We start from the raw sequence: 72,089 nt of genomic DNA, 5'->3' as shown, positions 1-72,089 counted from the left end.
GACACCGGTTCGTGCCCCGGTCGGGGAAGATCCCACATGCCGCGGAGCGGCTGGGCCGGTGGGCCATGGCCGCTGAGCCTGCGCATCTGGAGCCTGTGCTCCACAACGGGAGAGACCACAACAGTGAGAGGCCCGCGTACCACAAAAGAAAAATAAATAACTAAATAATAAAAAGAGAGAAAACCTTATAAGTCTCACTGAGAAATGCATTTTCCATAAAATCTTATTCTGTTTAATAGTTATTCACCAGAATATATCATTTATTTTTGTCTTTCTAATCTATTATGAATTCATAATCCTTGTAATGTATAACTCTGTATTTTAAAAGTTAACACTTAAAGTCTATGGTCAGAGGAAATAAAAACGAAATTTAAAAATGTTTAATTTTAGTATGCACATGTTTCTATTGTAAAGAAATATGACTTTTTTTTTTTTTTTTTGGCTGCTTGGCTTGCAGGATCTTAGTTCCCCCACCCAGGCCCTCAGCAGTGAAAGTGCGGAGTCCTAACCACTGGACCGCCAGGGAATTCCCAAGAAATATGATTAAAATAACTTTCAAGCATATAAACTACTAATATTAGGAGAAAATTCTATGGAGAAAGTGGAAAGGAAATAAAAGTTAAAGGAGATGAATCATATAAACTTTCCAGTTGTTAAACTTGTACATGTACAAGAACTTGTACCTGTGTTTTTAAATGGATGATGGGGTCAGCAAATTACTAGCATATATAATTTCCATTGGGTACATCTAAAAGAGTTATTAAACATCTGACTTAGATCCTTTGCAACTATTTAAAGTGATGATAAAAGATGGATATCAACTTAAAAATGTGTGAGAGGGTTGTTTTTGTAAAATTCTGTTTGAGAGTAAATAAGCAAAAATGTTAGAAATTCAGTATTCTAGAGCCTAAAAGAGGGCATTGGATACTTGGGAATGGAAAGAGAGAAAAGGGTACTGATACTTTTATCATCCTTATTTGAGGGATGCAATGAGGCATTTATCTTGCCTACTATCTGGACAACAGTTGAATCTGTCTCCAATAGCGATTTCTGGTAGAATTCCCAGAGCCATGGAAACACAAAGGTAGAATGTCTCATTTATGATCACAATGTTGAGCTTTAGAAAGATTTCAAAGATAAAAATTCTTTGAGATGGAAAACTAATAATGCAAGCCTCAATTATTGTGAGACGTACACTCATAAAAGAAGTATATTATGAATCACTTAGAAAAACTGGTTGCACCATCATATTCATTTTTATTTTCTAGGTTTGACTATTTTCTAATCTTGACTATAAATCGCTAAAACAAGCTGATATCATTCGTTTGTTCAAATAACACGTTTAGAGCATTTATATTGTGCCTAGTGTTACATTGGTGCCATGGATTCAGACTGACCATGTAAGAAATACCCTTAATGCAATCACAGCGACAGATAGATTGGTGGATATATGGCTAGAAATTACCTGGAAAGATAGGAGTTAGCTCATAATATGAGAGCTTTGTGTTTAATTCTAAGGAGTTTGAACTTTTATCTTGAAAGCACTGGGGAATCATAGAAAATTTTAAGGAATATGGTAAAATCATATAACTATTTTAGAAAGAATGCTCATTGTAGTAGGAAGGTTGGATTATGGGACAAGGTTTATTCCAGGAGAAAATCATGGTAGTGGATGGATTAGAAGGCAAGACTGGAGTTAGGAAATTGAGTTAGAAGACTACTGCACTGGTCTATACCGCAGTGATGACTGGGCTTAATTAATAAGAATGACAGTAGAAATAAAAAGCAGAAAGAAACACCGGCTTCCCTGGTGGTGCAATGGTTAAGAATCTGCCTCTCAATACAGGGGACACAGGTTTGAGCCCTGGTCCAGGAAGATCCCACATGCCGCGGAGCAACTAAGCCCGTGCGCCACAACTACTGAGCCTGTGCTCTAGAGCCTGTGAGACACAACTACTGAAACCTGCGTGCCACAACTACTGAAGCCCACGTGCCTAGAGCCTGTGCTCTGCAACAAGAGAAGCCACCACAAAGAGAAGCCTGTGCACTGCAATGAAGAGTAGCCCCCGCTTGCCACAACTAGAGAAAGCCCGTGCATAGTAATGAAGACCCAACACTGCCAAAAATAAACAAATTAAATAAATAAATTTTTTTAAAAAGTAGAAAGAAATATTTAGGAGTTAGGTTCACAGGCCTGTGTGAGAGACATAGAAGTATGGGTAAACGACTTAGAGGCTGTCCAAAAACAATAACTGTAGTTAGAGATTACCGAGGGAGGATGTGAAAAGTCACAAAGAACAAGTGTGGTAATATCAGTATTCATGCCAGAAGAGAGGGGCCACAAACGAGATGGGGAAAGAATGTGTAGATCACAGCAGAGAAAGCAAAACAAAATTATGCTCTAAAAACAGGATTGGCTGTATAATCTGTGGGACCTCTTGTCCAAAAATTATTAAGAATTTCAAGATGACGACAGCAGAGCCAAGCATGAGGCCCTGAGTATGGGGCCCTGTGCCACCGTTCAGGTCACACCCTCATGAAGCCAGCCCTTCCTAAAAGCCAGGTAGGTGAGAGTGGTTGGGTCATATCTCAATAAAGTGGGAGTGGTCAACAGTACCAAATGATGTAGAGAAGTGAGAAGGATGAGGATAGAAAAGTGTCCATTGGCTTGGCAAGTAGGTCAAGGATAGTTTTAATAAGAACAAATTCAGTGGAGTAGTGGTAGAAAGGAGATGAAATATTTTAAAAATCGTTGTAAGATAAATAGAGTAGAAAGAGAATCTTTTAATCTAAGCCTACATTAAATAAAATATCCAGGTGGAGCCTATTTTTGGAGGTGGTTACATTTTTTCAAAGGTCTTCAGTGATGGAGCAATATGATCTCAAGACCAACTTAACCCTTTTATTATATAACTAACTACATAATAAACACGAAGGCCACAAACAGCAGGGAATAGTGAGACTTCTATGGGCATAATGGCCAGAATGTCATTCTGGAACTTTCTTCAATTAGTTGTCAGCACAATGATGATAAGCACAAAGAAAGAACCAGAGATGGAGGATAAAAAGAGAACTTATTCCAGGTATGGCATTTTTCTGGGGAAAGACTTTGTTTTATTTTATGAGAAAATGAAATTATTGTATTATAAATTAAATAATGTATATTGTCTAATCCCTCATTAGTAGTATAAAGTTGTTATTTGTTAGGATGCTAGTAATTCATTAGATTTTAAAAATTAATGGAAAAGCACTGGGACTTCCCTGGTGGCGCAGTGGATAAGACTCTGTGCTCTCAATGCAGGGGGCGTGGGTTCGATCCCTGGTCAGGGAACTAGGTCCCACATGCATCCCATAACTAAGAGTTTGCATGCTGCAACTAAGGAGCCCGCCTGCCACAACTAACACCCAGTGCAACCCCCCCCCAAAAATTAATGGAAAAGCACTAGCAAATGATATGTAAATATTTAAATATAATATTAAAGAGGAGGAGGTTTTGGGTTTTTATTTTTTTTCTTACTAAAAATTACACTAATAAGGAGTACTATATGACAAAGTTTAGATTTAACAAGGCAAAATTAAGTTACTTGGTTTGGAGGATATGTGACAGGTAGAAATAATGCATCCCTCCCCCCAAAACTGGCCCTTCTTTTCCTGCTTACATAGCTCTCATAATAAGTGACTGGGGATTCCAGGATCAGGATCCACTGGAGACTCTCATTATCCACTGGGCTCCTCTAATCAAAAAACCTTATTAGTGTTTTATTGTTGTCTAAAAATTACCACAAATTTAGCAGCTTAAAACAGCACCCATTAACTGATCTGTTCTATGAATAAATGGAAAATATCTATAAATGAAGATGCATTTTAAATGTCTATAAAATGATATAACTAGAGCATGGACATTTTATAAGTATTTAAGAATTTAGAGGAAAAGTAATAAAGGTCCTTTGGTATACGAAAACAAAAAAAAAAACAGCACCCATTTATTATTTCAAGGTCTCATCAGTCAGAAATCTGGGCACATTACAGCTGAGAACATTGCAGTTCTCGTGTGAGGCCTGGGGGGACTCTTTCAAGGCCCATTCAGGTTGTTGGCAGAATTCCATATATAGGACCAAGGTTGCCAATTTTCTTGGTAGCTGTTGGCTGGGGAACACTCTCAGCTCCTAGATGTCAACCACAGTTTCTTGCCGTGTGGTCTCCATAGACAGTTCCTGACATGGATGTTTGCGTCCAGGCCAGCAGGGGCATGTGTCTCTGACTTCCTGAAGGGCTGAGCCCTTTTAAGGATTCACATGTTTAGGTCCGGCCCAACCGGATAATCTCCCTTTGGATTCAAAGACAACTGATTAGAAACCTGGTCACAGGAAGATATCCTAACATATTCATGGATTCTGCCCACACTCAAGGCGAGGAGATTTTACAAACTGTGTATACCACGGGGTGGGAATCTTGGGGGCTGTCTTAGAATTCTGCCTACCACATAACTTCCCCATAACTGCCCAAGGAGGGGCCAGACAAATGGCCCGAGACAGAATGACTCCTTCTCTCCCTCCACCCTCCAGGTGTCCTGCCTCTGGGGGCTCCAATTTTCTCCTCACCTTCTGCTCACTCTCTTGAGAGACTGAATTTTATTGCAGTTCTCCTCATGTGAAAAATATTGAGGCATCAAAGCATTGAGACCTTTCTCTCAGGAGATTTCTTTCATTTGGTTCTTCTTAAAAAAGCTTTTTTTGTGTGTGCATGGAACCATATTGCTTGCAAATGAGACCAAAATCCAAACAGTTTGAAAAAGTACACAATGAAAAATCTCTCCCACCTCCACATTCTGCCCTCTGTCTCCCAAATTCTTTTTCTCAGACGAACCGGTATACAGTTCCATTTCTTGGATCTCTTTGTAGATAGTTCATGCATTAACAGACATTTCCCCCCCACCATAAATATAGCATTTTTGTTCTGCACTTTGGTTTTTTGCTTTAGTGATGCATCCATCAGATCTTTCCACATAGATCTAAGTTGTTTTAACTGCAGATGCTTGACCCCCAAATAGGGAGAAAGTGAAGTCTAGGCTAGTTTTTCTTCATTCTCAATACTTTGGGCCTACTCCTGTCTCCCATTTAGCAGATAATGGGAAAAGAGCTAAGTGAGTTATCTCAGTTGATTCTGAATGTTTTCACAGGTTTGCAGAGAGCAGCAGCCCTGAGATGGGACACTCCCGAACTGAGTCACTCTGAATCTGAACATTTTAGCTGGGCCTGGGAGAGTTAGATGAGTCTGTATCCAAGGTGCTTAGAGTGCACTGAGCACAAGGCGAGTATCATATAACCCAGTTGCCACCAGGCAACGCAAAAAAGCAACGCTTTCTAATTTTTTTCTATAGTGCGCAATTGTATTACCACAAATTAGCTTCTTCTATTTTTGATTTTTAAGTGAAATACAGTAGGCTTTCAGGTATATCAGCTTAGTTATGGGCTAGTGAAAGTATCTAAAAGCAGTTTTTTAGATTGTTTCCATGGACAAATATTTTTGTAATTCCAAACATGGAAGTAACTGAATTAGAAATTATGTTGCAACCCGTATCATGGAGGTGAGTGGTAGTGATAGAAGGGGAAACAGTTACTGAAGGGGACATCATCAATTGAATATGAGAGCTGAGACAAAATTTTACTTTATTGTTTAACATTAATACAATTTGGAAATTTCAAATTGTTCAAAGCTAGATAGAAATTTATTGGATTGTAGGCATTTTATGTTATTTCCAGATTAAATGATTCATCACTAATTCAGATAGTAAATCCCTCTTTTTTTTTGGTATCAACAATATAGATGCCTAGTGTTTCTTCTGTTTTGCTTTGATAAACAATTCTGGTCTGACCTTTGAGGTACCATTTCTCTGAAGGGTTCCTTTTAATCTCTCTAATTAGCAGCCTAGGAATACTTAAACCTTCCAGAAAGCATTTAGCTTACTCCATATATACCCAGCAACACTCACAGCATTTGGCTGTGTCAAGTGAAGTTAACCAAGCTTTAAAGCCATCCAAAGCCTTCCTTCATTAAACTCACAGGATAGGAGTCTATCCACATTCTGTGTAATTTAAAAGATGTTGAAAACTCATGAGCAGTTCTGAGTGCAAGAGAAAGTTCATGAAACTTCAAAATCAAAGAATGGGTTTGTCAAAATGACACAACCGAATCGAAACCAAAACAAAAATTGTTTTGCTCCTCTCCGAAATGGAAATCTGCAAATAAGAGCCCTAAAAAGTGCTTTTCAGTAGGTATGTTCTCATCAGCACATGCGTGATGGTAGCACATGCTGGAATCCTTACATTTCTTCAGACTGATGTTACTTTGGCTGAAGTATTTTCACATGGGCTTTTAGTAATTCTCTTGCTTTCAGAGAAATCACAGGCTGAGATGAGGATATTTTATAAACCTCTTCCTGTAATATCTAGTAAACTTTCATCACATAAAGTCCTATTGTGTTCCTTTAACAGCAAAGACATTTTCATCATCAAAGAATGATGTTCATGCTTCTCTGTAAATGCTATTGTTACTGTATTTAAACTTTGATCTTGAATAATAGTAAAAAAAGTAAAATCTGTAGTAGAACTGTAAAATAATCTCTTCTATTAAAAATGTTTCTAGTGGTTTTACACAAACAGTAACAAAATGAAGCAATTAGAGTACTTTGCCTAATTTACATATTAGTGATTTAAAATCTTTTAAAATTGAAGTACAGTTGACTTAGTATGAGTTTCAGGTGTACAACATAGTGATTCGATATTGTTATATTTTATGAAATGATCACCATGATAAGTCCAGTTACCATTTCTCACCAAAGTTATTACAATATTGTTGACGGTATTCCCTATCTTGTATGTTACATCTCTGTGACTTCTTTATTTTATAACTGCAAGTTTGTACCTCTTTATCCCCTTTCCCTATTTTGTCCACCTTCCCATACCCCTCCCCCCTGACAACTACCTGTATGGTTTCTGTATCTATGAGTCTGTTTCTGTTTTATTTGTTCACTTTCTTTTAGATTCCACATATAAATGAAATCATACAGTATAGATCTTTCTCTGTCTGACTTATTCCACGTAGCATAATGCCCTCTAAGTCTATTCATGTTGTCATAAATGGCAAGATTTCATTCTTTTTATGGCTAATATAACATTGTATATATTTACCATATCTTCTTTATCCATTCATCTATCGGTGGACACTTAGGTTGTTTCTATATCTTGGTTATTGTAATAATGCTGCAGTGAACATTGGGGTGCATATACAATTTCAAATTCGTGTTTTCGTTTCCTTTGGATCAATACCCCAGAATAATGGAATTGTTGAATCATATGGTAGTTTTATTTTTAATTTTTTGTGGACTCTCCATACTGTTTTCCATAGTGGCTGCACCAATTTACATTCCTACCAACAGTGCAGGAGGGTTTCCTTTTCTCCAAATTCTTGCCAATATTTATGTGTTGTCTTTTTGATAATAGCCATCCTGACAGATGTGAGGTGATATCTCATTGTAGTTTTGATTTGCATTTCCCTGATGATTAGTGATGCTGAGCATCTTTTCATGTGCCTGTTGGCCATCTGTATTGTCTTCTTTGGAAGAATGTCTACTCAGGTCTTCTACCCTTTCTTTAATGTTAGTTTTTTTCATGTTAGTTGTATGAGTTCTTTGTATATTTTGAATACAAACTCCTTATCAGATATATCATTTGCAAATAGTTTCTCCCATTGAGTATGTTGCCTTTTTGTTTTGTGATGGTTTCCTTCACTGAGTGAAAGCTTTTTAGCTTGATATACCTTCATTTGTTTATTTTTGCTATTGTTGCCCTTGCCTGAGGAGACAGACACCCCCAAAATATTGCTAAGACCAATGTCAAAGAGTACACTGCCTACGTTTTCTTTTAGGTTTCAGGTCTTACATTTAAGTCTTTAATCCATCCTGAGTTTATTTTTGTCTATGGTGTAAGAAAGTGGTCTAGTTCTATTCTTTTGCATGTAGCTATCCAGTTTTCCCAACACAATTTATTGAAGAAACTGTCTTTCCCCCATTGCATATTCTTGCCTCCTTTGTCTAGATTAATTGACCATAGGTGCATGGGTTTATTTCTGGACTCTATTCTGTTCCATTGATCTGTGTCTGTTTTTGTGCCAGTACTATACTGTTTTGATTATAAAGCTTTGTAGCATAGTTTGAAACCAGGAACAGGTAGCCACCACCAACTGTCCCTTCAAACCTTTAAGGAACAGAAACTTTTCATATGTGCACTCTTGGTTGTTTTTCAACTTGCACAAGCCATTTTCGGTTCAAGGCCCATTGTTTTTAACCAGTTGTCAGAGGGTGAAAACCATTACTGAGATTAGATACTGATCTGGAATTGAAGGCTTATTCAAATTTCATTTTGGGTCATTTAGTAAATCAAATAAGTCATCTTAAAGGAAAGAGAAAAATGGAATAATGTTCAGCATCATGAATTTTAACAGTTGTTGCGTCTTCTCGATTAGTGTTATTGATAACACCTACTTAAATAGTCCTTTGCAGTTTATAAAGCATTTTCACATCTCATTTAATTTTAAAGCTTAGAGATCAGAAACTCCAATTCCGGTAATACTATTTCATTGTGTGAGCTTATTGGTGTAGTCAAATTGCATGTCTTATCTTCCACCTGCTCTAATGTTCTTTGACTGGAAGAAGATAACTGTGACTGTCTTTCAGGGGAGAAATAGTAAGTGTTGATGATTAACGAACAAAATTGCAGCCTTACAGGAATCTGCCTCACTTATAGATGCACCGGTCCTTCCTCATGCTTATGGTTCTTGATTACATGTAACTTTGAGAATTCAATACTTAACCCCTCCTCAGAACCTCTTTATCAAGTGGTGACGCAGCAAGAATCACTGTTATTTTATTACCAGTGAAACGGACCCATAAACAAGCCCTCTCTTGAGGTCAAGGATGGAACCCAGACAAATGAGCGGCTTCCATCACACATTTACCAGAGTTGGTGGGCGGTTTCCCAAGCCTTGAAGTAAGTAAGCCAGTATGACCTCGGTCACCAGAAGCTTTGTCCCCCCACTGTTGTTCTCAGCCCTTTTTCTCTTCATACAGTCTCCTGTCTCCCTCTAGACACCTATTGTCTTTATGTTCATCCCAGATCTTCTCCCTGAGGCAGGAAAATAGTATCATCTTATTTACTCTAAGCTATAAAGGACTCCTGGGAGGTTGTTTCCTGTTGCATCAGGTACTAGCCCTTACTTTTGGAACCCGAGACCCTGGGTGTTGAGTGAGGACTGCCTTCAGGTAGATGGGGAGACAAGGAGCGCCTGGATGCTCGGGTGTAAGGTGAGGGCACCATGGGTACCAGGAGGCTGCTCAGGAGTTCTGGAGCAAGTTCTGCCTCTTCCTCGCTCAGAAACTTAATCACTCTCTGGGCCTCAGTTGACTCATCTGTAAAGTGGACCTACTCTCCCGACTGTGAGGATTGCATAAGAATAACGTGCGCCCCGCACCTGTCTTGCTTTATGGTTAATTCAACTCCTCGCCTCTTCCCACGCTGGTCCCAGGCCAACACTCGCAGTGTGTGGGGGGAAGTCGCCCTTAATGTTGAAGTGATTCAGTCCCCTTTTCAAAATCCGGCTCGAGAGCCACACCCTCTTCGGAAGGGCCCTCGTTTGGGAGGTGGGGTCCTCGCCGGCTTACCTCGCATCCCACCCGACGTGGAGGCTGGGCTTCCTGGTCTGACAGGGCAGCGTCGGACACGGAGAAGGCAGGGGGCGGGGTGGGGCTGGTAAGGCCGGGGTGGAGTCTGGGAATCTCCGCGCTTCCGGTGTTAAGGGCTCAGCGGAGGGGGCGCACTCGGCCGGCCGATGGAAGAAGTCGCCGTGCGCGTCGCCGCGTCTGAAAGCTGCAGTCCCCCGCGGCCCCAGCTGGGTTGCGTCTGCGTCCCTCTCTCCCCGCTCGGCCCTGTCCCTCCGCTTCGGCTCACACCTGCTCCCCCTCCTCGCACCCCAGACCGCAGTGGCTGCGGCGCGGCCGGCGGGCGGAGACCACCCCTCGATCCAGGGCCTCCTCCAGGTCGCGTCCTTTAACCTCGTGCCTAGCCCGGAAAGCAAAGGGAAGTTCACGGACTCTGGGACCCCAAGGTACCTGTCTAGGGGAGGTCTGGGGTGTAAAGTGGGGACTGAGTCTTTTCTGTTTATCGCCCGGAGAGGGAAGCTTTGTCGAGGGGTCTTCCGGGGCGTTGCGTAGAGTCATCTGCTCCTCCTGCGGACTCGGCTGCGGGCAGACGCTCGAGCGATTATTTACGGCGTGATCCCAAACTATAGGAATATTTATAAATGAAGCGAGGGAGCACTGAAAGGAAATATTGGAGATGGGTTTTCCTTGTACTTTCCTGTGCTTTGCAAAGTTTTTTTCCCCCTCTAGTCAGTAAACAAAAAGGAATTCCAGTTATGAAGTGTAGCTCACCGAGCGGTTGCATGTAGACCTGCCTTGCTTCAGCCTATTTGGTTAGGAAAATAACGTAATCCGTTGTTTCCTGGGACTTTCTCCAGCTTTCAGATTGAAAGGAGGAATTTCCCAAATTTTCTAGAGCTTGAATACACCCTGAGCCTCGAAGCGGAAGTCCGCAGCCACGGAGAACCGGACTCTGCAATGTTGGCTGGGTACAGGCCAATCAGGCACAGTGGGAGAAAGAAGACATCGTCTCTGGAAAAAACTGAGCTTTACTAAGGTTTTCGTCCTGTTGATTTTGGTTTTCACGACTCCTTTAGCAAGACCTGTTGCTTAAGTATTGATTCTGCTGAACAATAGCGTTCACGGATGTCTTCAGAGCCACACTACAGGGTGATGACCTGGTGGGGGGGGTCAGGATAGTTGTCTTTTGCTGTGCTTCCAAGTTTCTCTACCCTTCCTATTAGCTCAGTGCCAGTAAAGTTATTGTAGTTCATTTGTTAACACAAATATTACTTTATGTCAGACATCATTACAGAGTTTTACAGCTTTTTGATGTCAGAGATCATGGTTTAAACCCACTTTGATGACAATCTCCAACTCCATTTAGTTCCATAAAAATCAGATGGTTTGTGACTTTGTAAAGAAAATATTTGTTATATGTTTGAATAGATATTAGATGCACATGGTATAATATTCAGAAAGTACAGAGTGTGCAGTGACAAGTCTCCTTTCCACCGTCAATCCCAGTTTCCCTCTCCAGAGGTAACCACTGATACCACTATATAAGCTCATTGTTACTATGTTTCTTTGATAACTTAGGCCAAACAGATTTGAAAAAGCTGCTTTTGAGCACCTGCACGCTAGTGACTTTTTAAATAAAAAATCCAACGATTTTATTATTTTAGGGTTTTTTTGTTAGTTTCTGTCTTTTCTGTTTTTCTACTGACCACTCTGAAATGTCAGAGATTCAGGTCACTTTGTAGAGGGAACTTGCAGCTCTGCAAACTAATGAATGTTAGTTTCTGAGTTCCTTGAGGTCAGATACCATGGTTTCCTAAATTTTGGAGCTCCCTAACAACCCGCCATAATTATTAGCGACCTGCCAACGTCCATACACGCAGGCTTAAGGTTAACTGATAATTGAAGTAACCTGGTGCTTCACAGCCTCTTCCTCTTATGAGGAGCCAGTAACTGTGTTTGCCTCCCCAACACTAGATTCTAGGTTGGTGTCCTGCTAGTTCTGACAGACACCTCCGTGGCCCTCTTCTCTACTGGTTAGCTGCTATAGTTTGTGAAGTAACTGGTATTTGGGAGTAATGTTTGTAGTGGGCAAGAGAGAGGGTGCATTTCTGTTGCGTGAATCCTGCCTTTGACACTGTCTTTGTGGCCTGGGTTACTTAGATAAACCCTCTGAGACTTAGCTCCCTCATCTGTGAAGCGGTGATTCATAGCGTTATTTTGAAAATTAAGTAAGACAGTACGTATAAAGGGCTACCCCTGTGCCTGGCGCATGAAAGGCATACAGTAAGTAGCAGCCTTTGTTACTGTCAGCCTTTGTTATCATTTCATACATTCATAAGATAGGTGAGTGCATGTGTCAGGGTACCTTATGGCTCAGTAACACCTTACAAGAAGGGTTAATTTTTGCTTATATTATGAGTCTCTATGGCTCTGTCTTTGGCCCTTCCCTCTGGGAGCCCACGCTGAGCTGCTACTTTTGTGGAGCACCGAGGTGGCACACGGAAAGAGAAGAGGCAGGTCTATCTACACAGTGGTTTTTAAAACCTGCGCTTGGAAATAAGCTTCATGTTACTTCCTTTCACATTTCATTGATATGGTTGTCACTGGAGTGGGAAGTATCATCTTTCTAAAGGGGCAGAACCAGTAGAGATAGGCCTGGTAGTGAGGGGCAGCAAATACTTGATAGTAACACAGGTTACAATTGTGAACCCAGAAGTTCATCAAAAGCTTAGAATTGAGTCACTCCAAGACACTTATAGCCACTGATTTATAAGCCAGAATGCCAAATTTTTCCTTTAATGTATCTCCCTTGGGTACTAGGCATAAGAGCCTGTACGGGGCAAAATTTTCTTGATGGTGGATTTTCTCAAAAGACTGAATTAATTCTAAGCTACTAGGTTACATAAAAAACACAAAAACACAAATTTGGGTGTTACCAAAAGACTGTATCCAGAATATACCATGTTTTAAAATCCAGGTCTCCTTTTGGAACTGTTACTGTCCAAAGTCCAAGAATGAATTAGAGTGATGGCAGTGTATCCTAGACAAGGTGGAAATCATGACAGATTCTTGCTCTTTCTTTTTTTTTTTTTTTTTTTTTTGCTGTACGCGGGCCTCTCACTGCTGTGGCCTCTCCCGTTGCGGGGCACAGGCTCCGGATGCGCAGGCTCAGCGGCCATGGCTCACGGGACCAGCCGCTCCGCGGCATGTGGGATCCTCCCGGACCGGGGCACAAACCCGTGTCCCCTGCATCGGCAGGCGGACTCTCAACCACTGCGCCACCAGGGAAGCCCTTGCTCTTTCTTTTTAGGCTCTTTACTTGTTATCAGCTAATTGTTTTCCTGTCAACCATTAATTGCATCATCTCATGATTTATTATATTTATTCTAAGCTGTTTCTTGAATAACGACTTTATCATTGTAATTAAAGTATTTTCAAATCATGGTGATTAACCAGTTCTACCCACTGTGTGTTAATTCTTGCTGCCTTTGGTTTCATAGTAATTTTTAACACCCTCGCTCCAAGATTCTTAGCATTCCTTTCTCTTTTTCTGCTTATAGCTGGACATTTGTTGCTTGGGTAAGGCAATATGGTAATGTCCAAAAAGAACCTATTATGAAAGTAAATTTAAAACTAAAAATACGTTTCTAAATCAATAAAAAAGAAATTTTGCTTAGTTATTTGTTAAGTAATTGAATAAACTGAGTTTGATTTTTTGCAACACAACTTTGAAAAACAGAAGATTGTATTTTAAAAGTAAACAGCAGCAAGCATGGAAAGAAAAGGAAAACATTGTTTTTTTCTTTTTAACCAGCATAATTTTGATACCAGTATCTAATATAGATGGCAAACAAAAACCAATAAAACTACAAATCAACTTCGCTTAAGGCTATTGCTCCCCAAACCCCACTGTAAATACTGTATAGTATTTAAGGAATGCAGGGAGCACTCAGCATCACTCTGCCTACTGGTATAATTTACTACCACACTAGATTAAAGGAATTCTATACAGCTGTTTAAGATTGAGGTATATTTATATGTATAGATATGGAAAAAATCACCCATTTGTGTTACTAATTGAAAAATACAAGGTCTAGAACTAAATACAATATGTTCCTATTAGTGTAAGAAATTTTTTTCTCTCTGTGTAGAAATGTGTTATGTGTCTTTGCACACAGTTTTGCTTGAGGTGTAAAGAAGACTTCTGTAAGGATAAAAGCAACATTTATAGTGGTTGACTCCAGAAGAATAAAAAACAGATTAGGGTGGAGGGAAGATACTTAAAAAAAATCCTTTTTAAGTGTTTGAATTTTTAAATCATGTGCGTGTAATTCTTTTAAAATAAATTGGCTTTAAAATGGCAGTTTTGGGTCAAAATAATCTCATAGATTTTAATAATTAATTCTTCTGTCTGTTTTACTGCTTAAACTACTCCACTGATTATTAAAGGTACATATAGTGAGTTGGAGGTGGAGGGCACCACGGGGCCGTGCACTCTAGAGGGATGGGTTAACAGCAGTTAGATTGAGCTGCTTGTGGCTAATGACAGTTTTCCCAGTCATTAGGAACCACTGACAAAAATGAATAATTCCAGTACAAGTACAGACTGTGATATTTAGAACTACCTCATGGAGATTTTTTTTTAAATAAAAAGTGTGTAATGTCTAAATTAAAAAATTATAGGATAAAGTAAACTTTTAAAGCATTTACTATTTTTAACCCTTTACCTCCTAGAAATCTAAGTCAGGATATAAAGGACAAATGTTGCAGTTATTTGTGTATAACTTTTACATGTCTTTAATCAGGATAATACATAATACCTCAAAAGTCACAGAAGCCCATACCTGAGTGTGGTAGTTACTCATCTTGTTCCACCCAAAACAATACAAAATTCATAATACGTTAAGTTTTAATTCAGTTAATAAACTGTAGGTTTTCTTCATGTGTATATCTTCATTTCTTTATTCCTGATTTTCTGTTTAAAGTACAGCTGTCATGTTTGGTCTGGGACCAAGTCACTCTATTTAAATGAAAAAGGAACAGAAGTTTCTTTATGCTCCCCCCAAATTACTTTATCAATAGTCATTCCTTGTTATCGTCCAGATTATATGTATGGTCTTACTGTCAAACTAGAAATGAAAAATAGAGAGGAAAAAGTAATGCACCAGTTTGTATGGGGTTTGGTATAAGATTTCACATATCTACTCATTAACTGAAAGTATCCTGCCTATGTATTGTTTTCTTAAAGTCTAAATAAATCAGAAGATTTTCATCAAAATATTAGAATCAAAGATCTCAATGCCTGATGTATGGGAGTGAACTAACGTGCTGACTTGATTGTTGCAGGCGGGTCAGATTCTGGTGTACATCATGTCCAATTTCGAAGATGCCGACACAGAAGAGACAGTAACTTGTCTCCAGATGACTGTTTACCATCCTGGCCACCAGCAAAATGGAATATTCCAATCAATAAGGTTTTTTAACCGAGAAAAACTCCTCTCCAGCGAAGTGGTGAAATTTGGCCGAAATTCCAACACCTGTCATTATATGTTTCGGGACAAACAGGTTTCCCGAGTTCAGTTTTCTTTGCAGCTATTTAAAAAGTTTGATAGCTCAGTTCTCTCTTTTGAAATTAAAAATATGAGTAAGAAGACCAATCTGATTGTGGACAACAAGGAGCTGGGCTACCTAAATAAAATGGACCTGCCACACAAATGCCTGGTTAGGTTTGGGGACTATCAGTTCCTGATGGAGAAGAAAGATGGAGAGTCATTAGAATTTTTTGAGATTGAATTTTCTTTGTCGACAAGACCACTCTTGCAAGAAAACAACTGGCTGCCACAGAAGCACATACCTGAGTGTGGCAGTTATTCATCCTGTTCCACCCAAAACAATTCTCCTATAGAAATGGGTGAAAATGAATGGTAAACGCACAGGGCTAAAGGAATCATGAAGGATGAAGAACTCTGTAGACACTTTACAGACATTCCACTTATTAAGAGTTTCTTAGTGTAGTATATTACTGTCATCTATTACTTTGTCAAATTTGAGATCTGGTATTATCATTTGAAGTCTGTAACGTGCTAGTCATTGATTTAGTCACCTGTTGCATTGCTGGATGTGTGAAGAATTACTGTACGTGTATATCTGTGAGCATTAATGTACAAATAGTATCCTTTGTGATGAAGGAATAGTGTTCTCAAAATATGGTTATGTTACTTTCTTTTTATGCCTGATTTTGGTCCTGTGTTTTATATTGTTTCATTTTGGTTTGTAAGTTTTGGTTTGGTCATATTATTTCACAGTAGTCATTTGTTTCCAAGGTCAGGGCTACAAACAAGTTATTATGGGTGTTGAAGCCTGTGGGTACTTGTACCAGAGCATTGGAACAGAGCATCATGTTTTTTAGTGTGTCATTGTGGTTTTAATATGGGAAGACTTATTTGAGCAATAATACCTTGATTTTCGGTTTTTTCTCTATAGACTTATACTGTTTATTCCCAAGAATACCGCTTTCCTTATCTGTATTCAGTATCTAAAACCAATATTTTAAACATTTTAACAAACCACTGTGTTAAGTTTAGAATTCTTTTTCTTTTTCCTTTTTTTTGGCTGTACCACATGGCTTGTGGGATCTTAGTTCCCGACCAGGGATTGAACCCCGGCCTCTGGCAGTGGAAGTGCCGACTCCTAACCACTGGACTGCCAGGGATTCCCAATTTTTCATTTTTATTACCAAATTTTAAATAGCTTTTTATGTACTACAGAGTTTTAAATTCCATGAATTCAAAATTTTAACAGCATCCATGTACATAATAAAGTCAAAGTTTAATTCTCTAACCATTTTCTTTGAAACTCTGAAGAAAGGGAGGAACTGTTTTTAGACTGCACTTAAGGGAGGACTGCAGTAGGCCGCAGGCAGAGGCTGTGGCTGGGGATTCAGACACATCGAGCTGTGCCCCTCAATGCATATTGGCTCCATTATTTGTTCCTCACCCCGCATGGAGGCCCATGGCCACCAGTAGCTCCCAAGTTCTATGTTACAAATCACCCACCCAAAGAGAACCTTATCTCCCAATTCCAGTCCAAGAGAAGGGTCAGCTTGGGTCAGGTGCCCACCCATCTACCAACCAACTTGCCACAGGTCACGTTAAATAATGGCTGCTCCAGTCAGTGACCATGTGGATAAGAAAAGAGTTTTCTCAAAAAATGGCCACAGTGGGGTGTGGGTGAGGGCAAACAAAAATGTTGGTGTTTGATACTAGGTACTGCAGCTAAGTTGTGAGACTCGCTTATCACCTCTTAAGGACTCACTTGTCCCAGGAAACTGATTTTTCTTGGGCTCTTTAAGTAAAGGGGTGTATTAATTGGTGCCAGTGTTACAGTCATAGGCAGTCTCTTCTTGAACCTGCAACTTTATGACAAGGGGGTGCTTTCCAATGATGGAATCTCATATGCTATGTGATTATATAACCATATTCTAGAAGATTCTATCTCTACTATCTACTGCATTGACTGACTTGAAGAAGCATTACTTTTAGGCTCTAACATGAGTGTAGTATTAATTTTAATACGCCTTGTGGAAAAATTAGCTATAATCTTTACTACCAGGAGATAACTGTTGTTCACATTTTGTGTGTATATATTTAGTAGCTGATTCCATGTTATCTCATGGCCCTTTTAACATTTCCAGTTCTCTAACGCTTGTTTAATTCCTTACAGTAATTGTTATCATCTGCTAAAATAACAGGTAAGGTTACTATTTTACTTTCTGGAGCCTGATTGAAACAATTAGATCTTCCATTTCAGGTGGTGACGGAGGATGAGCACTTGGAAAATTGTGATTGGAATTTACTGGGCTTCTAGTTGGTATGAGTTGTACCCAAGTCCAATCACTCATCATTCTACTAAACAACCTACATGAAAATATTTATTTGGCCAGGTATCTCTCTAAGCGATGCATTTAGGGCAGGGACACTGGTGAAAAAAATAGGAAAGCAGTGGTTTTAGCACTGATGCTGGTTTCAACATTTTGTTGCTGGTGGAAGGCCACTGAGGGACTAGAGATGAGCCAGTTTGGCATTGCTTACTAGCATCTTCATAGAAGAGATCATCGTGAGATGCAGGGGAACACAACGGCTTCCTTAATACTGTTAGTGGAATCATTTCTCAAAAACCCAAATCAAGGTAGTAATATTTTAAAACAGGAAACTTCTGGGGTTAGACAGTCAAAATAAGGTGTGACATGGGAATTCCCTGGCGGTCCCGTGGTTAGGACTCCGCGCTTCGGCACAGGTTCAATCCCTGGTCTGGGAACTAAGATCCCCACAAGTCGCACAACGCTCCAATTACTGGGAAGAAAAATAAAAGCAGGCATAATTCCTGGTTACACCATTTTAAAAGTTCTAGCATCTTAAAACCCTCACACAACTCCATATATCCTCTAGTTACCCCATTTCTCTGCTCTGACCGCAACTTTTCAAATAATTGTCTACACTGGCCATTCTTTATTCTTCACCCCTTACAAGATACTTCTCAGTTTCCATCCCTTCATTTGAAAAAATGGAACATGCAATATTCATGTTCCCAAGCCCAGCTGATGCACCTGCCCTTTCTCTCAGTGCCCAAGCAGCATTTGATATCATTGACTCCTCTTTCTGGCTATGGTGACACCACATTCTTTGGTTCCTCGAATTCCTCCCCTATCTGCTTATTTTGGCCTGTTCTCTACCCCTGACTTCTGAAGGGCAACACTTAATTGAGCTTCTCTGCCTGTCTGCTTCCTCAGGGGGATCTCAGCTGGAATAATTACTTAAATTACTATTTACCTACTACTGACTCCTAAACTTGTACCTATTCTTCTCTGAGCTGTAGACATATATCCCATCACCTACTTGGCAGACATCTTCATTCCGGTTTTTTTTAAAATAAATACCTCAGATTTAACTTTACAAAACAGAGCTCTTAATTTCCTCCAATTTCCCAAACCTGTTCCTCCCACTACATTTATTAAGTCAGAAACCAATAAGTTATCATCAAGAGTAGCTGTAGCTGCTAGTTTGGCTGTCATACTTCCATAGATTTGGCCAACAGAAAGGCAATGAACTCCAATAGATTTAGACAGTTTATTACTTACACAAACAGAAAAAGCAGGACCAGTGAGGAGTCAGTGTCGCACATCCCTGGTCGCTAGGGATGCCCGGAGCCAACACTGAACCGAGGGGGCCAGATGACAAATGCCTTCAGTGGAGGGTAGCTGTTACTGAGGAGCTAACTCTAAACTCCAACCAAGCAGTCTTGTTAGCCTACATCTGTACCTGAATGCGGGTGAGGCGAACATCCCTTGCCTTGCTGGAACCAGGGAGTGGGATGAGAAACTGCCTCACGGCAGTCTTCTGCAAGCCAGGGAGGCAGATGATAAATGGCCTTGCGGTGGCTCCTCTAAGACTGCCTGTCTTGCCATGTTCCAGGAAGGATCGTAGGGGTTCCTGTCAAGACCTGGGTCAGGCTATGGTTGAGTGTTGGCTATGCAGATATGCAAAGTGAGCAAGGTCGCCAGGGCACCATGCTTCAGAGAATCTGAAGACGTTTTTTCCAAGGAAGACATACAGATGGCTAACAGGCCATAAAAGGATGCTCAACATTAATCATTAGGGAAATGCAAGTCAAAACCACAATGAGGTATCACCTCACATCTGTCAGGATGGCTATTATCGAAAAGACAGCAAATAACAAGTGTTGGCAAAGATGTATAGAAAACGGAACCCTTGTGCACTGTTGGTAGAAATGTAAATTGGTGCAGCCACTATGGAAAACAGTATGGAGATTCCTCAAAAAAATTAGAAATAGGGCTTCCCTGGTGGCGCAGTGGTTGAGAGTCCACCTGCTGATGCAGGGGACACGGGTTCATGCCCCGGTCCGGGAAGATCCCACATGCCGCGGAGCGGCTGGGCCCGTGAGCCATGGCCGCTGAGCCTGCGCGTCCGGAGCCTGTGCTCCGCAATGGGAGAGGCCACAACAGTGAGAGCCCCACGTACCGCAAAAAAAAAAAAAAAAAAATTAGAAATAGAACTACCATATGATTCAGCAGTTCCACTCCTGGATATTTATCTGAAGAAAACAAAAACACTAATTAGAAAAGATATATACACCCCAACGCTCATTGCAGCATTACTTACAATAGCAGAGATAATGAAAGCACCCAAAGTGCCCATCAATAGATAAGTGGATAAAGAAGACGTGTGTGTGTGTGTGTGTGTGTGTGTGTGTGAGACTATTACTCAGCCATAAAAAAAAAATGAAATCTTGCCGTTTGCGACAACACGGGTGGACCTACAGGGTATAATGCTAAATGAAATAAGAGAAAGACAAATACTGTATGATTTCACTTATATGTGGAATCTAAAAAACAAATGATCAAACATAACAAGAAAGTTAAAGACAGAGAACAAGTGGTTCCCAAAGGGGAGGTGGGTAAGGGGAAGAAAGAAATAGGTGAGAGAGATTAAGTGGTAAAAACTTCCAGTTGCAAAATAAATGAGTAATGGGTATGAAATGTACAGTGCGGGGAATATAGTCAATAACTATGTAATAATATCTTTGTATGGTGACAGATGGTAACGAGATTTATCGTGGTGATCATTTTGAAATGTATAGAAATACCAAATCACTATATTGTGTAACATGAACTAACATAGTGTTGTACGTCAATTGTACTTCAAAAACAGACAAACGAACAAATAGAAAAAGAGATCAGATGTGTAGTTACCAGAGGTGGAGGGTAGGGGGAGATGGAATTTGGAGGAAGGCAGTCAAAAGGTACAAACTTTCAGTTATAAGATAAATAAGTACTAGGGATGTAATGTACAACATGATAAATATAATTAATACTGCTGTTATGTTATATATGAAAGTTAAGAGAGTAAACCCCAAGAGTTCTCATCACAAGAAAAACAAATTTTTTCCTGTTTAATTTTGTATCTATGAGATAGATGTTTATTAAATTTATTGTGATAATCATTTCACAATGTATGTAAGTCAAATCATTATGCTGTATACCTTAAATTTATACAGTGCTCTGTGTCAATTATATCTCAATAAAACTGAAAAAAAATCTTGTTGGTCTACCTCTAAAGGTAATCTGTTCTGCATTCCTATAGCAACTATCAATCCAAGCCACACCATGTCCCACTGGGGGTACTATACATATATCCACTTATGCCCTCCTACAGCACATTCTCTACATAGCAGCTAGAGGAATTTTTCAAAAATGCAAATCTGATCACTGTACACTCTGGCTTACAAAAAGTCAGTGGCTTCCTATTCTACATCAAATAAAATTCACTCTCCCTAACACCCTACCAGATACAGTAGATTCTCCAATATTTGCTGAATAAATGTTATTTCTAGTGTTTTTTATAAACATACAAAGCAAGAAAATTGATATCCTTTTCTTAGCAGTTCAAACACATTTTCAAGTTTAGTTCCATCCTGCTTTACCAATTCATTCCTTTTTGTCTTCATAGCAGATTTAATAAAATAATTACAAGCCAGGAGTCAAAACTGTTGCATGTTTATGGAGTAAAACTAGTAATAATCAAATAATTTATTATAATAATCAAATTATTTAAATGTAAAAATGTGTTTATTCACAATCTTTGAGAAGTTACCATTCCTTCAAAAAATTCTTTATGAACAAAATGCCAAGAAAAATTACAATAGTAGCTTATGCCAAACCAAAAATATACATCTGATGTATACAAACTTTAAAAAGCATAACACAGGCAACGTGAATATAGATTATCTTTAAAATATTTCCAATGACATAGCTACAACTTAAATTATGTTGAGACATAACAGCATTACCTAATATATTTACATATTTAAAGTGTCATATTTATTTCTATGAGATAAAAAAAGGTGACAAAACTATAGATGTCATTGCCCAGCAGTTCAAATATTGAAAGGGCCACATGATATTTTTAAAGTATAGCAAGAACTTTATATTACTATTTATATCTGGACCTTCCTATATTTTCGAGAACATGCACTGTCATTGTTGCAAGAAAAAGAAAAAAAAAACACTAAGGAAAAATTGAAAAACAGTTTGCTTACTAAAGTCATATTCAATCCTCAGCAAAATCAAGACAAGCAATCAGGGAGTGTCTTATATTCTTGGCCTTTTAAATTGATACGTAAACTTTAGAGAAAAGAAAAGTTAACTGTATATTGTAAAATTCAGTTATATATATTGATTTACTTAGTTCCATCCCATTAAAGCATGTTGTATTACAAGGCAAAGGAAAGCTTAATAAAATCAATGGATTCTTTCATGCCAGAAAGGATTTTATTTACTTTGAAATACCCGTATTACCTTTTTCAGGTTTTTCCTTCTTAATAAATCATGCACAGAGAATATGTTCTGTGTAAAATCTTTCAAGACCATTCATTAGAAACACAGAATTTTTAAAAATGACAGATAGAAATTTACTATATCAATTAAAGTCAACATTCATTTATAGTGGCACAGAAAAGGAAGTGAAAAACCTAAGTATATGGCTTCCTTGGTGGCGCAGTGGTTGAGAGTCCGCCTGCTGATGCAGGCGACGTGGGTTCGCGTCCCGGTCCGGGAAGACCCCACATGCCGCGGAGCGGCTGGGCCCGTGAGCCATGGCCGCTGAGCCTGCATGACTGGAGCCTGTGCTCCACAACGCGAGAGGCCACAACAGTGAGAGGCCCATGTACCGCAAAAAAAAAAAACCAAAAAAACAAAGCACAAAAAAACCCACCTAAGTATATATATTTTCTTAAATATCTTTTGATTACTCACTTTAAGTGTCCAAACTCTGAAAGATTATCTTAACATATCACATACCTTGTTTAGATTGAGTCAACATTATTATAGTAGGATATGCAACAAGTGTAGAAAGAAACTGATACTTCGGCCTTTCTTTCCGGTCATCTACTCAAATTAATTGTGCTTACTATCACATAATAAAATTTAAGTAAGTCATAGAAATGAATAATGCTGGAAAAGGGAACACTATTCTGAATCTGAATCTGGCAGTCCCTCCTCATGCTCCCTTCACATCTGCTGAGAATTAACACAAAATGCCTTAATACTTTTGCAGTTAGCTACTGAAACAGAGTTAAGAAAGCATTCAAGGTGAAATTAATAAAACTATTTTAAAAGCTGAAAATCTACAAACAGTAAACAGGATTGCTATGAAGAAAAGAGTTAAAGAAATTTAATTAATAACATGACAGAACCATTAAAGTGTTTTTGAAAAGCAGAAGGCAGATGATGAAATTGCACTTAATTCTGAAGCAATTCAGATATAACCTATCATTCCTATTCCTTTCTAATAAGCATTTATAACATGTTTCTTACTTCCCCTCTTACAAAAAGGCTCAGCACAACCATTTATACATTCTAGTTGGTTTTAAACATTTGGTCATAACTGATAAAGAAGATCACACAATTTTTCCCTACTGTTTTTGTTGATCCACATCATATTGCTTTAGGCCAGAATCAGACAGTTCTAATACAGGATTTACAAATCCAGAATACTCAGAATTGCCATTATCATCCATTTCGGCACTAACAAAATCATTCTCCCACTCCAGCCCGTTGGAATCATCCGAGGCAGATGTAGGATTACTTCCAGTCTTCTTGCTGCTATACTTAAGGGCTGCCTGGAAAATGTCTTCCTCTGTTTTGGAACGTTCTCTCATTGGAAGCATTCGATTCATTCCTATTATATGGGCAGGGTTATTAGAAATCTCAGTAAAGATTTAAAGAGCTATATTAAAAGACAAACTATCAGACTTGATTTGTGAATTAACTTAAAAAGCCAGTCATACGGAAGCCTTTCTTAAGGGAAATGTTAGGGTATAATCCTACAGTGAACATTAATACTCAACAAAGGACAGTTTTATGCAACACTGGTAATCTAGTAAGATGAAATTTCTGAAGAGCCGTAAGTAGAGCAGAATGCATGGAGGATTTCAATTGCTATTAGTCTTATACGGCCAAATTAGTGTGTCTGCAAAACTTCTTTCTTACCTAGATGACAATTTCATTTCTCAAAGATAATAGTAACTAATGATAACAATATACACATTTCCAGCACTTACTAGGTTCCAGTTAATGTAGTTTGCACTTGACATATATTAACTGATTTGATCCTCAACAACTCTATGAAGTTACCTACAGTACTATCATTATCCCCCATTCTGCAGTTGAGGAAACTAGGGCAGAAAGAGGAAAGTGATTTGCCCAAGATCACAATAGCAATAGAAGTAGTGGGGCAAGAAACAGATTCCATGCAGTTTGGCTTCAAAGTCTGTGCTCTTTCGCTAGTCTGACTCTAGTATAACAAAGTAGAGACATTTCTAGGGGAAACTGTTCTAGATCTAATTCTGAACAGAAAGAAACTGATCAGTAAAGTGGGCATCAAAAATCTTCGAAAAAAAAACATCATTTTGGCAGAAGGAAGAGAGGGAGGACAGAAAAGAAATTTGAATTTGCAAGTGCAGAATCAACACTGCTAATAGAATTAAAATCTAGGAAAAGAGATTATAAGAGAATATCTCTAGACACACCCAATAATTTTGTTTTCTGAGCTTAAAGAATCAGATCTACAATAATAAAAGAACATTTAAATCTAGGGACTTCCCTGGTGGTCCAGTGGTTAAGACTCCACGCTCTCAATGCAGGGGGCTGGGGTTCGATCCCTGGTCAGGGAACTAGATCTCACATGTTGCAACTAAAGATCCCGCATACCGCAACTAAGACCTGGGGCAGCCAAATAAATACATTTAAAAAAAAAAAAAAAATCTATCACTATTGTCTGTCACTCCCCCAAAATTGCACACTCAACCTAGCAAACGAAATCAACCTTATAGACACAATAAAAATTTGAGCTGGAGACTAATATAAGTTTGTGGATTTGTATTTAATTGAATAATATGTCTAAAGGAAGCTGGATTAGACATCATCAGGTTTCTAGAGGGTTCTGTCCTCTACCTAGTTTAATAATTCTGTTATAATAATTTGAATAACAAACTTGAAAGTCATGTTATCTAAAAATTTGATTAGCATACAGCAAGGATGACAAATCAGGAATTAAAACACCTGAAAGGCTTTAGATCAAATTGAACAAGATGCTAAAATAAAAATAAATTTAAAATCTAGATTGGGATATAAATACACAATAACAAAAGTATAGGGTTGGGGAAACAGTGTTTAGCTGAGAAGACTTAAGTAAATTAACGCAATCTTTGCTAAAGTTATTCAGTTTCTTTATTGATAAAACAAATGGCTCAACTAGAGGATATTTAAGGTCTATTCCATCTCAAAATTCTATGAAATATTTGATATTGAATATTAAAAAAAATTAAAGTTCCATATTCTGTAACTGATTCTTCCTTTTGGGATTACCTATTTCTTAAAATGAAAATAAAGACTTGGGCCTTATTCAGTGAAATAGCTGAATATATTTTTAAAAAATTAAAAAAAAAAAAGTCCGCACCTAGCTATAATTTTGAGTACCTGCTATGTGCCACACTATGTACTGGGTGTTTTATATAAATTTTATTTACTCCTCCTAACATTCATGATTTAATTTGTTCAAATATTTATTGACTGTCTATTATGTGCCAAGCTTTTTTAGACCATCAGTATATAATAGTGAATTATCATTCTTCAAAGTAGGTTTATAATTCCCTTTTTATGATGAACTAACTGCAGTTTAGAGAGATTAAGAAACCTATCTAAAGTTCTATAGCTGGGAAGATATACCAGGTAAAATTCAAACTCATGTCTGTGTTATGGCTTTTGTACTACCAACAGAACTAACAAATTGCTTATTTATTATGAACCAAAAGTTAATTAAATTTTGGCTTTAGGTTGCTCACAAGCGGGCAGTAATTCCTACAGAGTAAAATGGGCTGGATTACAAAAACCTTAAAATGAGAAACAACATTTATTTTCTAAATCTCAAGAAACACTAAGAACTAAGCAACTTTCAGACTTCCCTGGTGGCACAGTGGTTGAGAATCTGCCTGTCAATACAGGGGACACGGGTTTGATCCCTAGTCCGGGAAGATCCCACATGCTGCCGAGCAACTAAGGCTGTGAACCACAACTACTGAGCCTGCACTCTAGAGCCCCTGTGCCATAGCTACTGAAGCCCGCGCACCTAGAGCCCGCGCTCCGCAACAAGAGAAGCCATTGCAATAAGAAGCCCATGCACCGCAACGAAGAGTAGCCCCCGCTCGACGCAACTAGAGAAAAACCCATGCGCAGCGACAAAGACCAATGAAGCCAAAAATAAAAACAATAAAAAAAAAAGAATTCAGAAACTTTCTAAACAATTTACAACAAATGACAAAATATAAGAGTCTAAGAAATTTTTACACTAATTTTTCAAGGCCTTGCATTCATTTCAGTTTAAATAAAGTAAAACACAAAGTAGATTTCTATAAATTAACACATATTAAATAAAAATATTCAGGTAGGGCTTCCCTGGTGGCGCAGTGGTTGAGAATCTGCCTGCTAATGCAGGGGACAGAGGTTCGAGCCCTGGTCTGGGAGGATCCCACATGCCGCGGAGCAACTAAGCCCGTGAGCCACAGCTACTGAGCCTGCGCGTCTGGAGCCTGTGCTCCGCAACAAGAGAGGCCGCGATAGTGAGAGGTTGGTGCACCGCGATGAAGAGTGGCCCCCGCTTGCCGCAACTAGAGAAAGCCCTCGCACAGAAACGAAGAGCCAACACAGCCATAAGTAAATAAATAAATAAATAAATAAATAAAATTTTTTTAAAAAAAGGCAAAATTCCTTTAAAAAAATATTCAGGTAAAATTGTAAATATAAAATACCTTCTTCATCTTCCCATTCTAGATCTAAAGATGTGCTGTCATCATTTCCACTAGTTGATTTAGTTTTGGTCATTAAATCACAACTGCTTTCTGTATTTGGTGTCAAAACTGTGGCATCTGATGAGAGTCCTAGAATATACACCAAATACAATTAGATGTGGTGAGCTATACTCTTATACTACAACCATTTACTTTACAATAATTACCTCTCTTCAAATCATAACATCATAAAAAACAATTATTGAAATCATTACATTGGTAAGTTTCTGTTAGAAATAGTATAAAGGGCTTTTCCTGCTTTCTTTTTACTTTATTTTTTGCCATATAGCACAGTACACATGCAAATTTAAATGAATTATAAATTTTTAAAATATGATGAACTCTAGGCAGTATTTTTAATAGTCAATTACAAAAGGGGGCAAAAAAATTGAAAAACTAAAAATGATAAATGAAAAGCAGCCTATATTTTCAAAAGGAACCACTACTATTCTTCCATATCTGGGGAGCACAGGAGTTTTGACTTTTGAAACTTGGAGAAAAGATTAATCTTGTAATTTGTAGTAAGTAAAATAAATACACTTTTGTGTACCTACTTCCCTTTTCTGGGAGGAGGAGAGGTGAGAACAGAGTGGAAATGGAAAAAGGAATTCCTGATTCCCTATACATATCTACAGAGATAGCCTGAGGTTTTTCTTTGCTTCAACTCCTTTTATTTATTTTTAAAATTTATATTACTGAAGTATAGTTGATTTACAATGTTGTGTTAATTTCTGCTGTACAGCAAAGTGATTTAGTTAATACATATATATTCCTTTTCATATTCTTTTCCATTATGGTTTATTATGAGACATCGAATATAGTTCCCTGTGCTATACAGTAGGCCCTTGTTGTTTATCCAGTCTATAATAATAGTTTGCATCTGCTAACCCCCAACTCCCAATCAATCCCTTCCCCTCCCCCCCTCCCCCAGCAACCATAAGTCTGTTCTCTGTATCTCTGAGTCTGTTCCTGTTTCTCCAACTCCTTTTTAAAAAGGAAAGATAAAATTGTATAATTAAGGACTAGTTAATTGACTTATTTGGGCAACATAAATTGAAGGGCAGAAAGTTCTTCTAGAAAAACAGAGCCAGGATCTTCAATTATCTGTTTAACATGGCATAAAGTAACCTTAAAATGAACGCAGATATTTTAAAAGACTTACTACTACTTCGAAATACTTCATACTGTGACTTTATATTTCTCAAACAAGATTCAAAGTCATCTTCTGGTTCTGAACTGTAATAAAAGTGAAATAATTTTTTTTTATATGTTCATAGTAGATACAACATAATTCATGCTTAAGTTAAATGATGGCATTTTGGTTTGAAAAGGTCTATCCCATACAAATTCATAATTGCTGTACAATTAGAATAACCTCGTCAAAACAGGTCTTACTTTTCCTAATGCTAGCAATAAACTGAAAAATAAGATTTTGGTTAGTCTTGAAGTCAAAATCCAAAGCTTAGCCCTAAGTCTAACTTGTAATTTACAATAATGAAGCATGAACAATTTTCTTTGAGTGAGTAGGAAATACTCCTGGAAATGTGACACTGAAATGTATCTTCTAAAAAATGATCACATAGGGACTTCCTTGGCGGTTCAGTGATTAACACTCCTTGCTCCCAATGCAGGGGGCACAGGTTTGATCCCTGATCGGGGAACTAAGGTCCCGCATGCCCCATGGCACAGCCAAAAAAAAAAAGATCACACATAAACTTTATTATAAGAAAAGAGAGGAGCTAAGGAAAACACAAGCAACCAAGGCATAAACAATTTATCCAAAGGCATTCAGTGTGCTATTGCATCATATTCTGTATGAAAGATGTGACCACTCTTAAGAATGCAATAAAGTCAATTTAAAATAAATGATGATCATTTTCCAACATAAAGAAAGCAAATGTTCTCAGTATTCTTACAAGTGTCTTCAAGAAGCAATCATTTTTTTATGCAACATATACACATGAATATGTATATAAGCATCCAGAGGTGTACTGTGTTCTCTTTGGAAATAATATTTTCTACCACAAAGGGAAGAAGTATATTTCACTATTTACCTTTGATATTCTCCATTGTTTGAAGGATGGTATTGCTGCAAAACTCTCTGTCTTTCTTGCTTTGGAAACATAATGCAACACAAAATCACTCTGTTGTAAAATTATGTTTTTTAACACTATTCATGCAATGCCAAAAAGTGTTATTTTCTAGTTTCGGGGGAAAAAAAACTTTAACATTGAAGTTTTTCTTTCCTTAAATTAATCACTGTTCACTTCTATATCCTCTTATTCATGGGTAGAATTTCTCTCAATTTTTCAGTGTATAATCCTTAAGTGGTCAGAATATTCATACTGTTATTAAAAAATAACTTTAAAAGTATATATTGGTATATCTGACTTCCTTATTACACCTAAGAACTTCTAATAACTGGAAAGATGAGGGGTAAGAAAGTAATAGTTAAAACAGTATATGAAGTTCTATTCTGGGTGAAATAAGTAGCAATTAAACAAAAAATCTAAAAGACCGGGCTGGCTTGACTCAGAAATAATAAAAACAGAGGATTTAGAAAACCTGTCAGAGTTATGGCTCTGACAGTTATTACTGTATGTCCCTGGCATGTCCTTTATTTTCTGTTTCTTCATCTGTAAATTACAGATGGCTATAATACTATCCTAGCAAATTCATACGGCTACTGTTAAAATCAAATGAATTTGCATGTATCTGTGTATCTTTGTGTCAGCATATGTGTACAGACTGCTATGTGTTCCCATATCAATATTTATTCAAGGAAGAAAAAACTCAGGAACTCAGATTTTGCATATGGAATCATTTTAGTCTTTAAAAGGTAAGCAGCAGAGAATTTATTATAGCAAAAAGAGATGTCTAAATTATAACCAGAAAAATACTTTCCTTTCTTAGTAGAAGGTGAGTTAATTTTTAAACTTTCCCATTACTTAGAAGTTAGTAAAAAATAAAAATAAAAGATACTCCCTCACATAATCTAATTAATCTGTTGAAACACCAAAAAAAAAAAAGAGAGAGAGAGAGAGAGATGAAGAGCACGGGTCCCATAGAAATCACACAGAAAATGATGCATGATTTTTTAGTTCATCTAAGTTACAATAATTATGTGACATAATCCTTGTACTACACTTCAGTTAACACTGCAGTAGAGTTCACACAGGCAAAAGATGGAGGAAGATACTAAATAGAAAAGTGGCTAAGCAGTGCTTGAATTCTGGCTCCGCCATTTATTAGCTGTAGGATCTTAAGTTACTTAACATCTCTGTCCCTTGGTTTCATCGCTTATAAAATGGGGATTAAAAACACTACCTTTCTCCTAGGATTGTTGTGACGATTAAACAAGGTAAAACATGTAAACTAATCAGAACAGTTACTGACACTTAGCCAGGGCTCCATAAATGTCTATTATTAATAGCTGTCTGGCATTATAACAATGCCGTGTTTGAATACAGCATGGTAAGATATGATAAATCTGTTGTTTTTTCTGATACTACATCAAAGATTTCCCAAGACCCAAACTCCCAATCTCCCAAAGACACAAGTATAAAGATGAGAAATACAGAGTATTCCTATGGGGCAAAATCACTCAGCTTACCCAATTTTAGGAAGTATAAGAATGTCTAGCAGTTCAAGAAATTGTTAAAAAAAAAAAAACCTCACAAAATAAACTAAAAAATGCTGCAGAAATGATATTTAAAGGTTAGTTTTGCAATGTTTCATCTAAGAGTATATTTATTTTTCCAAAAGAATGCTGAATTTTGGAAAAGTATAAAGTTCATTTCTGGGATAAACAAGAATTAGCTTCTGGTAATTTAAACCTAAACAGCACTCAGTAACAAGCATATAATTTGATGTTATTTCTAGCTGTTAAAGACCAACTAATTTCCCTTTAAAATTCCTAAGAGTATAGGAATAAATACATTTGTTGTTAAACAAGAAGCCCTTGATTCTAGGGGGAAAAAGTCCCAACTAAGATTTGTCAAATAAAATCAGGAGAAAAGCAGCCCTAATATATGTCGGGGTCTTTTCCCCTCACCTCCAAGAGCTTTTGCTGCTTTGCTGCCCTGGCTGCTTCACGCTGTGCAGCGTATAAAGCTTCTTCTTCTAGTCTTAACTTCTCTTCTTGTAAGGCTAACTGTACATGAACAAAACAATAAGGATTAACAAAAATCAGAACCTGTCTAACTGCTCTAAAAATAAAATGCTTCTATTTATAAAATAAAAAATAAATTATTAAAAAAATAACTGAGCTCTACAAAGCATAATAGAATTAAATTTCTGTGATTTCTCAATTTCTCTTTTTACAAAATAATTCAAATGATATCAAACATGTTACAGAATTCTCTAGAAGCTGAATTATAAAGTAGAGCATCTAGTTTGCATAAATACAAAACTGTTTCTTTCCTTTGAATATGCAGTGATCTTCATTCTCAACAATCGTTCCAATGCCGATCACCCTGATTAGTTTCATGGTTTGGGCCCTTCTTAGTCCAAGGTCTTTAAAACTAAGGTCAATCATATCACTGTCTACCAAAGTGAAGTAAGCTTTCACAAAGTTCATGGTGCATTGATACACATGTCCTGTATTTTATTACCATCAAGTTATTAAAAAATTACTTCCAAATTTAAGTTCTTGCCATTCATAATAGCATACGAACTGCTTTAATGATAATCTACAGCAAGTCAAATCAAATTTAAAAATCAAATTTCAACACAATATTTTTCTTTAGCCTAATATTAGCATCTATTGTGTAGCTTAAGTTAATGCTGTTGAAATCACTAATTGGTACTAAACAGACTATTTTTAAATGTATAATGGAATATGACTAATTCCATTTAGTTTAGTGAATGCAAAACTATAATTACAGGCCACCTCTGTAAATATATTAAGTAAATATAACATTTATGATTGTTAGAAGTACTTGGTTCACTTACTAAGAATAAATAAATCCAAGACAAAAAAGAAGATTTTAAAAAATAAACCACTTATTGTGAAACAGAGTAATTTTTAAAGTTAGTTTTAAACACAAAGGTGCATGTATCTTGCCAGAGTCCCTACTTGTGAATTCAGAAATTATTTTCAGAAGAATGTATTCTCTTCACTTATTGGCAGCATATGATTTCTGATAAATTGAACCAAACTAAACCAAATTATTATAGGCTGGAATAATTTTTTAACTTTTAACTCATTTTCACCTCTATATATCTAAATTTAGGTCCAATGACCGTTCACATGCAATATATTATTTAATGACATCTTTCCCATATAAACAGAGACTTTATGATAATATATACTTAAGCAACATAAGACTATTTACCTCCTTTTGGATTTTCATATCAAGATCTTTCTGTTTTTCAACAATAGAATCATAATGCTTCTCTCTTAGGTCAACAATTTCTTCCTCAGTAAGAGGCCTACAGAGAAAAATAAGGCAGAAAAAGAAAGAAAAGGAAAAAAAAAGTGCTGATGAGTCCAAGTTAAATAAAATACTCATAAAATCAGTGAAATTATGAAATTTTACTGTCAAAAACGTATTAAAGCAATTTGATGCTATTTCAATTGTTAGAGTAAAAACTCATACATTCTAATACTTGTTATAATTTGGTATATAAGATGATATACTATCAGAGTACCGTTTTTTAGCCCTAAAATCAACTTTAAAGAAATGTGGACTCCCTTTACTTTGGCTCTTCAGCCATCTGACTATATCCCAAAATATTCATCATAAAATATAAGCTTCAGTATACTATACTCTGATCTCAGACCTCATATCATTTTGGAACTCTTAACTCTCATACCCACTGCCCTATTTATCCTGCTCAATCCCTCTAACCACCCCAGGCCCTTGATCCTCCCTTTTCTCTCAGTTTATCGATCCTGATCATCTTCTGGCTTTACTTCACTTACAACCAGTGTGGACTCTGTGGCAAATCTGAAGTACTTTCTTACCCACATACTCGCCTTCCTGCACACCTGTCATTATGCCTTATTCATCCAGATTACTCATTCTCTGACCTTGGATCATTTCCATGATTAGCTCTTTCTGCTGAGAGCTGTGAGAGAAAATCCTACATGTTTGGTCCTCTGCCCCTAGCAATAACCCTTTACTTATACATGGCCAACCCCCTCTCACAGCCTATGCTAACTACTTCAAAATCTTCACAAACACACTCCTTAAGTTCTTCATTCAAACTCTCTTCTCTTAGAAGTCAATTTCACCCCACTCTGAGACATGACGAGCATGTCTCCAACCATCAAATCCCTCAACTTCTTGCCAGTCCTCCTCTCACCTAAGTCTATCCTCCCTACTCTTCCCTCCTTCCTCTAAAGAGGTGGTATTCCTTAATTTGTTCAAGGTCACCTGTCACACTTACATTCATCACTAATGCTACCCCACACCACCTTCACTCCAGAGAATTCTGTGGGACATTCCTCCATCAATTAGTACCTCTTTTCTTCAGTCTACTCTTTTTGTCTGTTTTCACCTCTCTTCCTTGTGAAGATTGGAAGAAAGGAAGGAAGGAAAGGAAGAAGGAAAAACTTTCATTTGACCTATATCTATCTCTAACTACTGCTCCCTCCTTCCCATTTCAGCCAAAATGTCTGAAATTACAAGTTTATTGATAGCACATCTAGCACTTACTATGTGTCAGGTTCTTTTCTATGTGCTTTACATATATTGACTAATTTTAATTCTCAAAACAACCCTGTAAGGTAGATACAGAGATCATACATATGAGGGAAATGAGATGAAGACAGATTATGTCCAAGTAAGTCAGATAGTATGTGGCAAAGCTAGAACCTGAACCCAAGTAGTCTAGCTCCTTGCTCCTAACAACTGTTTCTCTTCCCTTCTATGTCCTTACTTCCCATTCTCTCATCAACTCACGACAGTCTGCATCTGCTTTCATCACTCTACTAACTCTAACAAAGGTAATTAATTAATGGCCTCTATGTTGCCAAATATGAGACAGTTTAAGTCCTTATAATATTTCTTCAGTTTCATATGGCAATGCTGACCATTCCCTCCATTCCATCTGTCAGTCTGTCTCTACCTCCTCCCTTGGCTTTCTATGCTCTCCTGGTTCTTTTTGCCCACTGCTTCTTGGCTATCTTCTGAATCCTCTTCTAGTGTCTGCCTATTCAGTCTTCAGACCAACTGCTCTCTCTCCATGCTCCAATCACCCCACTTCCTCCCCCTTCCCCAACTTCAGGTCTTGATAATTATCATGGTTATAACCAGCCATGTATAAGGTAATGTCTCCTACTTTTGTTCCTTTAGCCCTAACTTCTGCCTAGGGCTTTTTGTTTGTTTGTTTTTTGAGGTATTACTTATATAAAATAAAAAACATGATTAGTAAAACAAGTTTTAGAATGTCATAAGGAAGCAAAAGGGGGATAAAGTTTTACAAATTCAAAGAAATATACTTATCAATATTAATATATTAAATAGTTTTTTAAAACTAGAATATACATAACAACTTACGTTCAGTAGGAAAGCACTTAGGCACTTATGTAGATTAAATTCTTTAATGTTCAAAACAACCTTTTGAGATATTGCCTCAATCTTATAGAAAGAGAAAACCAAGGTCCTGAAATGTAAACTGTTCAATGCCTCAAAGCAAGCAAATGACAGAGCCTGGATTTTTAGAGAGCTTCTTATAGTTCACACAGAAGTCATTTGTTTTATTAAAAAAAAAAAAAAAAAAAAAAGCCTTACCTATGATTGCTTCCTGGGCTTTCCCCCTGTGCAAGAATTAATTAAACAATTATACAAATTTCACTAGCTGAATTCTATTTAAGGCAAGCCAATAAAATTTTTATTTAATCAAAATATTTTCTGCTTATCTATTTTACCTTGGTAATAAATTTCATTATTAAAAGTGTTTTAAACAAAAAGCTTTAACATTTTACTATTTCTCAAAGGCAAAATTTAGTTTACTATCTATCTTAATTATATAGCAACCAATTGTTGGACATTTCTTAAATTTTTATAACAAATATTTACTCTACCCCAAATAACCTTCTGGGTTCAAGATGGTACTAGACAACATATTCTCTATGTTCTCATCATTTACAATTGATCTTCATTATTCGCAGATTCCAGATTTGAAAATTCACCAATGAGTTAAAATTTACTTGCAACATCAAAACCAACGCTCCCCTCACTCTTATGGTCATTCATGGGCATACACAGAGCAGCAAAAAATCTGGTTGCCTGACATACACATTCCCAGTTGAAGTAGAAGGTGATGCTCTGCCTTCCTGTTTCAGCACTCTTACTGTGCCCTCTCTGCAGCCTATGCAGTGTCACTTTTTGCATTTTTGTTCCTGATTTTGCTGTTTAAAATGATCCCCATGTGTAGTGCTGAAGTGCTGTCTATTGTTCCTAATCCTAAGAAGGTGTGACATGCCTACATGTGCCTACACATACATGTGTTAGATAAGCTTCATTCCGGCATGAATTATTAGTGCTGTTGGTAGTGAGTTCAAAGTTAATGAATCAATAATATACACTAAAATAAGGTGTCAAACAGAACCATAAGACCATAAAACCACAAAACCATAAAACCATATTGATCAGTTGATGAAAATGTTGTGATCAGAAGCCTGTAGGAAGCTAATTCTGTATTTCCCCTAGGAGTAATATTCCAGTATCCACTAATTCAGTATTCACGGCAACTTCATAGAATGTAACTACCACAGATAACGAGACTGCTTTTGTTCTCTTTCCTGGAATTCTGAAATTACCTATAGTTCTTTCCTCCAAAGCAAACTGTAACTACTTTCAAGACTGATTTGGATTTATACATTTCTTACATATTTGTGCTATTCACATCTCACAATTAAAATATATGACTAAGTAACAGCAGAAATAAAATTTCAAATGGTCCAAATTAACTTAGGAAAAAGCACTACAAAGCAGGATGTGACATTCAACTAAACCAAACATCAACTATGACATGAGAGAGGAAAAGACTGGTTAGCAAAACAAACAAACAAACTCAAACCAAACAAAATGCACCTTAGGAAAACACTTGGAATCACACATTCTTTTAAAGAGCTGTATGATGGGGGGATGAACTATATTGAAGGTTAACAGAAATTTTACATTTAGTACTTGTCAGAAACTTTAAAAATATCATGATAAGTGTTTGTTTAAAAAAATACACAAAATTAATGTTACTTCTGAAAAGGGAAAGAAACAAGATTCTATGAAACACTAAAATATTTGGGAGACATTTTACTGGGAAACAAAAGGCTAAGGCAGGTCCTCAAATATATTCTACCAGATAATAATAAATATGTATTACTACTTTAAAAACGGATTTATACCCAAATTAATTTGGGAAATGCTAAATTGGACAAGTTTAAATAATTTTCTTTAACAGTTCTTTAACAATTTCTCTAATAATTCTTCCCAGAACCTTTAATATGCCAATTTACACTCTGAGACTAGTATTCTATACACACTCTGGGAAATGCTGGGCTAAAGAATAATTTAAATTTGGTTTAATACATTTTTCTCTTTCCTTAGAAAACAAAAATGATGAAGAAAAAAAAAAACTTGCAATGCTCTTCTAGTCAAATTCACCTTAGCGATGTGGAAAGTAGGCCCAAGGCAGGTTAAGTAATTTACACAAACTCATATAATTAGTTTAGCAAAGTTGGAGATTAACACACAAACTAAAACTCTTCTAACTATACCAGTGCATAAGAAATATATACCATATTTCACTAATTTTAAAATGTACTTTTTTTTTCCATTTTAACATTTCTGTACTTGGGATGCATCTTAAAATTGATTTTTAGATGAGGTGAAATACAAAAATCAACAAAAAGAATAACTTATAAAAAAGATAATGGCTAAAGTCAGAAAGTGATTGCAGAACAAACATGTATAAATTCTACCCTCAGAAATCTATAAAAACTATGGTCAAACAATGGGTCTACTCTGGATTGTTGAGGAATTTTACCTTAGGTAAGATGGCAAGATGTTAGAAATATCTTTTTTTAAAGTTTCTCAAGTTCTACAGAATACTTTAAAAACCTGTTTTATATATATGTATACATATACACACACACACATATAATATATAACTGATGTATGAAACTATAATATATATGTAGTATATATAGTATTACATATGTTAAATAATAGAAAATTCTGAATAATTTGCTAATATAAATTAGTAAAAGAAGGAAATGATAAGGGACTAAAAAGTAAAAATAACAACTAAGAAGTAAAAATTCTAAAGTAAAAGAATATAATAAAAATTAAAAAAATAATTGTCAGAACTTATGAGATGACTAATGAGAACAAATATGGATTTTATACTGCTGTGAAAATACTTACTTCATCACTTTCTACTAGATTCTCAAACTGAAACAACAAGAAAGTGAGTGTTAGGATGAATATTTGTCTAAGGTACATATCTCACAAAAAATTATATGGTGGAGTTGCTCAAAATCAACTTGCTGTTTTGATTCTGCCACACCTCTACTAGGGCAGACCAATGATCTGTTTCTAGAATCACTGGCTACTATAAGCCACTATAATTGATAGAAGTGTACCCTCTCCCTCAGTTGTATAGGGCAGAAAAAAGACAAAAACAAACAAAAAATCCCACCACTTCTTAAGCAGAAATAACAATTCTACTAGAAGAATGGGATCTTAATCTTTTGCAAACTTGTTCTCCCCTATTCATGCTTCCCCCACCACTCCAATTCTCTCCCTATTCACTAGCTATCTAATATTAAAATATAAAGAGTCCATACTAAATTTAGGTACAGAGCCTTCCCCTTACTTAAAAAAAAGTGTCTCTCCTGCTGTTCCGAAGGTAGTTTTATTCAATCAGATTTACGACTCTACTTACCTCTATAGTTAAGTGCTCACCTCTTGAGCATGTTCTAAAATACTTGGATCTGGGAAGAAAAACAGGAAAACAACTTTAAAAATTACAATCAATCCTAAAACTGAGTTAATATAGTGGCATAAAAACATTTCCTCAAAAGCGACTTTAAATTCTCCAATGTATAGTATCTTATATTTACAAAAAGGAACCACTAAACTTACATAAGAATATAAACACTCCAGATTTTTAAACTTAGCTGTAGGTTTAAAAGTGTTTAGTCAACCAATATTTTTCTATTGATTCTAATATTTACTATACCTGTAATAATAAGTTAACTTACTATATTCACTACATAGAACAGAATACAATTAAATTTAAAATTTTATCTCATTATTTTTACTGTATCAAGAAAAATATCTTGTTAAAGTACTGCTGTGTTAAATAATGTATAAGAGCATGTTCCCAATTTTGTTAAACATTTGCAAAACAACAAAAATCTAAAAAAGATATATGCCAATATGCTAAGAATAGTTATCTCTAGATGGTGGGATCATATATGTTTATATAAAGCTTAGGTACTTTTTATTCTCATCCCATGCCTGCACAAATAAAAGAAAGAAAATGAAAAATAATATACATCACATATACATCTACCAAATAATCCATTACATTAATTTTTCCAACTAGGGTGAAATATTGACTTTAATTTTAATTTCTCTTCACAATGTATACATATATCAAATCACCACAATGTATACTTTAAATGTCTTACAGTTTTGACAGTTATACCTCAATAAAGCTGAAATTTAAAAATTCTAGTTATTATCTTCTGCTCCTACTAGTGAAACTTACATGTAGTCAAATAAGCATCTCCTTTGTTATATCTGCTCCAAAGATATCACCACATTCTATTAACTATATGTCCTCTAAATATTATAGTATGAAAGCTGGTACAGGACAGAGCCCCTCAAGCTCCTTTACTACTGGAAGTACCAGGAAATTTTAAGACTTTCACTTATAATGTGGATCCTGTTATTGCTGCCTAAATTGATGGCATAGAAGACCCCCCATCCTCCCATGGGGATCCAGAATCACACTGTGGGTTCCTAATGTGTCAGGACTCTTGAACAAAAACCACCCCTTTGAGAGATGGGAAGAATCCTGGGGTTAGGACAGGTCAGAATGCTTTGTATTATGTGTATATGTGTGCAGAGGTGGCGGATGGGCTTAGTAAAAGAGAATGGTATATTATCATGACTAAGTTTTTATTACCATAAAGAATAAAAAAAGCAATTTTTCCTGTACAATCTTTATTTGCTAACAGATGCAAAGCAGTTTTATTGCCCATTAAGAGATCATTGGTAAAAACGGAACATTTGGTATTGTCATCCCATAGATCTAATAATTCATGGAACATATCCAATATAAATAAAATACCCCAATTCTCTAGGCATCTAGTGCTCCCATTCTTTTATTTTCCCTATTTCTCAAATAAAAACAGAAATGAATTGAGCCTTCCAGTAGCACTGTGTTCTGGCATTAGGATTCATTCATAAAGTGCTATACGCTCTCCCTCAGCAACCATCACTCTCTTCCCTGAATGAAGAGTTTGTCTCTGATTAATCTATTTCCTCTTCCAGGCTTACTGAATGATAAAACTGAATAGTAAAATAAAGTTTATTGATACCAAGCATCCCAGTATAAGCCGTCAGTGTGACTTTACTGCTGAAGCAAAGCCTGAAGCTAAGACTGTCTCAATACAAACCAAGGGAAGTAACTGTTGCACTACACTTACATTAGACGGCAGAGTACTGTGTTCTGTCCCAATTTTACACAGATATATAGCTAACTTCAGTAGAAGCCCAAGGTGTTGGCTGTTGTAAATGTCTATCTTTTCTGTCCCCTCTCTCTACATCTAACTATGGTGAGGACAATCATGCTCTTGCATGACCCTGACTCCCTGATTATCTGACCAACCTAGATCATAGCCATCCCCCAGACTTCATTTGATTGGTTCAGGGTTATACAGAAACTGAGCAGACATATACCCTCCTGAGAGCTCTAGGGAGCTGCTAGGGGTTATACTTCTGACAACCTGCAAAGAGGAATGAAATCAATTGAAAGAGTGTTCTGACAGTGTTGAAGTCATTCCTAAGGACCAGTTGCATCCCTGCCCTGCCCATAGTTTCCTTAGTACTTGACAAACTTAGTATCCTTATAAGAAATTCTACCTTTTGCCTACGATAGTTTGATTTGGGTTTCTGTCCCCATAACCAAAGTCCTGTCTAATAAGTAAACAAGAGTCTAAGAGATAGAATGGCAAAAGGGCAAATTAAAAAAATAGCAAAAAAAATTTTAATGGAAAGAAAACAAAAAAGCAAAATAAGTTTTGAAGAAAATTTAAGCTTTCCTTTTAGGACAGATTAGATTGAGACCTTATTACTCACAAAGGGCACATACTGACTCCTACTACCATAAATGCTAAGATTATATTGATAGATTAAAGTAATACGCAATTTGGCAAACTCAGGGGTAACATTTTTATTAGAAGAGCTTTATCCTGGAATTTATCTGAAAAGAAGATGAGAAACTTTGTGATACACATTTTATAAGTAATTAGAAAGCCAGTTTTTGAAAGTATCCTTTCAGATTTCAGAGTGCTCTCCATTACTTAAGCAGTAAATGAAAGAAACTGAAACTAAAATCTTTCTGTATTATTGGATTCTTAAAAGCCTAACACATTTCGAATGTGACTTTTTCAGTATTTCCCATTATAAACTGTCCTGACAGGAATAAAGATGCAGACGTAGAGAATGGACTTGAGGACACAAGGAAGGGGAATGGTAAGCTGGGAAGAAGTGAGAGAGTGGCATGGACTTACATATACTACCAAATGTAAAATTGATAGCTAGTGGGAAGTAGCCGCATAGCACCGGGAGATCAGCTCAGTGCTTTGTGACCACCTAGAGAGTGGAATAGGGAGGGTGGGAGGGAGACACAAGAGGGAGGAGATATGGGGACATACGTATAGCTGATTCACTTTGTTATACAGCAGAAACTAACACACCACTGTAAAAAAAAAAAACAAAAAAAAAACTGTCCTGATACTTTGTGTTTTCTTTTAAAAAATTTTTTTTAACATTTTTATTGGAGTATAATTGCTTTACAATGGTGTGTTAGTTGCTCTCCAAAGCCATCCATGGACATTCCTTTATACACAATCCTTATGCCCCTGAGAGCTGTCTCTAAGTAATATAAGTTTCTATATAACCATTCTACTATTGCTGACGATGTGAAAGTAGACTCAAATATGTAAAGGATATAAAAAAGGTAGAAAAGATAGGCTATCATACTCCGAATGATCGTGGCATGTAAAGGAATTTGGAAAAGGTTGAAAGTAAAGAGGTACAAAAGTGGCAATTCTTGCATATATATTTATTTGTCAATGTTGTGAAGGGAGATATCAAGACAATCTTTTATTAAGGATAAAATCAGTCTCATCAAGAATAGAATGAAAATGCAGTTTTTTATGCTTCTACATGTTATTATGGAAAGCAGGCAAATACTCATAACAAAGTGACTTAAGTAAAAGATAACTAAAAAATCCTCATAAATCCTACATTGTTATTGGTCCTTTTCTTCATATTCTCCTGTATAGTATCTGTTAAAATAACAGTCTTTCCTTATATCTTCTGTTTGACATTATAAAAAAATAATGAAGAACCATGGTAAACTGTTCCACAGTCTATTAAAAATTAAAAGCTTCCCAAGACTCTTCTTTTCTAGACAAAAATTGGAAAGGTTACAAATAGAAGTCTGGCAAAAACTATTACATTGAAGATGATGGACACATTGTTTTTCAATTAGTACCAAATACTTCAGTGAAGATTTAAGCATTCAGATCTCAAGGGATGATCCATCAACAGATTTTCCAGGTAGAACAGCATCAACATAGGTGGTAATAATAAAGTAATAATATTTACTGTTAAATAAGCCCCTCCCTAATGAAGGCAAATTTAGGAAGACTGGATGTTCAAAACATTTATTGTGTTCCTTGGAAGAGACAAATTTTCCTGTTAAACATGTTGAAGATGGAAAACATGTCAAAAAGAGTCACTGTTCTTTAAGAGGAGGCTGATTTAGAGGAGACCAACAACTAGAAGGGATCTTAGAGGTCTTTTAGTTCTTTCTTGTTCATCCTCTGCAGTCTGTGAGCAGCATCTGAAATTGTTGACCACTTTCTTCTTTCAGAAACTGTTGCCACTTATGTGTCTATGATTTTGAATGTTCTAATTTTTCTTACTTCCCTGGATAACTGAATGACAGTCATAGCTATGTATTTATATTTAAAGTACAGAAGTGAGTAAAAAATTGACCCACGTACCCAGGAGGTTTACAATCTAATGGGGTAGACACACAGGTAAATTAACAACTACCATGCTCTGAAAGGGATACGTTCAGATGAAGAGCATCAAAAATCAGCTGAAGGAGAAGGAATTAGCCAGGCCCCCAAGTAGTGGAAAGGGATGTTTCAGGGAGCAGCAGCTACCAAAGGCAAAGGGGAATGAAAAGATCAAGACTGCATACATTAATTCTGTCAACAAGTATTTACTAAACATCTACTACATACTATGCACATAACTTGGAGCTGTGTATTCAATGGTAAGCAAAATAGGCATGAACTTGTTCCTTTACACTGAGAGCGGAAGACAGACATTAACCAAATAATGACACTATTTCAGGTATAATTATAACCTGAGGAAGTGCTGAAAGGATAAGGAAGATGGTTCCATCATGGTGTGAGAACTCATCCCCTGAGGGTAGGAAACAGATTGGGAAGACTTCTGTGGGAAATAATCCTTGAGCTGGCACCTAAAAGATGAGTAGGAGTTATGTAACTAAAAAGGGAAGAAACTGATTCAAGGAAGAGTGTGGCACAAATGAGGCAGAAAAAAAAAAAAAAAGGCAAGGAATAGATAATGTGAGGTCTTGAAAGCTACATTAAATATTTCAGTCTTTATCCTAGAAGTATGGTAAACCACTGAAGAAAATGGTAGGGGACATTCAGAACTTGACAACACAGATTTGGAGGATGAGTGAAAGGGAGGAGTTTATTATGATTTGCAGGTTCATGGCTTTGGTAACCGTATATTATTTTACTACTCACAAAGTAGGACAAAAAGTAGTAAAAATGGTTCGGGCTTTAAAAAAATGAAGAAAAGGAGTAAAGAACTGTGAGCAGGAAAGAAAGACGAGCTCAAATTTACAAACCGAATTTGAGGTTATGTTTGATACCCAAGGGGAAATACACAGTAGGCAATTAAGATATTCAGGGCTCAGACTGAGATGACTGAGCTCATTAGTACTCAGGTAGTAGGTAAGGTCATGTGTTTTCCTGCCATCACCCAGGGAAAGTACATTAAGGAAGGAAAATATATTAAGGAAGAACAGAGTGAGATTCAGAACACAGTCCTGGGGAGTCTTCAAGGTACAACACAGAATGTTCAGGAAATTCATATCCATTTAAGTCTGCTACTGTTTTCCTTCCTAACTTCTGAGATTTCAAGAGAAATATCTTATGCTTGTGTATTTCTCAAAGCTGACAAACATGCAGAAAACCAAACTGAATCATTCAATAATAACTACTGATTAGTACACTTTAGCAATATACATTATGATAAAATATTTAAAATTCTCATTCTCTATACGGTCTCTTTAAAAAGTAAGTCAACATAAAACTGGTAGGATATATATTTAACTATGTGAGTGATGCCAAAGTTAGGGAATTATCTTGAGGAAAAAAAAAGGAGAAAATACAGTTTTCTAGATTTTACAAGTTCATTTAGGAAAACAGAAACAGGTATAGTCCAACTGGTATACAGGCCACTGGGGATGTACCAAGTGAAAGAATGGCAGAGAATCCTTTCACTAATTCCCCCTGCCTGTGCTGCCACGCTATGTGCACAAGGAGTAAAATCCACAATTTTAATGCTACGCTGTAAGGAAAATATAATTAGAAAATGCAATTAGGCTGGTAAAATAGATTAAGGTTAAGTTATCTTATCAGGGGTCTGAACTTCATACTACTCTGAATTGGAGGGTTATCATTTATCAAAAAAGTTAAAATACTAAGGTTTATGAATGAGTTAAGTTTTTTGAAATTAGAATAGAGTCATTGTTTTCCTTTTAATGTTATTCTGATTTGTATTCTGACATGATTTTCTGAATGAGAGAACAAAGAGTGAGATCATACTCTTTACCCAAATGCAGAACTGCATATAATCCTGAGTATTCAGATGGACATTATGTTGCATGTTTGAATGCCATGCAACTCATCATCTGTCACAGAAGGAAAAAAAGGTTGAGCAACTTAGCTGTAGGAAATAGTTGGCAGATGGAGATTGTTAAGCAAGGGAATGGCATGATCCAGTGTGGTTTTTAGAAAGCTTAACTCTACTGATAGGAAGGGGAGATGGCATGAAGTGTAGAGATACAACAGGGAGAGCAATGTGAAAGACAAAGTTTAAGGAAGAAGCACAGAGGAAGGAGACAGGTTCAGTATGTATTAAGGAAAGACTGAATAGCTGATTAGTGAGGACTATAAAGTTGGTAGTACAGAGACTGTGAACAGAGCTGTTAAGGGAGTCCCTAATCCCTGATTAGGGAATACACGAAGCACAGGAAGAAAAAATCTAGGGGAAAAGGAAATGCACTATTTCAGATATTTAATGGGACACAAATATTAAATATTAGATACTTTAGATAAGTTGATTTGAGGAGCTTTGGTACATCTAAGTATATCTCTTCAATAGGCAACTGAAAATACAGTACTGAACCTCTGAAAAGAAGCCTGTTCAGAAGACATGAGATTTGGAAGTGGTGGTGGTTGAAACCCTAGGAGTGGATGAAATTAAGGGAACTACATAAAGAAAAGAAAAGACAGAGAAAAATTCCATATTTAATGGGTAGAGAGAGTAAATATAGCCAAGACAGGAACAGAAAAATAAAAAGATAAAAGCAATGTTGCAGAGGTCAAGTGCATAGTTTCAAGAAAAGGAATACAGCTTATCACACAGAATAAAGAGCCAAGTTGTGGAGATATATGCATAAGATCTCCCAGTGACAAAGTACAAGATAATGCACACAGAGATAGAGCAACTAAATGATTATAATATTTATGTTTAATAAAATGTTTATAATGTTTAATACAAAACCATGAGATATTAGTGGTTAAGGGTAAAGGCTCTCAGTTCAGAGGGACCTGGGCTGCAATCTCAGCTCTGCTATCTTAGGCAAGTTAAACTTTCTAAGCTTCAATTTTCAACCTACAGTGTATATAATGGTACTCACCTTCCTCACAGAATTGTGGTGAGGAATAAATGAGATAGTGTAAAATACTTAGGAACAGTGCCTGGAACACAGGAAGTAATCATATGTTGGCAGCTATTATTAAAATCATTTTTTACCAGTAAAGAAAACAGCAAATCATTGTAAATTATTGTCTGAAGGCAACTTTGCTGCTGCAGCCAAAAAGGCCAACAAATGTTAAATATCAAGAGAGATATAAAACATGAGCATACTTTCATATAAACCTACAGTACATCTTAACTGGAACCACTACGTGCAATTATATGGTAAGATAGAAATAGGAATTAAAATACAACACAACAAAACTTAATTGGACCTTCAGTTTGAGAAAGAAAAAATTAAGAACACGATAAGTATCTATACAAAAGATTCCTCGTACTACCCAAAAAAAAGGAGAGCTGACCAGCAGATGGAGCCCTCTAGAATGTGTGGTAGGCAAAACTCCCTGGAGTGAAAAAGGATGACTCATTAGGATGCCTAAATGTTATTCCTTGAAGATATTTAACTCCCTCTGCTTTAACCATCAAATAACTTTATTAGTAGCAAGGTTTCTGACATACCTTAACACTGATATTGATATTCTGACTAGTCTACATATTCTAGAATATAAAATACCAGAATTCTCTAATATGTTATAAATTTAAAAATAGGTAATTCTGGTTTTGAAATTGGATAGTGAAAAGTGAGTGATCTGACTCTGAGCTACCCCTGGGAAATCTACAAGGCTAAGAAATCAGGCCCTGGATTACAACGTACCCTTGTGAGGCCCAGCTTAAAGCAGCCTAAGAAAGTCCAGGATTCTTCCACCTACGGTCACTACGTTGACAAAATATAAATCAAGTTTTTCAGATTGCTCCTCAACTTTTTTGCCCTTAGATGAACTACTAGTTAAGTACCTAGACCTATAACCGAAAGAAAATCAGAACTACCAGGTGATTAAAAAAAAGCAACTACTAACATGAGAGGTAAAGTTTAACCTTATTCTGTAAACAACAATGAACTATAACCACATTCCTCTCTGCATGTTTATTAGAATCTCCTAAAATGAATATAAAACAATAAGTTAATCAGAAGATTCAAGTAACTGACTGTCCAAACCTGCATTTATGGACTAAAGCAAAAGGATGGATATCATTATTATATTGTTTTAGATGACAGTGTCCACAACCCACAGACTCTCACTGCCGCAATAGAACTTGTTTGTTCAAGTTTTGCCCACAGCCAGAAGAGTACAGATCCAGCTATTATGCTTTTATGACACATCTACAGACAATTAACACTCACAATGATTCACTGATTTTCCCCTCACCCTTCCCTATGCTGTCAAGTTCATGTGCTCAGGGAGTAAAACCTGTAATTTTAATGCTATACTCTAAGGAAAACATTTTCAGTTTGTAAAATCACCATGAAAGAACAAAACCCCAAAATCCCAGACACCAAACAATGTACTCCAAAGTGAAATATAAATGATTTTTGCTTACCTAATTTGAATATAAGATCCTATTTTTAGTTATTCTACAACACAACTACAAATGAACAAATAAAAATATTAACAAAGCCAAAGATTCTGTGGCACCTAGTCCTTAGGAAAGCCTATTTAAGCAGCTTGACTATTATGAGTACCTACGAATAAAAATTAGAAGTAACGTAGATGACTTTTGCTGACAAGATAGAAGAGCTGCCATGTTCCCCTGTAACAGTAATAACCCTTAAGTCAGGAAAACCAAAATACTAAAACTAGGCACAAAGTCTTCAAGTCCTTACTTTTCCATTCAAGGGACACTTAGTGTAAAACCCTAACTACTCTGCATCAGAGAGGTCACACACAGTGCCTGATGAACGAATGAGTGACTCATATAATATCTACATCGCCAAAAGACCCAAATGATAAATCATTTGTTTTCAGTATGTGTATGTTGAACATCTTATTACCTAATGATGTTGGTTAAATGGGACAGATGGTGAAAACTTAGCAATCTGTTCCAGAAAGTGCAAAATTAATGTCTTATTCCTTACATAAAGTGGTGTGGTTCAGATTTTCAATTCTAAGTTTGAATTCCTGGGAAATATTTAACAACAACAACAAAGCCAATTTCCAAGGAATTTAAGTTTTTCACTACCTTACGAAATAAAAACACAAAAATGGAATAATTACAAAATTCTATTATTCTATGGATGGTGTGGGTAGAAAAACCTAGGCATATCCCAGATTTAATCAAGAGAACTTCAGAAGGACTGTGATTTCCCTAGTGTTACAGAGCTTGTGGGTAGCAATCTGGGTATAGCATTCCCCTCGAAATTCCAAAAAATAAATATGAAAAAGCTACACACTGCTCTTCTTGTTATTAACATTAAGAATCCGAATGCCCAGTGGAAACCCAGCAATTTGCAAGTATCAAGGAAGTGCTCAATGTCTGAAACCTTATTTCACTCCAGCATCCAAATGACTTCTACTAAAAAATCTCTCAACTAAAAAATCTCTCAGAGACATCAACTTTTTGGAAGAGATTCTCCACCTGCTCTGTCAGAGCCAAAGAGAGAATCAAACACATAGCTACTACCAGCTTTAGCAATAAACCAAGCTCAACGTAGGGAATGCTCGGGTCGCCGTGGATCCTGTTCTACTGACCATTCTTGTGAGGGTGCCCCGTGCTTCCTAGAGATGATGCCTCCCGTCACTCTTTCCCCGCGTGATAGCGCGCCCAGCGAGAATCTCGCTCGGAGGCGGCAAGAGCGGCACCCCGCCCCCTTCTCTACCTCTTTCCCAGGGCCTCCACTACGACAACCCGCTCGACGCCTGTTCACCTGTGAGGGTACCGGGGCTCCCAGCCTCCTCTAAGCCATTGGGGAAGTGAAAGGGGTTCCCCGCCAGGGGCCGAATAGGAGGAGCCAGCGAGCGCCGGGCCCCTCCCCGTGGGGGCTTACCCTCCGCCTCCGCCTACTCGCTGCAGCCGCCCAGCTTCCTTGCGGAGGAGTCCGAGGCACTGCGTCCAGCAGCAGTTCCCCATTGCATGCCGCCCAGGTGCCGCCGCTTCTCCTCCTCCTCCAGCTCAAAGCCCAAACCCAGGCCCGTCAGCCGCATCCGCGCGGCACGAGCCGATTGGGGGTTCGGGGACCGAGGGCTGGCCGGCCGGAGCGCGGCGGAGTGAGAGGCTAGGGCGACGGGAGGGACAGGGGCTCGGAACAAAGGCAGCGGTTACTCCAGCGGCAGCCGAGTCGCCGCTGTGCGAGGGAGGAGGGCCGGGCAGCGGGCTCTAGACTCCCTCGTTGTCCTCATGGCCCCTCGCTCGCCTCAGATCCCCAAGCTCAGATCCAGTGACCGCCTCCTGGCGCGGAAAGAGGCCAGTCTCCGCAAGTCGCGCGCCCAGGCCCCGCCCTCCGGCGCGCCCAGGCCGGCGCGGAGCAACCGTCTCCGCCACACCCCCAGGCTTTCCCGGGCCCCAATAGGTCGTTCCCTCGGCTGCCCCGCCTCCTCCGGCGACTGGGTTACGTCACTTCCGCCAACTCTTGGGTACGCATCTCAATTCGTGGGTGTGGGTGTTTGTTTTGTTGGATCTTGACCTGACTAGGAAATCTTTTTTCCTTGCAGTTTCCCGCCTCTGGGTCCCGAGCGTCTCCGGTGTCACACTATCAAGGCTCAGTTTTCGAACTTTGTACCAAAGCCTTGTGAGCGGCTTACCTAGAGCCCCGGGCCAGGAGTCATCAGGTGTGAAGGGGGCACTTCTCTGTGAGGTGTGTGCTTAGGTTTTGTTTATATTACACCATAAGTGGCAAATAGAGTCAGGGAACTGACTGTGGTTGTTTTGAAGCACTAAGAACTTTTTCTCTCTCGTCTCTAATTTGCGTTTCAGTCTCCGTACTGTTAGGAAAGTTTATAAACAGTGCCCTACTGGCCTTATTTGTTCTGTTTAGAATCGAACCGTCAGATAATTTCGGAGGAGCGGTTGGGGTCCAGAGGAAATATGTTAGAGGGCTAAGGTTTTTCAGGGACACCAGCCTTGCCAGTCCAAGCGTGCTTCCCAGAACAGTAGTAGGTGGGAAGAGACAGCTACTCTGATGCGACTTGGTTTGCGGCACCCTCCTCAAGTGCTCCTTTAAAACTAGGTTTTTTTCTGTGGTTGGCCTTAAAATCGGGTGTAAGTCATGGCTTAGTAAGCGCCTGGTCTAGTGGATAGGATGTTTTAATTACTAACTAACCAGACATGCCAATTTTTAGGAATATTTTTACATTTTAGAAAATTGTTATTAATGATAACATATTCTTTGACCTCATTTTCTTGCTTCCTGAATTCTATTCCGACGTGGGTTTCAACCTTAGCCCTGCTACTTCACTAATTTTGATTTTATTTTGGTCTTAGTTTTTTTTCGTAATCAAGTGTATAGGGATATATTTGGCCCAAGAGTCTGCCATCAGTGAATGTTGGCGGAATGACTTCCTGAATAGTGACTGTATTTTCTTTTCCCGTTTCAGCCCCTGAAATCAAGCAAATATATTTGTGAATAGTCTTTAAAATTTAACTCTACATGTTTAAAGCAACTGGAATTTCTATTCCAGTTGGAATTTCTATTCCAATGGAATTTCCATTCTATGGAATACTAGTCAGCAACAAAAAAGAACATATTATTGATACACACACTTTAAATGAATCTGCAGGAAATTATACTGAATGGATACAGTATCACTTTCTCAACCCTACGTTTGGGCATGGGTATGAAATCAGTAAAGACAATAGACAAGTGTATCACAGCTGAAGAATTCATTTATATGGCAGTTGCCCAGGCAGAATATTAAGTTAACCAGTAAGAGACACAAATAGATTATTTACAATGATGGGCACTTAATGTCAGCCTTCTAGAGAGACCCCATGTGCCCACCTTCCAGGTAATAGGACCTTTCTCTGTCTTCCCCATCCCTTTCAAAGTTCCTTTCTCTCTCGTAGTTTATCCTGAAGTCAAAGCAAGAGTTTTTCTTATAGATGCTCTGGAGTCCATCAGGATACAGTTTATACCTTGAACTGTCTTTTGGATTATGTGCTTCCAAATTGGAATCTCTCTTCGCTCAGAACTCCCTCTGTATTGACTATTAATCACTTTTTGTTCTTTTGAGATTGGTTGCTACCATCGTGCTGTTTTGGGGGTTAAGGGTTCCCTGCTGGGGAAGAATTCTGTGCTCCTCATTGCCACACTCGTCCACTGAGTTTATTGATGTAGATGCATCCTTTTAATTCATTGGAGCATTGTTTGAATTACCAAATTTACACAGGATACTAGATATGACCACTACAACATGGAGATAATAATGAAATTTACCTTATGGGATTGTTGTCAGTATAAATGATTAAGCATTTAATCAAATGCTTAGTAATATAAAAGTAAGTGCTTAGAATAATATAATTACACATATAATTCCAATCGTGTACTCTGTATATTATGCTGTAATTATCTGTAATACCATAAATGTAATATAAGTATTAGCTGTTATTATTATCCACAGACCAAAGGAGATTTTCATCAGCAAGTTATTCTTTCATTTGTAGCTACATCCTTGGCATCCCATGAAAAAAGTTAGCTTTTTCAAAATTGCACTTCTTAGGCATGCATTCAGGCATACCCCACATTACTACTTGAGATCAGGCTCTAAGCAAGTGTGGCCTACGTGGGAATGAGTTCTCAAACTCAGGCCTTATCTGTCCCATGATCTGCCTCTTTCCAGGATGATTGAAAGTTAGAATATCCACCGACTTACAGGGAGACCTCATCCCCTACCAGCTAGGAGTGTTTGTCTTCGGAGCCCACAATCTCACCATAACACAATAATCCAGTATCATTATGATTCCTAAAGTCTTGTTATTAATTCTTAACTATGTAAAAGACCAATAGTCCAATCCAGGTTTAACTTAACCCAGCATTGCCTAGTTCTTTTGTACATACTTACCTTCATTATGAAGTGAAAATTTAGGTGCACTAAACCTCGTTTTACCTTCTGAATGCTCGAAAGTGGCTTGAAAAGAGCATATTTCCATAAAAATAAGTCCTGACATTTTGCAGGCATGTCACAGCTTAAGTTCATACTTAAAAAACAAACATTTCTCCAAAAAAAGTCCAAGTGAAACAACTCTGCCTACAATGCAGACAGCCTTTGCATTATCTTACAGAGGGGTTTAGCTCCTTAAAATCACTTCTCAAATGACTTTATTTCTGCAGTGGTCTTTTACTTTACATGTGTATAACTAAATAGCTAAATGGATCGTTTAAGTGATTTTCCAAGAACAAAGGGATGCAAAGATGGGCTTAAAGATAAAAGGGAAAGTAGAAGGGGAAATTACTTAAATCTTGGCTGAATCTCCAGTGACCCGTTTATTCTGACTTTTGGGTGTGTGATGAGCCACTGAGTAAAATGAACACTGAGTGATTTCCTTCCTTCTTTGCTCATTCAACATTTACATTTCACAAAGAGAGGGATTAATAAGAACAGTTATGTGATTAATATGAAGTGCTTCCACTGGGTAGAGTTTGTCCCAGATCTCTCTTGCCTGTTCAGAAACTGTGTGCTAGTGATTTGAGCAGGGAAAATTTAAAACAAGGAATCATTAGGTAGGTAAGTAGTGGTTAATGCTAGAAGGAAACTTGAAGGTCTAACAGATGTAGCTACTGCTGGGAGCTGCCACCAGCCTGGGACTGAGGAAAAGTAAAGAGGGAAGAAATTTAGACATTTAGAGGAAGGCCCTACATACTAGACATTCAGACCTCTGAGAAGACAATGTGGATGCCATAGAAACATGCTGCCTATCATGGTGGTAACTGAGAAGCTAGATGGAAAGCTGTCTGCCAGTGAACCCACTTCTGTAGGCTAGGGGGCATTCACCACTGAAGTAGAGGGCTGTGGCCACTGTGGTAATCACTGCCAGGATTCCTTCCTGCTCATCTGCTTGCCACCATATGGAGAACAGAACAGCAGAAAAAGAGTGAATTGCTTCTTCCAGCCTTGCGGTGTCCCTCTAGCACCCTTATTGGAAGATCCCAGCATAGAGCCTGCCCGCAAAGGAGAAAGGTAGTCTGCACAATTGAGTTGTAGCATCAAAAAACAGGGCAAAGAAAGGTGGGAGATATAAAGGAAGCTTTTTAATATTGATGTGATCTGGGTTAGGAAAAAAAAACACAAGGTCTGTCTTCTTTCTACTTAAGGAGTTGGAATTTACAGTAACCTCAGAGTTTTGAAATGCCAGGCCAAGAAATTAACATAAAAGTGGTTTTGATGCAGTGATGCCCTTGAGATTTCTTGCAAAGCAAAAACATATTTGGTCTGAGGGAGGGATATAACTTCCATCTAGGTTGCACAGGACTCCCGTGGATATAAAACCACACTGAAAATGAACCTGCGATCACATATTACAAACTACCATGACATAGGCATGACACAGGGATAGCAGAGGGAAAAAAATCCCATGCATTTTATAGAATAAATGTAATAAAGCAAGCAGATACTCTAAAATAAGTATGTTTAAAATAGTTAATGTCATAAAAAAGAAAGCAAGGAAATACAAGAGAATAGTTAATTAAAACAACTAATAGAAATGAAAAATGAAGATATTAAAATCAAACAGTAAGGAGAGATTTCTGCTTTCATTTAAGATGTAGAAGTACATGAAAGACAAATGGTAACAACAAGAAAAACCTCAACAAAGTTAAAATCATATTTTTCAATGAGGTCAGTGAGGAATGAAGAATGAAAGAAAACCCTGAGGAACTGCTTTTCAAAGAGAAATGAGGCATTCATAAATGAACAGAAAGCCTCAGCAATTTCCCACTTGGGAGTAGGCACCTGGTCTAAATACAGGCAGATGGAGAATTAGCTTGTCAAAGATGGAGATGAGAAGAAACCAACCAAGATTTTGGCAGTAATGTGGGTTTGTGGGATGCACAGGAATTTGGAAGAAGACTATAGTAGATTGAGTTTTCCAAAAATGTCCTCAACAGTATCTTCCATTCTACAGAATCTTTCCTACAATGTGACAATGACACTCCTTCCACGGAGTGGTAGTGTTCATGGTCCCTGCCTTGAATCTGGTCAAGTTTGTGACAATGGTGAAAATAATGATATGTGAATTCTGAGGCTAAGTCATAAAAGGTGTTATAGCTTCTAGCTGGACCTCTCGCGATGCATGACTTTGCAACCCCAGCTGCAATGTAAGGAGTCTAAAGCTGCTGTGGTATGAGGAAAGGTCATGTGGAGGTGTTCTGGATCATCCCAAGCTGAGTTCGCAGCCAACGGTCGGGATCAACCCACAAGCGTGTGTGTGATTGGAGCCACCTCTAGAAGATTCCTGCTCCCTGGAGGCAGGTTACTTCCAGCCTGATTCACATAATCCCCGAACATAATAAAATGATCTTATTTCAAATTTTATTGTTTTATTTCCGTTCAAATGTCTTTGTTTCAAATGTTTAAACAGCGAAATTTGGGGTAACGTGTGATGGAGCAATAGATAACTGGAATAAGCTCCAAATTTGAAAATAAATTACGCACCTTGACAATTCTCCCCTCTCCACATACCACTTACACCCAAACATTGCCAAGAAAGCAGCAATAAGGAGTAAAGCCTGGAAAATAGATACAAAAAATATACTCCTCTACATCCTCACAATGTTTGGTGTTCTGGGCCTTACCAGAGTTGAATCTAAAAATGAGCCAAACTTATCTGAAAGTACCCAACCTCCTCCCAACTCAAATACTTAAAAAAAAAAAAAAAAGACATAGAGTTAATGTGTTGGGAGTTGGGCTAATTATGGGTGAATTAAAGCTTAAAAAAAAAGTGTGGCTTGACTCTCTTCAGCATAACTTTTGGAATAATCTGAATAATCACCCTCACCCTAACTGAGGAAAGGGCTTACACTTTCTGGGAATAATCAAAATGAAACAAATTACATTTTTGTTTTCATTGCTGTTTTACATAAATATCTGTAAATTTTTTTAATGGGCATGAAAATAAGCAGAAAAGTGGGACTATAATCAAGAAAAATAGTCAATAAAAGTAGACTTAGAGACCCTCCCTCCCACCTCTATAGAATCTAACAACTAAAAGGTTAGTTCCTGGCACAGAGAGAGGCTTCCAGGACCTTGTTCCAGCCCTGTGATTGGTGTCTATTTTGATTGGTTGGGTCCTGCCCATCTGCCAAATCCTGCTTCCCAGGCACTGCCATTGGATGTCCCAGAGAACCCCCAAAAGACTGGCCTATTCTTTGCCTGAGCCTATCACCTGGTCCTTGTGGCGGAGGTCAACGTGGGTACCACTGGAAGTATGTGCAGGTACCTGCCAGCCTACAGGTTTATAAGCCAGGTTGCTCTGGCTCCCATGTGGTAACACCCAATATACAATGTTCTCCAGGCCAAAATGGGCTTCTGTCCCACTGGAGCAGCCCTTGGGGACAAATGCTCAGCACCAGTCTGACTCCCTCCCCAATGCTGTGGCCACCTGCTGCAGGCTGACTCGCCTTTGGATTCACATTTGGTCACTTGTGGGAATTGTAATCTCCTTAGGACTTTGAGAAAGCTATGAAGAAACAGAAATCAGTTAATAGCAGTAATGGAGGCCACCTTTGTCCCTGCTCAGGTGCTGCCAAGTTCTTCCAGCATAGGAGACATTCCATGGCAGACACAAGGCCACAGAGGATAAGCAGACCTACATGGGTGGTTTGGAGCCAGAGGATGCCCTTTTTATTATCCTGTTTATTTTCAGTTCTATTTAATAGGATGACTTGGTTAAAACCATTTTTACACCCTCCATCACAGGCACACAACATTTGTTTTTATAGTAAAAATGAGAACTAAATTATATACTGCTTGCTCTGTGTCAGGCATCACTATAAACATATATTAACACATTTGGGTCATAGAATCACATTTGGGTCATAGAATTATCACTATCACTCTCATTTTACAAATGGCAATACTAAAACATAAACAAGATATTCAAAACATAAGTTGAAGAGTTGGTATTTGAACCCAGGAAGCCTAGACAGAGAGCCAGTCATAATCATTGCAATGTTGTGCTTCTTTTCTTCTGGATTGTAGGATTAGGTTTAACCGAATTAAGTATGATAATCCTGTAAGAGATAATAGAGTTAATAACTTTGTAAAAATCTTAGACAGTAATATGAGAATTGGAAAAAAAATTATAGGTCAATATCTTAACAATTAAAATTATTAATATTATAACCACAGGACCAGCTCAAACTGGTCCTTCTCTGTTGATAAAAAGGATGTTTAGTTGTCCTGCAGATACAGCAGAGCCAAAACTGCAAGTCAGGTAACCTGGACATGTGCAGAGAAGGAAAGCCCCCCTCAAATAACACTCAGAACCTACATCTCCTCCCCTTGGAACCTGAACACTGGAACCCTTTCAGAAACAAGGGGTCCATTTCCGATGCTGAAACCCACCATTACATACCTTACCATCTATGGCCAAGTGTAAAGCTCTTCAATGGAAACTTGCCCCGCCAGCAGTTGTGCATACCAGCCTGCCCTCCATAATTCAAAAAAGTTGAGCCCTGCCTCCTGTCTTGCTGGTCGACCTTGCAGTAAAGCTCTTTCTTTTCTCAAAGGCTGGTGCAATAGTATTGACGTCTATGCGTGTCTGGCAGCGAGCCCGTGCTTGGTAGCAATATTAAGAGAACTTCTTTATGTACTGAGACTGAAAGTTGCCTGATTACTCTCAATTTAGTGCAGAGTTTATTGAAACAGTTTGATATAGTTTCCTATGTCAAGTCATGGCTAAGAGAGGAGTATCATTCAGCAAGGGACACCTATGTAAAATAAAAGATTGTAATGGCAATTTGTAAAATTCAGTAAATGATTTGGAAATAACTAGAATGATTTGATGAATGATACACATTATAATTTATGTTACCAACAAGCAGTTTTACATAATTCTATAGTATAGAGGACAAAGGTGAAATACATTTTTAATATTTGAATCTATATATTGATTTCTATAGTAATTTAGATTAGCATATCAGTTGTAAAAATTTTTAATAGCACCTTGGAAGTTCTTGAGAAAAAGAGAGGGGGGAGACAGTAGTGCCAGGGGCCACCTTCAGAGATTTGATTTAACCAATCTAGTCTCAGTACCTAGCATGGGTATTTTTAAAAGGCTTTCCAGGAAACACTAATGTTCTGTCAAGGTTGAGAACTACTGCTCAGCGGCTGAGGTTGGCAAACTACCATCCACAGCTGCCTATTTTGGTAGATAAAGTTTTATTGGAACATGGCCATCCTCATTTGTTATGTGTCGTGTATGTCTACTTTTGTGTCAAAGCACAGAGTAGTTGCTGCAAAGCCAATATGGCCCCAAAAGCCTAAAATATTTTCCATCTGGCCCTTTATGGAAAAAGTTTGCCAGTCCTTTCTCTATAGCACTGAAAATGAATGAACTAGTACTATGATAATATTTTTTAAAATCTCCAATAAAATTTTTAATGAAAGAAAGCAAACTGGTGAACGATATGTACAGTGTAATACAATTTAAATGGAATTCCAAAATACACAATGCTACTGTAAGGTACTAATTTATGTAGTAACTATTTTTTAAAAACTACATAGAAATGTTAAACACAACATTCAGGTTAGTAGCTACATGTAGGGAAGAAGGAAGGGAAATAAGATTGGGAAAAAGAGGGAGAGGAGAGCTAAAGCAAGCAAAGAAACAAAAAGGCAAAAATGGCAAGATTGACTAGAGCTGGAGGATAGGTACATACAGGTTTATGTTATTCTCTATACTTTTCTAAATGCTTCAAAACCTAAATAAATTAAAGAGTGGTGGGCACTGAGGCATTTAGATTTTACCTGTAGTACATTACAACAAAATATTTTAAGTATATTAACTTGTTTCATTCTCACAATAATCCAGTGAAGCAGGTTTTTGTTTTGTTTTAATTGAGGCATAGTTGATTTACAAAGTGAAACAAGTTTTAGTAACTCCACGAGGGTAGGAACTATATCTGTATTTGCTCACTATTGAACCACTAGCAACTAAAGCAGTGCTTGGTACTTAGTATGTGATCAAGAAATATTTGTTGAATAAATAAGCCAAAGAATGCATTTGTAATTGCAGAAGCCCAGCCAAGCAAAGTGGCTTATACGAAGTAAAACAGTTCATTCATGGAAGAGCTAGCATTTGAATTCTGGTTACTGACAGCTAGTCTAGTGTCATTTATAATATTCTAAGTTAGCCTCTTTTCTCCTCCTTTTCTATAATCTGTTATGCCTTTGAACCAATGGCTTGACAAGAGCTGAACTTGTGCTAGCATTTTTCTTTAGTTATTAGAAACATAATCTTGAGACCATCAATTTAGTGATTTTGTGTTTTTTGTTGTTGTTTGACATATACAAGAATGGGCACATGGCTTGGTTAACTGTTTCCTATGGGATTGATAAGTTTTATGAATTGCACATCTGGGAAGAAGGGCTAGGTTCACTGGTTAACTAGGATGGCTGCCTAGAAGGTGGATTGATTTAGTATACAAATCCCATATTAATATTATTTCCAATGTAATTGCCTTTGTTAGTCATTTATTGAACGGAAAAAAAGCCTGCCCCACCAGCCTCCTCTTTCATGCTGCTGTTGTGGCATTTTCTTTTTCTTCTAATGTCTTGATTCTATTGATTATGAATAAGGTGGTAACACTGTCAACCCCTCACCATCAAAACCAACTTCATCAAGAACAGAAACACAGTTGCATAGCCTTTTAGAATCCTAAAGTAGTTTAAATTAATTATTTCATTTTTCTTTCTCAATGAGGAAGTTAGATTTACAAATGAGAAAGCTGAAGCTAAAATAATTAGGTATCATCCAAATTCAAAAAACCAAAATGTGGCAAAGTTATGATTTAGGCCCAAATATGATTTCAAAACCATTTTTTCTTTATGATTCTAGGAGGCTAATATCAAACTGGACATGGGAAACTAAAGAGCAAGTCTAAAGCAGTACTTTTCCTAATCTTAAGAGGTAGGTTGGTTGGTTTGTCTCTTCATTGGTTCTTATGCTTTGGATGTGTTATTTTCAGTTCAGAGTACCTAGTGAGTTCTAAAATTGTTTTGGGGCTTTAGGCCAAGGCTAGATTTCCAGATGAAATGTCTGTCACATGTCCTGCACTACACACACTTGCTGATAAATGAGTGTTTACTCCACAATGGATTTTTCTCCAATCTGTGAGCCCATGGTGGTTTAGATCTATGCTACTAGGGCTTGCTTCAAACCAAATGGCTCAGTGATTGCAGGGAACATCTGTCTATGCTTACCAGTTCATATAATGTATCTTCCCTAGCCATATAAATCCTCACTTGTGTGGATAGATTATAGCTATATACAATATAGAATATTTTATATACTATTCCTAATGACATAATAGGCATGAAAGGTATTATTCAAAACAGGTCATGGCATGAATATACACATTCAATATTAATATTCCAAGTGAAATAGTAGATAAAGAGATATACTGAGTTAATCTTCTTTAGTTATGTTGTATTTGAAATTTACACAGTGTAAAATATGAAAGTCAGGACCTATTCAGACTTTTGTCAGTAGGGAGGAAAATATTTTCAAATGTAGATTTTGAATTATCACTGACTCTCTGTGAGAGGTTGGACTTTTCCATACTTTTTCTTTTAGAGTACAGGAACCATGTTGAGCACCTAATAGCTAGCAGAACAAAAGGTTCAGCATTTTTTTCAAAGGTAAATTGTTTGGTTTATGTCTGTTCTCATTTTTCAGATCTTTTAATTGGTGTAAATACTATTTTTGTGATTGGATTAAAATATTTTTAGAACTATTTAGACTAGAGATCAGCAGCCAATTTTCTCATTTCGTAGTAAGAAAACCACAGCTCACAGAAGTTAAGAAGCAGAGTTGGGACTAAATCCAAAAGTCCAAATTAAAAGTGTTAACCATTCAGTTGCTAATTCATATTGAAAGTTATTCTGAAATGTTGGATTTATCTAATTCTTTTGAAATCTACTGCTAATTCCTCAATCAAAGCATTTACTAGGTATCTAGATATCTATAGGATTTTATTTTATTTTTTAAATTTATTTTTATTTTATTATTTTTTATTGGAGTAAAATTGCTTTACAATGTTGTGTTAGTTTCTGTTGTACAATGAAGTGAATTAGCTATACATATACCTATATCCCCTCCCTCTTGGATTTCCCTCCCCGCCCTTCACCCCCATCTAGGTCATCACAGAGCACCGAGCTGAGCTCCCTGTGCTATACAGCAGGTTCCCACTAGCTATCTGTTTTACACATGGTAGTGTATTTATGTAAAACCTAATCTCCCAACTCGTCCCACCCTCTCCTTCCCCCACTGTGTCCCCATGTCCATTCTCTACGTCTACATATCTATTCCTGCCCTACAAATAGGTTCATCTGTACCATTTTTCTAGATTCCACATATATGCGTTAATATGCGATATTTGTTTTTCTCTTTCTGCCTTACTTTACTCTGTATGACAGACTCTAGGTCCATCCACATCTCTACAAATGACCCAGTTTCATTCCTTTTTATGGCTGAGTAATATTCCATTGTATATATATACCACATTTTCTTTATCCATTCATCTATCCTTGGACATTTAGGTTGTTTCCATGTCCTGGCTGTTGTAAACAGTGCTGCAATGAACATTGGAGTACATGTGTCCTTTTCCATAGGATTTTAAATTGGACTTAGTGCTTCCAGTTTCTTTTTACTCCAATTCATCTTGTTTTTGTTTCTGAATTTATTTACTCCCTACTAGTGCCCTAAGTAGTCCTTAAATTTTTCTAAATGATCATGAAATATTTTATCTTTACAAAATGATATTATTGTAGATCAGGAAACACACTCTGAGAGGGAGATTTATGCTCAGGGAGTCTACTGTGACATGTTCTTGAGATCAGTGCCTATAAGGGGAGGAAAAGAAGTAAGATTGGGCAGAGGGAGTTGTTGGGCAGCTCTGGAGGCCAGGCCTTTATACTCCTATATCTGCCTGTATCTGCTGCTTCTGGAGAAGGGGAAAACATCGGGTGAAGTGCCTCTCTTTGGTTAAGGGCAGTTCCTAGAGAGGGCACTGTCAGCTGCCAGTTTCCCCAGAAGGCATGAGTGCCTTAGGCCTGAACAGAATTTTGAGAGGTACACTACAGCATCCACTATGAATATATATAAAATATGAATAAGACATAAGAAATAAAACAAACACTCATTGTGTTGGAAAGAATAATCCCTGCCCTCCTCCCCACCATACACACAAGATGTCCATGTACTATCCCTGGAGCATATGAATATTATACCTTACATGGAGAAAGGGACTTTGCAGATGTGATTACGTTAAAGATCTTGAGATGGGGAGATTATCCTGGATTATCTGTGTGGGCCCAATGTAATCACAAGGATTCTTATTATAGGGAGATAGGAAGGTCAGAATCAGAGAAGGACATGTGATGACAGAAGCAGAGGTTGGAGCAGTATGGCCAGAAATCAAGAAATGCAGCAGCCTCTAAATACTGGAAGAGCCCCAAAATGTATTCTCTTCTAGATCCTCCAGAAAGCTCTCAGCTCTGCCAACACTTTGATTTATGCCCCGTAAGACCCATTTCAGACTTCTAAACTTCAAAACTGAAAGATAATAAATGTTAATGTTTTAAGCTACTAAGTTTGCAATAATTTGTTACAGCAGCAATAGGGACCAGTACACCTATGTGCTCTCACCCCAGATTAAGCAATAGAATGTTAACCATGCCTTTGAGAGCCTCTATCTGCCCCTCTCCAGTCACATCCCTCTCCTTTCTTACCAAGAGTAACTACTATTCTGAATATTAATTTGATCATTTCCTCAATTTTCATTATAGTTTTACTCTATGTTTATATATTTCTAGTGGTACGTTAAGTGTTTATGATTTTATAGTATTCTGAAGTTGCTTTGTCACTCTACATTGTGTTTGAGATTCATCAATGTGATGTGTGGAGCTGTGGTGCATTTATTTTACTGCTGTTGTATTCTAGTTTTATGAGTATATGGCAATTGAGTTATCCTCTTGTTGGTTATTATTCTACCTTCTCATACTTGCTTTAATCTAGTAAAATTACTACAGATTGTCCTCTGAATGGGTAAGGGCAATGTCTAAGGAAAAGCACATCAGAGAGATCAGTGTAGTATCACAGTCTTTTCTATTTACCTCACCTTCTTTCCTGACAAGTGAATATCCTTCTTATTTTCATGGCCTTATTAATTTATTTAAATCGTTTTTACATCTTTATTGGAGTATAATTGCTTTACGATGTTGTATTAGTTTCTGCTTTATAACAAAGTGAATCAGCTATACGTATATATGTACCCCCATATCCCCTCCCTCTTGAGTCTCTCTCCCACCCTCTCTATCCCACCCCTCTAGGTGGTCACAAAGCACTGAGCTGATCTCTCTGTGCTATGCGGCTGCTTCCCACTAGCTATCTATTTTACATTTGGTACTGTATATATGTCAATGTTACTCTCTCAGTTCGTCCCAGCTTCCCCTGCCCCCTCCCCATGTCCTCAAGTCCATTCTCTATGTCTGCGTCTTTTTTTTGAAACTTAAAAAAATATTTATTAATTCATTTATAATAACAATAAACCTATTATGTGTCAGCATAAATCACGTTTTTAACAGAAAATATCTATATTTTCCAAAACAAGAAAAAATATGTGAGAAGAGTGGCATTGTTTTACATTAAGTTCTTTTTACGTAAATTTACATCACATTTTTTTTATTCAAACAGAAAGTCACAAAAATTATAATCATCCTCATCAGTTCACTCAGCCCCATGTAATTAATTTTTGTTTTCATCTTGATCTTTTGTTAGCACTTTTATGAATTCATCAGTTTTCCATTAGAGTTCTAAATGCTTGCTCATTCAGTTCAGCAGTATAGTCACTTACCAGAAACCTGTACTTGTCAGAGTCTTTTCCATGAATTCCTTGAAGATGAAACCCTTTTATGGGAACATTTTTGCAAAAGCATCAGAGTACACCCACGACTGTCTGTAAATGACAAGAGACTTAAAAATGACCACGGTTAAAGATTTGATGAAAGTTCATAATAATGCAATTGACAAGGAAATTTAGTTATTTCTGAGATATATGTTTTAAAGTAATAACTGGAATTATGACTTATAACATTATACCAGAACTTATAAGATTTTTAGGAATTTCATGTAATGTCTGAAACATTTATATTAACATATTTCCATACAAATAACCCAAAGAAAGTTTAGTATTAGTTTCTTTTTTAAATTTTATTTATTTTTTTATACAGCAGGTTCTTACTAGTCATCAGTTTTATACACATCAGTGTATACATGTCAATCCCAATCATCACACCACCATCCCCACCACCCCCGCGGCTTCCCCCGTGGCTTCCCCCCGCTTGGTGTCCATATGTTTGTTCTCTACATCTGTGTCTCAACTTCTGCCCTGCAAACCAGTTCATCTGTACCATTTTTCTAGGTTCCCCATACATGCGTTAATATATTTGTTTTTCTCTTTTTGACTTACTTCACTCTGTATGACAGACTCTAAGTTCATCCACCTCACTACAAATGACTCAGTTTCGTTTCTTTTTTTTTTTTTTTTGTGGTACGCGGGCCTCTCACTGTTGTGGCCTCTCCCGTTGCGGAGCACAGGCTCCGGACGCGCAGGCTCAGTGGCCATGGCTCACGGGCCTAGCCGCTCCGCGGCATGTGGGAGCTTCCCAGACCGGGGCATGAGCCCGTGTCCCCTGCATCGGCAGGTGGACTCTCAACCACTGCACTACCAGGGAAGCCCAGTTTCGTTTCTTTTTATGGCTGTGTAATATTCCATTGTATATATGTGTCATGACCGAATTTAAATAAGTTCCTAGATGACAGGAATTGTGATGCTAAACCTGTTATATTGTACAGTACTTTGTTTGAGGTATTGCTGGTGCTGAATAATTGTGAAATAATAATAGCAATAAATGTTATGTACTACCAGCATGTAGGCGTTAGGACCATTTGGTTGCAAACAACAGAAACTCAACTCATACAAGCTTAAGTGGAAAGCATATTCTTTTGGTTCCCATATGTGGAAATTTCAGTGGTAGGAGCTAGAGCTTTAAGGCACAGCTAGATACAAGGGTTGAAATGATATCCTTAGGACTCTACTTCTTTCCATCACTCAGATTATCCATCTTTGCCTGACCTCATTCTCAGAAAGAGAATATCAAAATGGAAAGATGCCTAGTGTTGCTCCAAATCTACTTCATTTTAAAAGTCATTTGTCCAGAAAAATAGAACATTACACTCCCTCCTAGTTACCAGATATGAAATCTCTGATGATCTGGAGATATTTTAATAGGTTTTGTTCGAGTCATGACAGTCTTACCTGATTTGCATGGACTGAAACTATTAATATGGAATGGATGAGATTCCATATTAATCCAAAGGAAAGGATGCTGAACAGAAAAGAAATGTCCTCTACTACATGTATCAGAAAACCTTCTCAAGTTTAATATATTTAACACTCTGCTAAGTGTGAGGTTGCTGGGATCTTAATCTAAACAAAAATAATCCTTATAAGCATGGATTCTCCCAGTCAAACATAAAAATCCAAATAAAGTTTAGGTTGATAGCCTATTATCTGGTTATTTTTTCTTTGGGATCCAAATTGTTCTTAAAATAAAAGGAAAAACCTATGAGGTATATGCCATTTTGTTGAATTTTGAACCACAAAAGCTTTAAGCTTCGAATACTGATTTTCACAGTGTCCACGCTGTGAAAATCCCTATGATAAAACCAATTTCACTTTCAATTCGGTGTTTCTCTAATTTGGAACATGAGTGTATTATTTTTAACCTACCTCTGAGTTTGTATGTATACATGTGTGTGTGTATTGGGTTATATGAATAGACAAAATGGTTGAGTGGGAAGAACACGGGGTCTGTAAGTAATAAGGCTTGAATTCCCACAAAGCTTTAAAGATAATGCTTTAATACTTACTATGTTGCAGTTATCCCCCCACGTTGTAATCTAGCCTTTTACGTATTTTATTTAATCATCAGTAGGATGTGAACACCTCAAGTTCAAAATAAGGATTGTGTTTTAGTTATTTTTATATTCCAAGCCTTGACCAACATCTGACACATAGAACTCACTGAATAAACATCTATTGAATTCTTATTGTTAACATAATATTTATCAAAAATAGTGATGTTAAGCATAATACTAATAAATATTACTTATTAAGTGGCTAATATGTGTCATGATGTGCCAGGTACTTTTCAAGTTAATTTACTGTTTATTAAATTATTAACATCACAGCTTAGATGAGGTTCCTCATTTGTAAGAAGAATGTGGCTACATAATATCTAATATCTCTTCCAAGTTAAATGTTGTAGGAGTTTATTTTCCCTTTGACTTCCATTATAAAATTGGAGATGAGTTCTTATGGAAAGTATTTAAACCAAGTACATAATAAAATTTCACTTGGCACACATTAAACAATAGTTATTCACTAGGGGCTATATTCTGTGTTCTTCTAATACTTTCTCTGTGGGAGCAGGCTGTCTGCACTTCTCCAAAGATAACCTATTTTTAAAAATTCTGCTTAGCGTGGGCAGGACACTAGCAGTCTCCTCCAGGCTTCACTGTACCAGAACTTGAGTTTTATGTCTACCATCACCTTGAGAGTTTCGGAACAGATCCATTCCCTCCCAATATCAATCTGCCTCTAATTATTACAAAGGAAAAGACTTCTGAGTTATGCAGTAAGATGTTTATTTCCAGCTTGCCTTTCTTTCTTCAAGCTGACTTTTTTTTTTTTTTCGCGGTATACGGGCCTCTCACTGCTGTGGCCTCTCCCGTTGCGGAGCACAGGCTCCGGACGCGCAGGCTCAGAGGCCATGGCTCACGGGCCCAGCCTCTCGGCAGCATGTGGGATCTTCCCGGACCGGGGCACGAACCCATGTCCCCTGCATTGGCAGGCGGACTCTCGACCACTGCACCACCAGGGAAGCCCCAAGCTGACTTTTATCATAGTTCAACTGTCAACATATCTCATGTGTACAACTGCAATAATGAGTTTATTCACATCTACTCTAGCCCTCTCTAATCTCTTTTCCACATTGAAACCAAAATAATATCTTCAAAATTCCTATTAGTTCCTACTTACAAGACTTAAATGGTATCCATTGTTCTAAGAATAAAGACAACTTTCTGCAACCTGGTTTAGAAGGTTTTGCATAATAGGCCTCTACTTCCTCTCAGAGAGCTCTTCATGTTTCTTTCCCCTCTCTGCCCTAGCCACACTGGCCTACGTTGAATCCCCATAGTCCCCAAGCACATGGGGTATTTTCATGTATTGTTTCATCTGCTTGAAATTCTTTCTCTTCCCTCTTCATCTACTAATTTCATAGTTAAGAGTATGGACTCTTGAACCAGATTAATTTGGTTTGTAATCCCAGTTCTACTACTCACTGGTGGTATGACCTCAGGAAAGACACTTAGCTTTCCTGTGCCTCAGTTTCCTAATTTGTAAAATGGGGGGTCTTTTTGGTTCTGAGCACCCAATTCCAAGTTATGGGGGTGGAGATTTTGTCCCCACACCTCTAACAAGCAATGCTCTGACACCAGCTGGGTATTCTACAATTCTACCTTATCTACCCAGAGACAGCATCAGATTCCACAAGTCGAGGGCTCAGTTCCACAGTATTCTCTAATCCCTCCCTACTCCAGATGCCAACCGCAAGCCCAGGTTGTTACCTGTGCTTGTGACCAACTGGCTGTATATTGAAGGTTCCCATGAACTCTTCCTTTGGTTTGATTAATTTGCAAAGCACCCCACAGAACTCAGAGAAACATTTTGTTTACTAGATCACTGGTTCATTATGAATGGCTATAACTAAGGAACAGCCATTCCTAAGATGGAAGAGACAAATAGGGCAAGATATGGGAAAAGGAGTGGAGCATCTATGCTCTCTCTATAGTCACAGTCATATTTTTACATTTATTTATGGATTTAAAAAATAACCTAGGTGTATCTTTTATTCTCTTTTTCCTTTTACTTTAAACTGTACATTAACATTAAAATATTTTTCCTACCAAATATTTGCCAGTTTTATTGAGGTATAATTGACATACATACACTGCACATATTTAAAGTACAATTTTATAAGCTTTGACATATGTATACAGCTGTAAAATATCACCACAATCAGGCCTATCAAAGTTTAAAGTAGACCTGCTTCCCGTAGATCTCACAGCCTCCAGAGGTTTTTGTTTTTGTTTTTTTATTGCCAGAGCACTTCTAGAAGTGTTTTCAAAGGTGGTCTTTATGTGATGAATGTTCTGATGCTTATGTGCATGAAAGAATCATTATTTCAGCCACACACTTAGATAATAGTTTAGTTTTATGTAAAGCCCTAGATTTGAAGTTCTTTTCTTTCAGTACTTTGAAAATATGGCTTCAGGTTCTTCTTATACCTTTTAAGTGATTGTTTGACTCATGTCTTTTTCCACAACTATACTGTAAACTCTATGAAGGCAGAGGTCATGTGGTTTTTGCTCATCATTGTATCCCCTTGTGTATCCAGCACAGTGCCTTGGTACTTAATAGGTGCTCCTTCACTTTTTTTTTTTTTTTTTTTTTTTTCCCGCGGTATGCGGGCCTCTCACTGTTGTGGCCTCTCCCGTTGCGGAGCACAGGCTCCGGACGCACAGACTCAGCGGCCATGGCTCACGGACCCAGCCGCTCCGCGGCATGTGGGATCTTCCCGGACCAGGGCACGAACCCACATCCCCTGCACCGGCAGGCGGACTCTCAACCACTGCGCCACCAGGGAAGCCCGCTCCTTCACTTTTGTTGAATGAATGAACAAAGGTTTAGGGTGAAGCAAGACTAGAAAGATATTTGGGATGTTTTGGATGGTCTTGAAAGCTAGTTGAAAAGTTTGTATTTAATTTGGCAAGCAATAGAGTTACACAGAGTTTTAAGATAGTGTTCCGTAGTGACATAATTAGAGCAGCCCTTTAGGAAGCGTATTCTGACAACAATATATTAGATACATTGGAGTGCTAGAAGCATGGAAACCAATTATAGTACTACAATAACAATGCAGGCTAAACAATGAAAGCCTGAACTCAGATGCTGGGTGTGGGAATTGCAAACTGGAGACGTATTTGAGACAGGACAGGACTTGACAAGGGTAGTGAATGATTTTTAAACTTCAGGTCTGGATGACTGGGAGACAGTGTTCCATGAACAGAAATAGGAGATTTGAGACAAGCAAACAGTTTAGATGAGACGTATGTTCTGAGTTAGGTTTGAAATGGCTTTGGTTTGAGGTGCTGATGGAATGTTCAGGAAGAAGCCGAAATTGTGGCTGTGGAGCTCAGGACATGGTTTACAACTAGAGATAAGGTCTTAAACAGGGCTGGCCATCTATGACCCAGGGATAGCCAACCTGCTACTGACTTTTGTATGGCCCACAAGTCAAGACTGTATTTTACATTTTTAAATGCTGAGAGAAAATTAAGAAAGAGTAATATTTTGTGACACATGAAAATTATATGAAATTCAGATTTTAATGTTCATAGTTTTATTAGAACAGAGCCACACTTGTTTCTGTATTGTCTATGGTTGCTTTTGTACCACAAAAGCAGAGTCACATAGTTCCATCAGACTGTATGGCCTGCAAAGCCTGAAATATTTACTGTCTGGCCTTTTACTGAAAAAAATTGCCACTGTATACATACATTCCTGAGTTGTCAACTGTTGTCACTCTTTTGCAAAGCAGTTTGACTAGAACACAAAAAAATGATAACAGCTGTATTAAAATAACAAAGTTATGGACTTTTCTCTCCTTTTACAAATTCAAGTATTTTAACAAGACATTGATAATTTTTCTTAAAATAAATTTTATAAAAAATCCATTCAAGTATTTCAGGCAAATGCAAATGTATTTACTGTTTGAATGAAGAGCAGAATTCTAGGCCTGTAATAAAAATTGGAACACTTCATTAGGTCATACCAAGCAGAATTTTACACAAATGAAGGTGACTGTAAGATGTGGCAGGGAAAGGGAAATTAGATTCTGCTTGTTCAGCCCTAGGGAGGGGCTGTGTTATAAATGGATCAGTCACCTGTGGTTGAAGGCCCAGGTCTTAGCTTTAAGGCACAGAAATTCAATTTTTCAGTTATCTTGGAGTTGGTTTTTGATTGCATTTCTTCCCAATAAGAAGGACCATCTGGGCTTCCCTGGTGGCGCAGTGGTTGAGAATCTGCCTGCCAATGAAGGGGACACAGGTTCGAGCCCTGGTCTGGGAAGATCCCACATGCCGCAGAGCAACTGGGCCCGTGAGCCACAATTACTGAGCCTGCGCGTCTGGAGGCTGTGCTCTGCAGCAAGAGAGGCTGCAATAGTGAGAGGCCCGTGCACCGCAATGAAGAGCGGCCCTCACTTGCCACAACTAGAGAAAACCCTAGCACAAAAATGAAGACCCAACACAGCCATTAATTAATTAATTAAAAAAAAAAAAAAAAAGAAGGACCATCTGGTACAGCAAAAAGGAAAGGTAGCCGGGTGGACCTGTGGAGAGTTTTCATCAAACCAGAAGAGCTTCTTACTATTATATAAAGACAAAGTGAGGGCTTCCCTGGTGGCGCAGTGGTTGAGAATCTGCCTGCCAATGCAGGGGACACGGGTTCGAGCCCTGGTCTGGGAAGATCCCACATGCCGCGGAGCAACTGGGCCCATGAGCCACAACTACTGAGCCTGTGCGTCTGGAGCCTGTGTTCCACAACAAGAGAGACCACGATAGTGAGAGGCCCATGCACCGTGATGAAGAGTGGCCCCCGCTTGCTGCAACTAGAGAAAGCCCTCGCATATAAATGAAGACCCAACACAGCCAAAAATAAAAAAAAAAAAAAAAAAAAAAGATAAAGTGAATCTGATTCAAATACTTGAACTGGTCAATCAATTTACCTTCTGCTATGAATAAAGTTGATAAATATTGACAAACATTGCTCTTTGGCGTTCTTATTTTAGACCCTATAATGATCATTACTCTTCAGTTACATAGCATGACACCATTATAGACAACAATAAAAAAATATCCAAAGTTATCTTTATATTTATTCCCTTTGATAAAATTAAGGAGCAGTTTAATTTGGGAGAACACTCTAACATTGTGAAAGTTAACTCAGAGAATGATTTTTATTAAGCTCTTCCCCCAAATTCTTGAGAGTTCATCCTTTTTAGGAATTACATTTTCATATTTTCAGCTTATAGTATTTAATATATTTTGTGATAATTCTTCAGCTATTTTGCCAAAAGGTAAGAGTTATTCCCCTTTTAGCATGGTCAATAACATAGATAAGGAATGTCACATCATTAAAAAATACAACTTTATAGGGTTTGAGGTATATAGAATTTTTTCAATATTTAGTGTGACTTGAAATATGTTTTAATATTTTCTGTGGTAATTTTTTAGCACATATTTTCTGGCATGATATAAAATGGCAGCTGGAATGGCATAAGTATTTCTATGTCAGACATATCAAGTTTGAGGGACAAGAGAGGACAATATGATGAAGTCCATCTGTTGGGAATGTGGCCCTAGACCTGTGGACAAAGGGCAGACCTAGAGATGCTAGAATTGAGATTTGAGGCAGAGCAACAGATGAGATCAACAAGAGAACTTGTGGAAATGGAGGAGAGGCTGTGTGATGTGAAGGTAATATGTATAAAAGTATCTGCCACAGCACCTGGCACATACTATGCACCTTATATATGGTCAGTGCTATAGAGTGGACTGGCAGTCAAGGAGCATTGGGGTTATGCAAAGAAAAAGAAGCCAGAGAGAGTGGTTTAAGAAATAGGAGAATCTTCAGCAAAGTAGCAGGATACAAGATTAACATTCAGAAATCAGTTGTATTTCTTTACACTAATAATGAAAATATCAGAAAGAGAATGTAAAAAACAAACCTTTTAAAATTGCACCAAAAAAACCAACAAAAAACAAACCTAGGAATAAACCTGGCCAAGGAGGTGGAAGACTTATACACTGAGAACTATAAAACATTAATAAAGGAAATTAAAGGGGATTCAGAGAAATGGAAAGATATCCCATGCTCTTGGAATGGGAGAATTAATACTGTTAAAATGGCAATACTACCCAAAGCAATCTACAGATTTATTGTGATCCCTATCAAATTACCCATGACATTTTTCACAGAACTAGAACAAATAATCCAAAAATTTATATGGAACCATAAAAGACCCAGAATTGCTGAAGCAATCATGAGGAAAAAAAAGCAGGAGGCATAACTCTCCCAGATTTCAGACAATACTACAAAGCTACAGTAATTAAAACAGTGTGGTATTGGTACAAAAACAGACATACAGATCAATAGAACAGAATAAAGAGTCCAGAAATAAACCCACACACCTACAGTCAATTAATCTTCAACAAAGGAGGCAAGACTGTACAACGGGAAAAAGGCAGTCTCTTTAGCAAATGGTACTGGGAAAGTTGGACAGCTGCATGTAAATCAGTGAAGTTAGAACACACCCTGACACCATGCACAAGAATAAACTCAAAATGGCCTAAAGACAAACATAAGACATGATACCATAAAACTCCTAGAAGGAAGCATAGCATAGGCAAAACATTCTCTGACATAGGTTGTATCAATGTTTTCTTAGGTCAGTCTCCCAAGGCAATAGAAATAAAAACAAAAATAAACAAATGGGACCTAATCAAACTTACAAGCTTTTGCACAGCAATGGAAAACATAAAAAAATAAAACTAAAACAAAAAGGCAACCTATGGAACAGGAGAAAATATTTGCAAATGATGCAACTGACAAGGGCTTAATCTTCAAAATATACAAACAGCTTATACAAGTCAACAACAAAAAAACCAACAACCCAATTGAAAAATGGGCAGAAGACCTTAATAGACATCTCTCCAAAGAAGACATACAGATGGCCAGTAGGAACATGAAAAGATGCAACATCACTAATTATTAGAAAAATGCAAATCAAAACTACAGTGAGGTACCACCTCACACTGGTCAGAATGGCCATCATTTAAAAGTCTGCAAATAACAAATGCTGGAGAGGGTGTGGAGAAAAGGGAACCCTCCTACACTGTTGGTGGGAATGTAAGTTGGTACAGACAACAATGGAAAACAGTATGGAGGTTCCTCCGAAAACTAAAAATAGATTTACCATATGATCCAGCAATCCCGCTCCTGGGCATATACCTCCCAAAACTGTAATTCAAAAAGATACATGCACCCCTATGTTCATAGCAGCACTATTCACAATAGCAAACACATGGAAACAACCTAAATGTCCATCAACCGATGAATGAGGAAAGAAGATGTGGTACAAACATACAATGGAATACTACTTAGTCATAAAAAGGAACGAAATAATGCCATTTGCAGCAACATGGATGCAACTAGAGATTATCATACTAAGTGAAGTAAGTCAGAAAGAGAAAGACAAATAACATGATATCACTTATATGTGGAACCTAAAATATGGAAACAATGAACCTATCTACAAAACAGAAACAGATTCACAGGCAAAGAGAACAGCCTTGTGGTTGCCAAGGAGGAGGGGGGAGGGAGAAGGATGGACTGGAAGTTTGGGGTTAGTAGATTCCAACTATTACATTTAGACTGGATAAACAACAAGGTCCTACTGTATAGCACAGGGAACTATATCCAATCTCCTGGGATAAACCATAATGGAAAAGAATACAAAAAAAAGAATGTATATATGTGTATAACTGAGTCACTTTGCTGTACAGCAGAAATTAACACAACATCGTAAATCAACTATACTTCAATAAAAAAATAAAATTAGAAATAGAATCTTTTTATTAAGGGTTGGAGTATTTAATAAAATTTCTTTATCATTGGGGTCCTTTCTCCCAGGATTGAAATCTAAACAAGTATCTGTAATAGCTGGTAATAAAAAGACTCAAAGTTCAGTTGGCAAACAAATTAACTTCTTTACACGGAGTGAAGTTAGCAACATTGGCAAACAAGAAGATTGCAGAGGTCATGGGATGGAAATGCAATAATCAGAGCTTCTGAGTTAATTATTAGGGCAAATTCCTCACTATTCTTTCTAACATCCTTCTGCTTTCAGAGGTGAAATCCTTTACGTTAT

General features: G+C 37.5%; 2 protein-coding genes across 3 annotated transcripts; one reads left to right on the top strand and one right to left on the bottom strand.

Moving 5' to 3' along the window:
• Nucleotides 1-15,085: 15,085 nt before the first annotated feature.
• On the top strand, nucleotides 15,086-15,643 carry TIFA (TRAF interacting protein with forkhead associated domain). The gene has a single exon (XM_065878309.1). The coding sequence runs from the start codon at nucleotides 15,086-15,088 to the stop codon at nucleotides 15,641-15,643; it is 558 nt and encodes a 185-aa protein (XP_065734381.1).
• Nucleotides 15,644-23,203: 7,560 nt separating this feature from the next.
• Nucleotides 23,204-47,886, bottom strand: AP1AR (adaptor related protein complex 1 associated regulatory protein). Of its 2 annotated transcripts, XM_065878159.1 has the most exons (10): nucleotides 47,804-47,886; nucleotides 37,532-37,580; nucleotides 37,012-37,038; nucleotides 34,375-34,400; nucleotides 31,972-32,068; nucleotides 30,690-30,788; nucleotides 28,690-28,748; nucleotides 27,798-27,871; nucleotides 26,597-26,725; nucleotides 23,204-23,469 (listed from the first exon to the last, which is right to left on the bottom strand). In XM_065878159.1, exons 1-10 carry the CDS (start codon nucleotides 47,884-47,886, stop codon nucleotides 23,204-23,206), a joined length of 909 nt encoding a protein of 302 aa, XP_065734231.1. The 2 variants fall into 2 exon arrangements, with proteins under 2 accessions (XP_065734231.1, XP_065734232.1); XM_065878160.1 differs by lacking the exon at nucleotides 30,690-30,788.
• Nucleotides 47,887-72,089: the final 24,203 nt, after the last annotated feature.

Source organism: Phocoena phocoena, chromosome 5, assembly GCF_963924675.1.
Source record: "Phocoena phocoena chromosome 5, mPhoPho1.1, whole genome shotgun sequence".
NCBI classification, from domain to species: Eukaryota; Metazoa; Chordata; class Mammalia; order Artiodactyla; family Phocoenidae; genus Phocoena; species Phocoena phocoena.
This window is presented reverse-complemented; position numbering and strand designations above follow the sequence as displayed.

What these genes read in the sequence shown, in the direction of transcription:
- AP1AR (XM_065878159.1), bottom strand. Translation starts at nt 47,886, where the DNA reads ATGGGGAACTGCTGCTGGACGCAGTGCCTCGGACTCCTCCGCAAGGAA. An exon ending in ATATGAAAATCCAAAAGGAG is followed by an intron (nt 30,789 to 31,971) that starts GTAAATAGTCTT and finishes GTTCATGTACAG; the next exon opens with TTAGCCTTACAAGAAGAGAA. An exon ending in AACAATGGAGAATATCAAAG is followed by an intron (nt 27,872 to 28,689) that starts GTAAATAGTGAA and finishes CTTTTATTACAG; the next exon opens with TTCAGAACCAGAAGATGACT.
- TIFA (XM_065878309.1), top strand. Translation starts at nt 15,086, where the DNA reads ATGTCCAATTTCGAAGATGCCGACACAGAAGAGACAGTAACTTGTCTC.